The following is a 71,347-nucleotide window of genomic DNA, read 5'->3' as shown; positions in this document are numbered from 1 at the left end:
TGGTTCATAACTTGCTGAGCCACCAATTGTGAGTCGCCAAAGATTTTTAATCGAGTTGCACCGCAAGCTTTCGCCATCTTCATCCCGTGTATGAGAGCTTCATATTCTGCTTCGTTGTTAGATGCGTTAGGGAACGTCATCCGAAGGATGTACTTCAACTTGTCGCCTTCAGGTGATATGAGTACTACTCCTGCGCCAGCTCCTTCTAGTCACCCATCAAAGTTCATGGTCCAGGTTCTCGACAGGTCTGGGGGTCCTGTGTTTTGCAACTCCATCCACTCTGCGATGAAGTCCGGCAGAACTTGCGACTTGATTGCTTTTCTTTTTTCATACGTGATGTCCCGAGGGGAAAGCTCTATTCCCCAAAGGGAGACACGACCCGTAGCTTCTGGATTGTTTAGTATATTTGACAAGGGAGCTTCATTGACCACTATGATCGGGTGTGCCGAAAAATAGTGGTGCAATTTTCGTGCTGTTGTGAACACTCCATATGCTAGCTTTTGGTACTGAGGGTACCTTTGTTTTGAGGGCGATAAAACTTCGCTGACGAAGTATACTGGCCTCTGTACGCCGTGGAGTTTTCCTTCTTCCTCCCTTTCGACAACTAGCACCGTGCTCACCACTTGGGGCGTGGCTGCGATATACAGCATGAGAGGTTCCTTTTCCTTTGGCGCCACCAAAATTGGTGGTGTCGAGATTGTGCGCTTCAAATCCTCGAAAGCTCTGTCGGCCTCTTCGTTCCACTGGAATTTATCTCCTTGCTTTATCAAAGCGTAGAATGGTAACGCTTTTTCTCCCAGCCTGGCGACGAATCTGCTCAAAGCTGCGACTCGCCCAGTTAGCTGCTGTATTTCTTTCAACTTTGTTGGCTTCCTCATTGTTATGATAGCTTGTATTTTGTCGGGATTTGCTTCAATCCCTCTTGCTGAGACTAGAAATCCCAGAAGTTCTCCTGCTGGGACGCCAAAGGAACGTTTCGTCGGGTTCAGCTTGAGGCAGAATTTGTTGAGGTTGTCGAAAGTTTCCTTGAGATCCTCGATCAGTGTTGCCCCCTCTTTTGACGTTATGACGACATCGTCGATGTATACTTGCACGTTTTTCCCGATCTGTGTCGCCAAACACTTCTGCATCATCCTCTGATATGTTGCTCCCGCGTTTTTTAAACTGAAAGGCATTGTTCTCGTGAATGCAACACGCCGTAAGGTGTTATGAACGCTGTTTTGGCCTCATCTTCTTCTTTCAATCTGATCTGGTTATAACCAGAATATGCGTCCAGGAAGGAAAGACGTTCACATCCAGCCGTGGAGTCGATAATTTGATCGATCCTCGGAAGGGGAAAGTGATCCTTTGGACAATGTTTATTGAGACACGTAAAGTCGACGCACATGCGAAGGACTGTCGTGTGTTTCTTCGGCACCATCACTGGGTTAGCTACCCATGTGGCTTCTGTAGATATCTCTTTGATAAAACCAGCTTCCTTAAGTCGATTTACTTCTGATAGCATAGCTTTGCGGTTTGGTTCCGAAAAACGCCGCAAAGGTTGTTTGATTGGTCTCGCTAATGGATCCAAGTTTAGGTGGTGCTCGGCAAGTTTCCTGGGTACTCCTGGCATGTCAGCTGGACACCATGCGAAGATTTTCCAGTTCTCACGGAGGAACTTGACGAGCGCGCTTTCCTATGCGATATCCATGTCGTTTGCGATAGATGTCGTCTTTTTCGGGTCTGTCGGGTGAATCTGCACCTCCTTAGAATTTTTCTCGGTATTGAAAGTTGATTCTTTATTTGGCCTTCCAACGTCTGGCAGTACGTCGTAATCAGTCATGCTTTTTGACGCCAAATACTCAGCTTGCATCCCGAAAGTTTCTGATAGCCGATGAAAATCCTTATCACACTTATCGGCTAAGGCAAAGCTTCCTTTAACTGTGATTGGTCCCTTTGGTCCAGGCAATCTCCACAACAGGTATGTATAGTGTGGCACCGCCATAAATCTAGCATATGCTGGTCGTCCCAACAAAGCGTGGTACTGTGATGGAAAATCCACGACTTCAAATTCCAGCTTCTCGATTCTATAATTTTCTCGGGTTCCAAACTGAACGTCGAGATTGATCTTCCCCAATGGATAACTTGGTTTCTCTGGTGTGATGCCGTGGAACCTTGTGTCTGTTGGCTTCAAGTTTGCTAAGGATATGTTCATCTTATCCGAGGTTCGATCATCGGTATCTCTATACCTAGTTCAACCTCGTTACCGGTAAGTACTCTTTACTCGTACCGTGGTATGTCATCCCTTATGACCTAGTCACATGCTTGCAAGCTAATTGAATGACATTCCACCAAGAGGGCCCAGAGTATATCTATCCATCATCAGGATGGACAAATCCCACTCTTGATCCATGCGCTTCAACTCATACTTTCTGAACACTTGATCCCATCTTTATAACCACCCATTTACGAAGTGGCGTTTGATGTAATCAAAGCATCCATCCAGTGTAAGTGATTTACACGGTCTAATGGTCGAAGGATTAGGTTACTATCTATCGAAAGCTTATAGCAAGACAAACTCAATGACTTGATCTTATGCTACGCTTATTATGGGTGTGTGTCCATTATATCATTCTCCTAATGACATAACCTTGTTTAACAACATCCAATGTTCATGATCAGGAAACCATGATCATTTATTAATCAACAAGCTAGTTTAACAAGAGGCTTACTAGGGACTCTTTTATGTTTACATAACACACAAGTATTAATGTTTCCGGTTAATACAATTATAGCATGGGATGCAAACATTTATCATAAACACAAAGATATAATAATAACTACTTTATTATTGCATCTTAGGCATATCTCCAACATCACCACCATCATCATCAACATCTATATCCATTCTTATTGTAATCCCTAGATCTCATTGTGGATTTGCACAAGTATTCATTCATCCATTTGTGTGCCATGCATATTATTTTGGTGATGTTGATTACCTCCATGAGTGAATATTTTGCCTTGTTTTGGGGAGATGGAGAAACCCTAGCAACATTATGATATGAAATAAAGATGGTTCATTCCTTAATTTTTGATTGTATACATTAGTTGTCTCTCTTGATCTTGTGTGAAGTCGACCACACAAGATTTGCCTACAGGACGAGATAAGGAACTACTCTTAGATAGAGGGTGTTGTTGATGGTGCTAAATGACATGTCACATCGGATCTTCATTTTACCTATCCAAGGGGGGGTGTGCGGAGACTCACTGAGCCTATCCATAACCACGGGAAAACCTTTAATTATAGTCAAATTGAAGCGGCTGACTATCAATCGCTATGGTGGTTATGAGGGATGACAATTGATGTCTGATCCATTGTCATCCAATTTTGAAGCTTCACCCCATGCATACACATGAAGGAAGGGATATATTATCCTAATTATAATTAATACCTTGCTAGCGATGGATTCACACCTCCGTGAGAACTCTTTAGTCTATTGCAGTTTGATCTAAAAACCTTCATAATCCACCCCTAGCTTGGAATCTCTAGTTCTTCAGTATTCAGTTCATTTCAGTCAAACACAAACACTCTCAAAAGCTTTCTTAGTTGCATTAGTAGGCTTCACATAAGTATACTTTAATAACAATAATTAGGAGCATCAAGACCTTTTGCAATCTAGCTCTCTGTGGTTCAGTACTCTTATTTTGAAACTAGCTATAAACGAACTTTGCACTTGCAGTCATCAAAATTCACTACAACAGATGTGACATTATATGACGCTCATTTCATGACGATTCAGTAAAAAAAACGTCACATTTGGTGAAATTTTGACTATTTTCTGACGTTTTTTTTCACTGTATCGTCACGGAATGTGTTGGGGGGATGACCCCCGGTATGCCAAAGGCATGCCAAACCGGATGGTTTGAGCCATCAAGATACCGGGTTGAAGGTTATTCCGGCTAACAAGAGTTGATTCTATGCGAAGTGAATCATGCCGGTATCCCAAGAGGGGTATACCGGCACCGGCTAAGAAGATACCGGAGTACCGGTACAGGCTACACTGTAGCACGTCGGCAAGGCTGGTCAAAGATTCTCTCAGAGCTAGAGGACAAGGATGAGCGAAGCACTTCAGCTTTAAACAAAGCCCTGACGCCTAAAGCAGAAGGTGACGTAAAAGGTACCGGATGATGTCGGCGCCCCTGATTAAAGAGATACCGGCGTCACCGGTAGCTAAAGTGGCTTTGTAAAGTAGTTTGTCTGTTCAAAGATGCCATTAGGGTTTCCTAGGGTTCCTTCCCCTATAAGCCACCCTCTCCCCTATATAAGGAGAGGGGGCACACCCTTGCACGGGTACATCCTAGGCTATTGCGTGTAACCAGAAACTTGTAATCTCTTGTGATCAAGGAATAGAAAGATCTGAGGGAGAAATAGTTTGAGTGTTCTTCTTCTTCTTCCTCTAGCCAAGGCCAAGTTCTTCATAGGAAAGCAACCGGCTATCCTTCCGGAAACCCTCCCCCGAATCCTCTAGCGCACATTCGGCCCCAACTTAAGCCGTCCCATGGCATCTGTCTGTTCACCACGACGACAGTTGGCGCCCACCGTGGGGCCAGCAGCGGCGCTTGCTGGAGTTCACATTCGGGCGGGCCTCCTCACCGTCTCCGGCGAGCGTGTGGTGTCTGGTCTCGTCCAGCGCCTCGGCTCGTTGGACTTCATCAACGACAACGCGGGCTGCTTCGCCAACGGAGGTAAGTTCCCCAAGAACGGCAGCATCATCGAGTTCGGCAGCCTCCGCGTCTACTACGGCACCGTCCCTAAGCGCCAGTGCCTCTCGCCGGTACTGGTGGCTCCGGACCCGCCAAGATCTGCGCTTCGCAGCGGCCACGCCGCCGGCAGCGTGGAGGTGCTGGTGGTTGGCACGGCTGGAGCCGGCAAGGAAGCAGCGGCGGAAGGCGCGGGACAAGCAAGATCCACGCGCACGGCAAAGCCACCGACCGAGCGTGACCAGGAGGTTGCGGGCACATCTGCAGCGCCACCGGAGACTCCTCTCCAAGCGGCCATGAACGTGCTGGCCACGCCCATCGCGCAGAACATCGACCCGGCAGCGGCTCAGGTGGAGCTGGAGGCACAGCGACAAAAGCTTCTTTCCGGCGGCGCGGACATCATCCGGGCACAACGCGAGCTGAACCTAACCTTACGTGAGTATAACGCTGCTCTGGCTTTGCTTCTGTTAGCGCTCAACCTGCTAGGATACCGGAAAACCGGCTTAGAGCTCGCAATCTAGATCAGGATCTGCGTAAGGAGATTCTTACCGGTAAAAGTGCCTCTGCATCTTTGAGCATTGTAGAGAAACCTAAGTACAGTAGCCCGGATAAAACTATAAAAGCTGCTAGGGCTGCTGTAGAAATGTGTGATTCGCTTACCAGAGATGCTCTTGCAAAACAACAAGATCGTGTCAGGGAATTACTTGACATAATACAGGAACAACATGATGAGCAGCTTGCTAAAATGAACAAAGCTGCGGCATCGAAATCGGTGCGTTCGGCAAAGAATGCCGGAAGCAAGTCCCATGGGCAGGCATCGTCCCCCCATCCGGACAGAAGAAGAGAAAAAGAGGTGAATGCACAACAAATGACTGTGTATGATCCGGTACTTGCCGGTAAACAACAAGCCGGGCAACACGAGGCCGGAAGAAAAAGCCAAGGGGCAGTACGTGGCTATGCCGGAAATGGCTATGCCGGAAACAATTATGCCGGTAAAGGTGAAACCGGGCAAAATTATCGCGCGGCAAGAGCAGCGTATGATGAGGAGGAAATGCCTCCGCCAAGGTACCGGCAGGCAAGAGCCGCGGTACCGGAACGTTACGATGAAGCAGATTCCGGAGCAGAAAGAGCCGGAGCCTACCGGAACCCTTTAGGGATACGGCTAGGAGAAAGATGCCTGCCAGACTGGGATGCGAGGCACAGGCTGGACAGAGTATACTTATCCGAGATGATCGAGGCAGAGGGTCCTCCGGGTCCGAAATGTTTTGGCCCACGAATCATGAAGGAGGAACCACCGGTTCGCAACTTCCAGTTGCCCCGCGACACAAAAACATACGATGGCACCACTAAGCCGGAAGATTGGCTTGCGGATTATGTTACCGCAGTATACGTCGCTGGCGGCGGAGGAACCGTCGCAGGTGGAGGAAACCGGCGTTGGGCCGTAAGAATCGTACCTTCCTTCCTGATAGGGCCGGCACGTATTTGGCTTAACAACCTGCCGGCAGGAAGCATAAATGGATGGATAGACTTTGAGGAAGCTTTCGTGAGCAACTTCAGCAGTACCTACCGGAGGCCAAACAGACCGCAGCAGCTCGCCCTGTGCGTGCAGCGCTCGAATGAAACAGACCGGGATTACCTGACCCGGTGGAACTCCACGAGAAACTCCTGTGAGGGGGTAATCGAGGCACAGGCCATTGCTTGGTTTTGCAATGGGTGCAGAAGAGGTTCACCGCTGTGGCAAAAGCTGCAGAGGAACATGCCGATAACTTTGGCAGAAATGATACGTGTGGCAGATAGCTACGCATTGGGAGACCCAATGCAGCCGGCGGTTCAAGCTGAACCGGCGCAAGCAAGCCAACCGCGCCATGATCCATACCGGGACAACCGGCACAACAAAAGAAGGGAAGATTTTCCGGATCGGAGGTATGGCCCGCAGCAAGTTGCCGCGGTGCAGGATAATCCCGGTGCCGGCGGAAGCCAGAGGCAAAAAACCGGATCGCAGCCGTGGGCGGGTCCTAAAAAACAATGGGTTGAAAAGAAGCCGTGGCAAAATGATGAAAAGTACACCATGGAATCCGCAATGGATCAGCCATGCCGGTGGCACACACCAAATCCGGCAAGACCCGCGAACCACTTGACAAAAGATTGCACTTGGACGAAAAGGTTGATGGAAAGAGGCATGATGAAAGATGCCAGGGATCAGGGTGCCGGAAGACTTCCACCACCACCCCCGCTTACCGGAGCAAATGCTTTACCGGTACACCCTCAGCCGAACCGGCAGCAACAACAAGTTCATCAGGTGGCACAAGGTGTTAACCAAGCCCCACATCCGGCACCTTTAGGCCGGAATGTTTATCAGGATCCGGACATGTGCTGTGTTGTGTTTGTAACTGAACCTACCGACAAGCAGAGCATGCGTCGCCGTTCCATGGAAGTAAATGCAGTGATGCCGGCAGTGCCAAAGTACATGCTGTGGTCAGATCAGGAAATTACCTGGTCATTCAAAGATCACCCTAAGATCATGCCGAATCCGGGTGGTTACGCTCTCGTTGTGGACCCAATCATGCATGGGCCAACGGCTCGCGTCAAATTCAGCAAGGTGCTGATAGACAATGGGAGCAGCATAAACATTATGTACCGACATACAATGCACACGCTTGGCATAACAGAAAACATGCTTCAGCCCACTCACACAACATTCCACGGAATCGTTCCGGGGTTGTCCTGTTCGCCCATGGGAAAAGTCCGGGTGGATGTGTCGTTTGGGGGACGTGATAATTGCCGGGTGGAAAATCTCTTGTTTGAGGTGGTGGACCTAGACAGCCCTTATCATGCCCTGCTGGGGAGACCAGCATTGGCTGCGTTCATGGCCTCGACTCATACGGCGTATCCTAAGATGAAGATGCCGGCACCCAACGGACCCTTAACTGTGGTGGGAAACTACAAGGTGTCGCTGGAAACTGCTTCTGCCGGATCGAATCTGGCCGAATCGCTGGTGATAGCGGAAGAAAAAAGGAGAATGCAAACTGCGGTTGCGCTGGCTCAATCCTCCCAGCTGAACTTAGCGGCAATGAGCAGCCAGTTTGGCTCGCCGGCTTTTAAGCCGACAAAAGAAACGAAAGACATTGTGCTGGACCCGGCTTACCCAGAGCGTACCGTTCGTATCGGTGCCGGCCTGAATGAGGCATTGGAAAGCGCGCTCGTCAACTTCCTCCGTGAGAATCGGAACATCTTTGCCTGGTCTACTGATGACTTGGTGGGTGTGCCGAGGGAGTTGGCTGAGCACTCTCTGAATGTCCGGAAGGACGCTAAGCCGGTGCGGCAACCTTTACGCCGGTTTGCTGAGGATAGGAGGAAGATCATTGGAGAGGAAGTAACAAAGTTACTGGTTTCCGGCTTCATTGTGGAAGTACTGCACACTGAGTGGCTGGCCAATCCGGTGCTGGTTGAGAAGAAAAAGGAAAAAGACCCCAAAGCTCCAAAGGTGTGGCGCATGTGCATCGACTACACCAACCTGAACAAGGCTTGCCCAAAAGATCCTTTCCCTTTACCCCGGATTGATCAAGTGATCGATTCCACTGCTGGTTGTGAACTGTTGTCTTTCCTAGATGCCTATTCCGGTTTCCACCAAATTCCCTTGAAAAAGGAAGATCAAATAAAGACTGCGTTTATTACCCCGCACGGGGCTTATTGCTATGTCACTATGCCATTCGGTTTGCGCAACGCTGGTGCAACGTACCAGCGCTGTATGCAAAAGTGTTTGTTTGATCAAATTGGAAAAAATGTGCAAGTCTATGAGGACGATGTTGTCATAAAAACTAAAGTAAAAGAAACCTTGATCAGCGATCTAAGGCAAACATTTGACAACTTGCGAAGGTTCCGGATGAAACTCAATCCGGCTAAATGCACCTTCGGTGTTCCTCCCGGTAAACTTCTTGGTTTTCTCGTGTCGAGCCGCGGGATAGAGGTTAATCCGGTAAAAATCCGGGCTATTGAAAGAATGAACATACCGCGAGATCTCAAAGATGTGCAGAAGTTTACCGGAAGCTTGGCATCGCTAAGCCGGTTTGTAAGCCGGTTGGGCGAAAAGGCTTTGCCGCTGTATGCTTTAATGAAGAAATCCGATACCTTCGCCTGGACCCCGCAGGCAGACGCAGCATTTAAAGAGCTAAAGAAAATACTAGGAACCGCACCGGTATTGGCTTCACCTTTGGAAAGGGAACCCATGCTGTTGTACATAGCAGCAACAAACCGGGTCGTGAGTGTCGTAGTTGTGGTAGAAAGAGAAGAGGAAGGAAAAACCGTGCAAAGGCCGGTATATTACCTGAGCGAGGTGCTCTCCCTCTCAAAACAAAACTACCCTCACTTCGAAAAAATGGCTTACGGCGTGTACATGGCCGCCACAAAGCTCAAGCACTACTTTGAGGAACACCCCATGACGGTGGTGAGCGAGGCACCCATTTCAGATATCATGTGTAACAAAGATGCTAGCGGCAGGATTGCCAAATGGGAAATTCAGCTATCACCGTATGTGCCGGTATATGAGAGAAGAGAAGCCATAAAATCACAAGCCTTAGCTGATTTTCTGGGCGATTGGGCGGAAACGCAATACAAACCGCCGGAACAAAAAGTGGAATACTGGAAGATGCACTTTGACGGATCCAAGCTCAAGGAGGGTCTAGATGCCGGTGTGGTTCTTACTTCACCAAAGGGAGATCATCTCCGGTATGTTTTACAGGTGCATTTCAGGGCATCAAACAATGTCGCTGAGTATGAGGCTCTAATTCACGGGCTCAAGGTCGCAAAAGAAATCGGTGCACACCGGATCATTTGCTACGGTGACTCAGATCTCGTGGTGCAACAATGTTCCGGAGATTGGGACGCAAAAGATGCCAACATGGCCTCATACCGGTTTCATGTGCAAAAGATTGCCGGATTCTTCGAGGGGTGCGAATTCCACCATGTGCCACGGGCAGAAAATGAAGCCGCGGATACACTCTCTAAGTTGGGATCCTCCCGGCAGGAAATTCCTCCCGGAGTAGCATTGGCTCACCTAAGGGTGCCATCCATCAAACCGAGTCCGGAATCTGAATCAATTTTTGTACCGGAGTCACACGTTGTGCCAATGGACATTGACGAGGTAAACTCGGGGACTGTACCGGTAAACTCGGGGACTATCCCGGTAAACTCGGGGACTACCGGATCCAAGCCGGAAGAAGCTATGCTGGTGGACAGTATGGAGGTGGATGTACCGGTATTTCTAGTTCGGGAAGCACCAGCTTGGGTCGAACCTATTAAGGAATTCCTGATCAACGGCACCCTGCCGGTTGACGAAAATGAATCGAGAAGGATCCAGAGGAGGTCCAAGGCTTATACCATCATCAACGGAGAGGTGTACAAAAGAAGTGTTACCGGTGTCCTCCAAAGATGCGTGGAACCGGAAGAGGGAAAAGAAATGCTGGTGGAGATTCACCAAGGAGAATGTGGGCATCATGCCTCATCAAGGGCGCTGGTGGCAAAAGTGTTCCGGCATGGGTTCTACTGGCCTACTGCGCTGGAAAATGCTGAGGATTTGGTACGAAAATGCAACGGGTGCCAGAGGTACGCCAAGCAAAACCATACCCCAGCATCCGGTTTAAAAACTATACCGTTAACTTGGCCGTTTGCGGTTTGGTGCCTTGACATGGTTGGCCCATTCAAAACTGCTAGGAGCAGCTTTACCCACATCCTAGTGATGGTGGATAAATTCACTAAGTGGCTTGAGGTGAAACCTATCGCAAAATGTGATGGGCACACGGCCGTGAAATTCTTGAAAGATGTTATCTTGCGGTATGGATACCCGCATAGCATTATCACTGACAATGGCACAAACTTTGCTCAAGGTGAGTTCAAAAGATTTTGTGAGGATAACAATATCCGGTTGGATTTGTGCTCGGTTGCACACCCGCAAGGCAATGGCCAAGTGGAAAGAACCAATGCTTTGGTGCTTTCCGGTATCAAACCGAGGCTAGTTGAACCGCTTGAAAAGACACCGGGATGCTGGCTTGATGAGTTACCATCAGTGCTGTGGAGCATAAGAACAACACCAAACCGGTCAACCGGATACACTCCATTTTTTATGGTCTATGGGGCTGAAGCTGTGATACCAACCGATATCATTCATGATTCACCAAGAGTTCAACTCTATACCGAAGAAGAGGTAAAAGAGGCCCGGGAAAATGATGTGGACTTGCTAGAGGAAGCAAGAGAGCTGGCTTTGGCAAGAACAGCCATATACTAGCAGAACCTCAGACGCTATCATAGCCGGAAGGTTAATCCGAGAGTGTTCCGGGAAGGGGACCTGGCTCTACACAATGATGCGTATTATTTGATCGATGCACAGGAATCGAAGAAGGGAAAGGCGGACAGGTCCGGAGACGAAACCAAGCGCCCATGGAACATAGCTTTGCTACGCCCTTTCTATTCCTGAAGATGTGCTGTAAGAAGTTCCTTTTTGTACCTTATTTGCTATGAATAAAAGATGCCGGAACCTCGAATAAATCTCGGGGACTATCTCTACCGGAATTGCATGTAACATGTTTATTTTTTCAGTTACCGGTTGCTTAGTGAACATTTTTTCTTTCCGGTTTAGTAGCGTGTCAAACTTACTGGAGTCTTCGACTCTGCTGCTGTCCGCAACCCGGCTTCATGGCAAGCAAGATAAACTGGTAAGGATTAAACACGTGAACGACGGAGAGAGGGAGTGGGAGCGAACAATCCGGAAAAATTTAACTAACCCCGGTTATACCGGTTTTTTGTGCAAAATTTCGAGTTATTTCTAAGTTCAAGAAAGTGCTTGCTTGGCAAAAGAACTTTGGAACTCATACGCCAAAAAACCCAGAGAGGTAGGCAGAGCCAAAGTAAAAGAACCAAGTGTGCATCGGATTGGATGCCGAAACAATTCCGGAATCTTCACAGTACATGATAAAAGCAAACGATAAATGAAGTGCTAAGATAGCATACAAACATAAACTTCATAAGATACCGGTATATCTTACCGGCATAAAATGTTATAGCTCAGCCAAAAGCGCAAGTATTATCTTACATCATAGACCCCGGCATACCGGGGTAGAATTTAATGATCATTGTTTTGAGGCAACAGGTCATACATAATGAGTAAGCTTAAGCAACCGGAGAATGTGTGCCGGCTTTGGAAGCTTCCGGAGGAGCGTCACCTTGTTCCGGAGGGGCGCTGCCTTCTGCGGCTTCCTCATCCTCCTCGTCCTCAGCGTCTTCTTCGTCGTCGGAGATTTCGTCTCTGACGCCGGAAGGAGGAGGGATGAAGGTGTGCGTTTGGGCAAACTCCGCGATCCTGGCGCTTGGCGGACAAGACTGGATCTGTATCCGTGGGCGCGTCGCCGCGGATGCTATGGAAAGCGTCCAGATCCAAATCTTCATACCAGGAGCAGGCGATGCGTAGCGCCGCATCCGCTCCGGCACGAGCCGCAGAGCATTTCCACTCCCGGAACCTCCGGCAAGCATCCTTCAGCCGATCTGAGATGAGCGTCAGATTCACCGGAACGGCCTCCTCAGGCCACATGACTTTAAAAATCTCTATGGCCTTTTCCGGCAGCTCGACCAGATGCCGGTCCACCGCTCTCAGGTGGCAGATCCGGGCGGCCAGCGCCACAAGATGGTCGTAGGAATCCCAGGGCGCATCCGGATTAGTTGTGGATTGCTTAGCCCTGTGTTCCGCCACCTTCTTGGAAGCATGCACCTGTGAATCCGGAAAGAGTTCTGCGGGAGGAAGAAGAAACGAGAACCGGTATAAGAAAATGTTGCCGATAAGATAGGAAGCAAGCTTGTAAGCAGAAAAGACAAAGAGAACAAATATAAGAAGATCTTGCCGAAAAAACAGAGAAGCTTTTAAGCGAGAGAAAAGAGAAAAAGGACTTACTGAAAGCCAGGGCATCGGCTTGCATGACCAACTGGTCATATGCGGCCTGATCCGTGGTGAGGGTAGCGATCCGTTTTTCTGCGGCTTTTCGCGCCTTGCTATCCTCTTCCAGCTCCAACCGCAGCACCTTGCTGTTGTGGGCAAACTCCTTCAAGGTGTCATCCAGCTTCGTCTCAGCGGCAGCTTGGGCGTCCTTGAGCTCCTGAGAGTGCCGGACTTCAGACTCCATGAGCTTATCCTTCAGCTCAGCGGTAACTTTCCGTTGAGCATCCAGAGCTTCTTGGTGCTCCTTGGCGAGCTGCTCTTTTTCAGCTGCAATCCGGAAGCAAAATGTTAAGAAAAAAAAAACGGGAACCAACCGGAAAGGAAAAGATACCTTTGAGCGTGGCGAGCTGGTCGGAGAGGTCCTTGATGGTAGATTCCGGCACAGCTGGCGTGCAAAGAGTTTATATAAGTACTTGGAAAGAAACAACCGGTAAAAAGAAGTCGGAGGCACAAAAAACTAACCTTGGCATTTGCTGTGGGCCTCGGAAAGCTCCCGGTGCTCCCACAGAAGTTCCTCAAAGAGACGCTTCCGGGTGTTGAAGGTGTTCTGTTCAAGTGAAAAAGTTCCGGTAAGAAGGTGCCGGTATGAACAGAAAGTTTCACGCTGAGCTGCGCTCTCAACCCGAAACCCGGGGACTGGCTATGTCGGTTTCTTGGTTTTTCTAACAAAGTTTCACGCTGAGAGCTGCGCTCTCAACCCGAAACTCGGGGACTGGGAAGATATATATAATCTTGAAAAATTAAAACCGGCATAAATTTAAAGAGTTGTGAAGGTTGTGCAACTTACCGCCACGTTATGGTTGGCGTCGTGCCACGCGGTGTCGAACTCCTTGACCGCGCGCCGCAGCCGGCCAAAGTGCTGACCGGTGCTCCGGGGGCCGGCAGGATCAACCACCGGTAGCCTGTCCTTCCCCAGACCGAGCGTCGATGGGGACAGATCTGCCCGATTCCACTTTTCAGCGTAATCGGCAAGGTGGCCCAGGTCGGTTCCGCCGCGGGTGAGCTCGGTGATCCGGCCCAGCTGAGCTGAGGCCGTTTCTCCGGCCACATGGGCGGCGCGGCTGGCGTGCAGCACGAGGCTCCGCGAGCCGGAGGAAGGAGAGCTGGCAGCGCTGACCACCGCGGCAGGATCCTGCGCCGGAGGCGTAGGCTTGGCGGTGGCTGGTGTGCCGGTAGGAGTAGCCGGTGGAGGCGCAGGAGCTTCCGGTGCATCCTTTGCCGGAGAAGAATTTGCCGGCACGGAAGAACCCGGCACGGACTTAGAAGGAGAGGAAATAGACGTCGTCGTATTCTCCGGGATGGGAGGAACCAGAGGTTCCGCCCTCCCGGCATCTTCTGTGCCGGCGCCGGTGTCTTGAACTCCTGGAGGGGAAGAGAAATCCTCCTCCGCGCGGTGATCTGAAGGTTCAGGGGCCGCGCGCCCCGCACTTGTGTTGCCTCCCCGTGGGGAGGCTGGAGATTTGCCGGCACCAGATGGTACCGGGCTTGGAGGAGGAGGAGAGGCCCTGGCGGCACCCTCAGTGCCTTCCAGCCTCATGCCGGTGGCACTCTTGGCAATCTTGAGCGGAGGGCTAAAAAGATAAAGAAAAAAGGAAGTTCAGAAAGAGCTTCCGGAAAGAGAAAAATCATGAAACAAAAGGAAGGGGAAACGGAAACTTACCCGGAAGATACCGGCATTTCCCGCTTCCGGTAGCGCTTGGATGTGACCACCTTCCCGGCAACAGTTTCTGTCCGGGAGCGCTTGGGGGGAGGAGCGTCACTCGTGCCGGCATCAGGTGCCGGAGCCTTCTTCTTCTGGCCCCTGGTGGCAAGTTTGTCCAGGAACTCCTGGCCAACCATTGCCTCCAGCGGGGTGGCGTGCTCCACAATCGGAGGGTTGGCACTGGCAGAGGGGAGGTCTACACAAAAGCAAGGTATAAGGTACCGAAACAGTAAAACACCAAGGAACCGGAAGCTGCGGCTGAGAACTTACCGGGACGCGAAGTGTGGGTCCTGCCCATCTTGTGCTTGTGCCCGGCTGCGAGAGGGTCCGGATCCTCCTCGTCCAACGCACGCTTGCGGATGGGGCCTTGTAGCGCCTCCGCAGTAATACGAGGAAAGCGCTCGCAGGTCTGAGAAAAGAAAGGAAAAAGATGGTTAGCAACACATTAAAAGATACCGGAAAAACAACCCGGATTGCTCAGTTCTTACTTCAGCGGTTGGGGGATTCATAGCGCTGAGAGGAAGGAGGCCCCACTCCCAGTCCATCGGCATCTCTGTTTGGCAAATTTGCTTAGCCTTGAGGACTACGTCCTCTTTGCTTAGTGCGAAGCTGGTAATCTTTGTCGGATCACGGCGGCCGCGCATCTGGCTCATCTTGTGAGCCCGGCGCTGAAGAGGAAGCACCCGGCGAGAGATGAACGCCCGGATGATATGGTTGGAGCAGATGCCGGTATCCTTCTTGAGATTCTCTAGGAAGCGAACAATCCGGTTGGTTTCAATATGGTTGGTCCCCGGATTGTACGTCCAATTGGTTTTTGAAGGCGTCCCCGGTAGGTAGGCCGGCAGGTTGATAAAATCTGCGTTGCCCTTGTTCTTCACGTAAAAGAATGTCTGTTGCCATGCCCGGCATGACTCCAGACCGGAGAATTTGAAGAAGGGGCTCCCCTGGCGTGCGCTGATAATGCACGAGCCGCACTGAACCGGAGGCTTGGGGTTCGGAATGTTTTTGCCTTGGACCGAATTGATCCGAAGGCCAAAGAAGCGAGCGAAAGCTTCTTTTGAGGGAAGGAGACCTACGTAGGCCTCCATGAAGGAAACAAAGCAAGACAGATAGAAAATGGCGTTGCCAGGAAGATGATGGGGTTGGGGTTTGTAAAAATCAAGGAACTCCCGGAAGAAGTTAGAGGCCGGGAGGCCGAAACCACGCTCGAAATGAGCAGAGAAAACTATGTATTCTCCGGCTTCCGGCGCGGGCTCTACCTCACCGCGCGGAAGCCGGCAGGCTACCTCAGCCGGTATCCTCCGGGAGCGGTATAGCCAATCGATCTCCGGCTGCTTCACATCGGAACCTTTCCAGGCGCCGCGGGTTATTGCCTGGTTGGAGCTGCTGGCTTCCTGGCCCTTCCCGGCTCCGGCCTCGGGAGCAGAAGAGGAGATGTTCATCCGGTCGATCTCGGCCTCGAGCCTGCCGGTAGCTCCGCTGTGCTGGCTGCTGCCGGTAGAATCCGAAACATACTCTCCGGAAGACATACCGGTAAAAAGAGCACGATTCTATCTAGAAACAAGTTTCCCCGGATCTACCCGCTCGCGAAGATCTACGAATAAGAGAAAAAACGAAAGAAAAGAAAAGATAAATACCCTATCGGCCCAAGAACTGGAAAGCAAACGAGAAAGAATGTAAGGGGGTCGAGGCTAACCTGAGGCGGAGGATGCGAGGACGTTGGTCGCTGGAGAAGCGGAGGAGATGAACAGAGACGAGGAAGAAGAAGGAGTAGCCGGGGCGGAGCTCGAAACGGAATCGGCGGAGGAGCTTCGGTGAAGCGCTGCGGGGCAAAGCCTCGCGGAACTCCCTCGCAGTGTCTTGGCGGAACGGCGGACCTTGGCGGCGACCGGCGGCGAGAGGAGCGCAGAGGGCGAAGGGCTCGAAGTGCTCTGGGAGTGCGAGTGCGGGGAAGAAGACGAAGTGAAACCACCGCCCCCTTAAATAGAGAGAGGAGGTCGTGGGCCGGAAACCGCCGGGCCGCGACGGTTCGCCTGGTGGGCCGCCACGTGGCGCAATGCTACGCGCGCGGAAAACGGAAAACCTCAGGGAGGCCACACGGATCCGGAACGGCAGAGAGGATCCGGTGTGGCGTCATAATTGCTGGCGCCGAAGTCGAAGGGAAGTGACCTCTGACACTGTCGTGCCAGGCACAGTGCGCACGTCACTGACAGGCACTGTACCTGAGAAATTCTCGACTTCGTCGAGGAAGATTTTATTGACAAAGATACCGGAAAGATTTGACAAGGAGCCGGATGAGTTTAAATGGAAACCGGAAGGATTAATCCGGTACGCTCCGGATAAGGACCGGGCATGGTCCATCGGATAGAATCCTCTGGACTATGCTAAATGTGAGATCGGCAGAGACGCCTGAAGGTTTAAACCGGTATCATGAATGTAAGGGAACCTGGCATGGTCCGTTGGATAGGATCCACCGGACTATACCAGCTTCGGGGACTAATGTTGGGGGGATGACCCCCGGTATGCCAAAGGCATGCCAAACCGGATGGTTTGAGCCATCAAGATACCGGGTTGAAGGTTATTCCGGCTAACAAGAGTTGATTCTATGCGAAGTGAATCATGCCGGTATCCCAAGAGGGGTATACCAGCACCGGCTAAGAAGATACCGGAGTACTGGTACAGGCTACACTGTAGCACGTCGGCAAGGCTGGTCAAAGATTCTCTCAGAGCTAGAGGACAAGGATGAGCGAAGCACTTCAGCTTTAAACGAAGCCCTGACGCCTAAAGCAGAAGGTGACGTAAAAGGTACCGGATGATGTCGGCGCCCCTGATTAAAGAGATACCGGCGTCACTGGTAGCTAAAGTGGCTTTGTAAAGTAGTTTGTCTGTTCAAAGATGCCATTAGGGTTTCCTAGGGTTCTTTCCCCTGTAAGCCACCCTCTCCCCTATATAAGGAGAGGGGGCACACCCTTGCACGGGTACGTCCTAGGCTATTGCGTGTAACCAGAAACTTGTAATCTCTTGTGATCAAGGAATAGAAAGATCTGAGGGAGAAATAGTTTGAGTGTTCTTCTTCTTCTTCCTCTGGCCAAGGCCAAGTTCTTCATAGGAAAGCAACCGGCTATCCTTCCGGAAACCCTCCCCCGAATCCTCTAGCGCACATTCGGCCCCAACTTAAGCCGTCCCATGGCATCTGTCTGTTCACCACGACGACAGAATGAGCGTCATATAATTTCATATATGTTGTAGTGATTCTAGAGGTAGCCAATGATGTATGCTACAATGGTGTAAAATCACAATGCAAACAAATTTGTATTGTAGGCAATACGAAATTGATAAAATCTGACAAATTTTATAGTGTTGAAATATGCACTATTCACTATAAAATGTGCTAGAATTTGTCATGCACTATTCACTATAAAATGTGCCAAAATTTGTTATTTTTGTGTAGCCTAGTATATGAAGTAATTTGCATTGAGATTTTACACCATTGTAATATAGATCATTGGCTATCTCTAGAATTTTATTTTAAATTTGTTGAAATCTTGAAATTTGAATTCTAAGTGTTTGCAAATAAAGAGCTACTGTATAGCTCATCCTCCATTTTAAGTTTTTCGTGCATAGCACTCTTTTTATCTAATCGAACGGTATATATGGACTACCTTAAACTATAAAAAATCGCCCGTTACCACTGTCAAGACTCAAGACCAACGGAAAAAATAGCGCGCTATTTCGGCGTTGTAGCGGCGCTATAGCGTATTTGGAGAGTGAACGCTACGCTATGCATATTTGGCTCTCTATGACGCTAATCACGTTATTAGCGGCGCTATGCGCGTTATTTTTCGTAGCGTTATAGCGGCGCTATTTTTATAGCGTTGTAGCGGTGCTTTTTTTTTACAGGGAAATTGGGCAGCCAACTAGCTATTTTGGATCTTTTGGCCCACGAGCTTCTAAAATCCCCATTCTAACCGTAGCCATTCAACCCGTTGGAAACCACAGAAGCACATCGATAATTTTCACTCCTCCCCACACAACGCGTACATGTTGAAGAAGAAGAAGAAGAATCAACATCATAACGAGTAAAAGCTGCTGATGCAGTCTGCCTAAGAAGAAGAAGTTTCTTCTAGTTTTTCATTGTGATGAGCTGCAATATGCAGTTCTTCTTCTGAATCAGATGATGACCGCATGCATTATCCATCTATTTCATCTCATTTTGATTAATTACCACTCCTGCTATGTAGTTGACTCTTTAATTGTTTGCATGTTGGCAGATTAATTAGTTATCTACTTTTCTACTTATTGGACTGACAAATCTTTGTCTTTCAATGCCATCAGGACTTTGTCAATTTGATTTGTTGATCGTTGTGGATAATTTTTGAACTGCTGAAATCCTTAGTATACATACTACATTTGTTGATTTTTAACTTTTTGTGAAACACTATTTCTTCATAGCATATTTTGGAAGGCCACGCTATTTTTTTTTAGCGCGCTATTTTTTTCCTTGCTCAAGACTCAAGACTAAGGGTGTGTTTGGTTGAACTGTGGATTATAGAAAAGCTGCTGTGAACTGTGAACTGTGAAAAAGCTGCTGTAAACTGTGAACTGTGGATTATCTGGAAGCTGTTTCTCGAAGTTGTTTGATTGTAGCAACTGTGAACTGTAGGTTTGGTTAGAAATGTCTGTAATGCCCCTGAGATCCAGATAGACTGTTTATATGAAAATTAATCAGAAAACATGGATATGCGTACTAATTGATATGTAAATCGCAATTTTGGAATAATATTTGTAATTTTTTTCATAATGATCCATACTTATTGATAATATGAATAAGAAAAGTTGTTCACATGACAAGACGCAAATGACACCGGCAAGACAAGCAAATTGACATAAATGTTTAACACGATAAGTAAAATATTCTACAGTCGCTTCATCTCCTTTTCATGCTCCCTCTTCAGCAAATCAAACCGTCCTTCTTTTGTTTGAAGCAAGCTGAAGATCTCCCTAAAATCGGGCTTCACGATCATCATAGTGGTTGTATGCATCAGAGCGGTTCCTTCTTTCACCCCACAATCTTTCGCCATCTGCATAACATCTGCAATGGAAAGTACATGGTTTGTTGAAGGAGCCGATGATGCTACAAAAATTGATGAAATCTTTTCAGCTGCAATTCCTATCTTTTCACATGTGCCTGCGTACGTTCGAAAGAAGGGGATTTTCTCATCTTTCTCTTTATTGGCATTAGAGGATTCCTTTCGCCTCTTACTAGTTGTTGTGGGTATACTTCATGGGTGTACCATCGATAGTGCCTAGATCCGCAAGCCCGGGTGGCCCACAGATGGTGATGGTGACATATGGCCCGTCGGGCGGCCCAGTTGCTGTAGATCAAGATGGATGAAGTCAAGCCCAGGAACAAGGAGCCGGATCGACCGACCAACTCTAGAAATCGGATCCGGCCAGGCCCATCGAGGGTAGCCGGATCCGGTACGACGTATAAGGGAAGGCGGATCCTTAACGTACACGGCAAGTTAGCATACCGTAGTTAGGTGACTTGTATTCCGGCTAGGACTCTCCGTGTAAACCCTAGATCCTGGCGCCTTTATAAGCCGGATCCTGGGAGCCTTAGAGGCACAACCACAACTCATTGTAACAACACGAAAGCGCCCAGATAATTCCAGACAAGCAGCAGTAGGCCCTGTCCTCGAGCAGGTGTTTCGAAGCTGGGTAAATCGCGTACCACCGTCCCGAGAACTCTCCGCCCAATGGCCACTACTTCTTCTTCCCTCCATGAGGATCCCTCCTCTGGAGTACCGTCGAATAGGCAACGACACTAGGTTTCTCTTCGGTTTCAATAGCTGATTCTTTGCCCTTCTTGTTTGCTTTTGCTTTCTTCAGGGATGCTAACTTTATTTCAGCACTCTCATCAGTTGTCTCTAACGCTGCCACATCATCATCACTGCATTCGTCGCTTGATATATCTCCCGAACAGCTTGCACTAGCTCCTGTTACATGTGCCTTCTGGAACAACACGTGCAGATCATCCAAAGCATTTGGTCCACGCTTCCTGTACCTCAAACTAAATCGCTACTAGCTAATCATCGGACTTACAAACTAAATCGTGTTTACATTATTCAAGTAATTTTTTGTATTGCTCCAGTTCAACCAATCAATTATTCTCTGCCCCAAGCAATGCATCTATCAGTACAGGCTCCAGACAATAAAAATATTGACTATGTAGACACGGGCAGCTTCTAGTATTGCCACTCATAGGTGCTTACAGAACTAGTTATTTAATAATATCTAAATTGAAGCAACCCACTATGGGTAATTCTCTCAACATGCAAGCATGCCACATCACCCTAATTGTTTCTATTGGCTATCATTTGTCCCCACTATTTGTTGCATCCACGTCATTTACTTATTCACCTTTCCTGTAGATCTCCGTCTCCTCTAACTCAATTTCTATCAATCCTTCGGCTCCTCCTCCAATACTGTTACTGGCCCTTGCTCTTCATCTCCACTCACGCATCATCATCAGAGTCCGTTCGATTGCTCCGTTTGGTTTCTGCCACCTAAGCAAATTCCTCCGATTGGTTCATGTTCCTATGTTTGATTTTTTGTTCGCGTATTTACTTTGTCTTCCTCCAGAAACCGCCGCGAGTCGTCACACCGCTTCATCTCCACCAAGTTATGTGTTTGGTTCCATTTAAGGCCTCGCTCAACCAAAACAAGCCAACGTTTTTTAGCGAGAGATGGAGATGGGATTGCTTGAGGTCCTCCGCCAGTACACGGAAACAGTCGAAGAGAGACATGCGCGCAGAGCCATACCAACATCTATCGTGCGCGATTTTGGTTCCAGAAGTGAGACGCCTGTTTTCTTCCTCCACCTGGGTATCAAAGTCCCGCTTCTCCGCAAATGCGTTTTCTCTGTGATGGCATTTCCCTTTCTTTTTATTGAATTATCACGGATTTCAATGCGGGTTTCCTTTTCATGTTCCTGCTATACACCTACGACTCCTGGGATGGGCATGGATCTGACATTGATTTTTTGTAGTTGCAACAAGCAGCAGGATTGGTTGCTCCTCATCTTCCTCCAAGCTCCACGGTGAATGGTAACAAGAGTTCCAGAACGATGCATGAACAGGTCCTCTCACACATTGTCTGCTATTTGTTGGATAACTAAATTACCGTGGAATTACACTTATTTTTCATGTGTGTTTTTTTGCACGCAGGCCAGTGTTACAGATCAAACCAAATTAATTCACCATGTAAGTTATCCACATTCAGACATCACTCAAGACAAACGATTTCCTTGGTAGGACTATCTCGATTGTGAGTACTTTCCTCTGAAAATAACCATTCTAATGATTGGACAATTATTTTCGTAGGCTGGTATCGAGGTTACTTGATTTCCTCTCAACTTTTAACCATGTCTTCATGATTTTACAGCCACTCACCCGAGTTGACATTTTGATCTCCATAGAGGCATTATCCGCAACATTGTTCAACTTTCATATGGTGATCGCCAATTCAGACAAAGTTTGCTTTTACTTTAACCATGCCTTCATGTGATTTTACTGCTGGTCACCCGAGTTGAAACTTTGATCTCCATAGAGGCTATCCGCAACATTGTTCAAGTGGTCCATATTACTTTAATGTAGAAAGTTATGAAACCAAAGAAGCTTTCTTCTTTTTGTTAATGAAAGTAGCAAGTCTCCTCTACTGCCGTCTTTTGAAGAGAAAAAAAGCTCAAATAAATCTAAGGTTCCATGTATTGTTTCCTGCTACGATGAAGAATCTCAACCTATCCTTTGACACTATTTTAGTGCAACGTCACATTAGTTAACAGTATAATGGAACCAGTAGGACCTCTCCACAGCGATTTTAGATTCTTAGCCATCGGATTGAACGATCCAAAGGTCCAAAATTGGTTATAGTTGCCGAACCGGCATGGTTTCCCGAACTGGCATCGTTACATCTGATTAGAAAGGCCCGTTTTAATTTTATTGGCCCGTTTTCGTTCTAGGGCTGCTACTCTCAGCATTGTGTTAGGCTACAGCACATAACTTGGGCCAGTAATGGTCTGCGAGAGTGTGTTTGGCCCGGCCTTTCGTTGGATTATGCCAGCGACACCGGCCCAGCGTCGCCTTACCTCCTCTCTCTTTGCTGCTCCACTCCGCGCGGGCAGCAATAATGGGGCGAGAATTTATGGTCTTCTTTGTGTAACCGTCCTCCGTGTTGCCGCCTCATCTTCTCCACGAGACCCTCTTACTCCTCCGTGCTTTCATTTCTCCCAGTCCCCCGTCATTGCTCGCCACCGTCCCGCCTCGGCGCCTCTTCGCTTTAATTCCTTTCCGCCCTCGCGATTCGGCGCGGGGAGTCTGCTCCGCTTCGGTTCGCTGCTCCTCTAGCATTTCCTTTTTGGTTGTTTTCAGGTGGAAGCCTTCATGAACCAGATCGCCCGCAACCAGATGCGCTTCTACGATCTGTCCTACAAGCTGCTCGGCCGCGTCATAAACGTAGAGTTCAAGGTGCGTCCTCACCCCCTCCTTTTTTCGCCCAATCTCGAGTCCAATTTCGCTCCGCGTCCAGGAATTTTCTTCAACTGTTTGCGCGGCTCAGAAATTCGATTCGGTTTGCTCACTTGGTTCTGTGGAATTTTGCCAAGCGAAGGCCGACACCGATGAAGACTACGCGCAGGTCATGCTCATGCCCTCATGTATGGTTCATCAACGTTTTTGTGGCATTTGCTGACCTGATCTATTTCACAGGATATGATCCAGTCGCCTCCCACACAAGAGCTCGCGCAAAGGATCTGCATGGCATGGACTTGCGCAGTTGCGCTTCCACCACATCTTCAGTGGTCACTTTTGTTCCTTTGGCTTAACATGTGAGATCTCTAGCAGTTTTACAGCGCTAGGTAGTATGCCAGTATGATCTGAAGCTGATTAATCCAGCAGACCATTTTGTTGTACGTTGTAGCTTAATTAGCCAGCAATACACCAAATCTGTCTACAAATTGAAGGTTTGGCTAGCTTGTATTTTATGTTGAACGCATCAATGATAATTCCGTGATGATTGTATTAACTGATTGTTGCAAATCAACAGGACAACCTAGGAGGCATCTCCTTCAGAGTGGTTGGAGTGTGTTTGTCGATTCCAAAATGCTTGTTCCTGAGGATGCCTTCATTTTCCTCAGGTCTGTTGTTTCTTCTCTTCCCAACACAACACTTTACCCGATCCGTTGCTAAATGTTGTCTGCTCAATGCAGAGAGAGTGGTGAGCTTCGTGTTGGTGTTAGGAGGGCTATGAGACAGTTTTCCAGTGTGCCTTTATCAGTCATATCTAGCCATAGTATGCACCTTGGAGTACTTCACAAGCGGAGCAGCTGGTGGATAGTCAACTGCGTGGCAGTGACGGGCTCAGGTCAAACAAGGGCACGCTTGAGGTGGAACACATGGCCGCGTTGCATCTTGTTCTCAATCTTCCAGCGAACAACGAGGTCTGTGTACATGGTTGAGTGACAGCTTTAGTTTCTCCTAATACATTGATTCAGCATACATAGTTTCTTAGTTGCCTCTTCATTCATCTTCATCAATGTTCCACCGATTTCAAGTGGATGTAGTTTATGTTACTAGCTCATTGTATTTTTTTGTTTAAAATTGTATATTTAAAAGATATAGATCTTGTTTACACAAGCTTTAGAAAATGCAGAAATAATTTGTGAATCAGCATAGAAGATCTAGCCTTGTGGGCAAAAGCTAGGATAATTCACGACATTATTTTCTAAAGTTCAGGTTTGCAGGACAACCCTCTGCAAATAACTAAACATTGAAAATTGTCGAGCACATTTTATGCATCTTCTTAATTTGTTTTATGGTCAATACTGAAGATGCATCATCTTGTTCATTATTGAGAATATGCTGCTTCTCACACTGTACCAGTTCTTTTTGCTATATAGAGGAGGCTCTTATTTGCTTTAGTTTCAGGGCGGTTCATTGACCAGTTTATTAACAACCTGGTTTGCCGGAGAAGTTGCCCATCTTATTCAAGTTGCACCTTTGCTCCAGAGGTATTTTACTGATAAAATAGGTTCATGACCTTGCTCATTCTTAGACTATTTTTTCTTCTTTATGTCCGCAATACTTGGAGCAACTAATTGACTTGAAAATAATGGCTCTGGGAGCAATTTCAATTACTTTCAGAACGATATGCTACCTCATCATATTATTGGAAATATGCTGAATATGGTCATTGGTGCAACTTTAGGAATTGCATTCTTACATGCATTAGATAACCAAGTTCTTTATTGTGGCATCAAGGCTTCCAATATTTTTGTAGAAGCGGTAAGATTTCTACTATTCAATAAGACAGAGGTGAGGCTTGAACTCCGTCCGGCTAGCTCAGCAGCACATTAGCTAACCAGTAATACATGGAGTCTTTCTCACTATTCAACATGACTCATTTCTGCCATCTGTTCATCAACGTCAAGTGCTCAGAACATATGCATTTCTTGAGCCTCAACATACATTAAGAATATACTTTAGAAGACTTATCAGCAACTGGCACTCAGTGCTCTTAAAGATAGGCCGATGAGAAATAATGCGGCACACATTGTTTCAAATTACTTTAGACTTAATTATCTTACTATACTATCTCGTTTTTAATATGCCAGAGAGAAAAAGATTTGCCATTTTTAGACAGGTTACGAAATTCATAAAAAATGTTTTTGAAATTATGAATCAGAAGCATCTAGATTACTTACAAGAATATCTTTGTAGCTCATGAATTATTTTGCAATGGATGAAAATTAAAAAGGAAATATGTCATTAGTTTGCTTCTCCTAAAGTAAGAGGTTATGTCCAAGTTTGGACTTTGTGGCCATATATACAACCTGGAATTCGCAACTCATTTTCATGGTACAAACTTTGGAAGGGAATGCAGAGCCTAAGTGCAAACTGGACACGTGGCTCCTCTTACACATGGAGGCATTGACGACTGACAGGCTGACGGTTAGAGGAAGCGATTACGATTTAAGACTAGGCCTTGACGTCTTACTGTCTTAGCAACACAGAGTTTCTGCCTTTACGGTAAAAAAGTATATTCTAGAAGTAATGTCTTTACAATAGGTTTTCATTACCATGTTTGTGCAGTACATACCTTAGCACGCCATTATCCTTTTACTTCAGATTCTATATGGTTGGACCGAACCAACTTCTCATGTTGTATTCTTCTTTGGTTGCAGAAACTCAGGTAGTGATTTTCTTTTTAAATTAGCCCATGGCCATGGGGTGTTGTCCCAGAAAAAGAGTGACGGTATCTTTCTTGCTTTTACTAGGGATCAACCTCAAATGTTGTATGTTTAGGACAAAATAAAGGATCAAATTGCAAGATTTTATGTGTTTAGTTGTGGTGCATGTTGATGTTACTGCTCCATTAAGCTAATTGCCAGAGGGGTAGTGTTAAATAAAACCACTTCACGATGGCTACTTCAGGTAATTTGTTAGCGCCTTATACCTATTATTGTATAGCAATCAGTTTTGTTTTCATCCAAAGTAGTGTATCAAATTGTTATTTTGTTTTATCCAGAGGGGAGCATACCAACAAGTTGATATTTAGCGGATTTTTGTCTTCCTTGTATTGTAATTTGAAATGAAGAATTCTAAAGTTTTGTGCCTTATTGTTCCCGCGTTATGGTTTGGGATGAACAATCCTCATGTTCTTAAGATTATTAGACTAATTTTTCTTCACTTGATATTGTATATGCTCTTCATGGGATTAAGAGTACTTTGTTAAGATCTTTTTGGCGGATGGTTCTTCATAGTGTATATGCTTTTTTTCACAACCTACTGTAACTTCCTCACTATGTTGTTTTCTTGGAATATGACATTTTATGGAATGTTAGAAAAATATCTTTGTTCCCATGAAAATGCAGTGTAATTACCCACTATCTGCAGGGTTATATTTCTCAATACTACCGATTAAAATAGATATTAGCAAAAATGATTTATATTTCCCTACGACATTTGAACAATCAAAAACATCTCAAATATCTCTATTATTATATCTCTCTCATGATGACGGGCGCGGCAACGCGCGCTTCTATGTTCTAGTGATCAAGGTAATCCCATGGTAAGCGAGTATGCTATGTTCATAACTCCGAACCATTTTGTTTTCATCGGAGATCATGCTTATTATAACATTGTTGGAAATGTAATCAGTGCCAATTTGGTGTTCTATTTTGCTATATACACTGACACTCGAAATGTTGACTAAAAAATACCGCAGCAACGCGCGGGGCATCATCTAGTTTATTCAACCCAGCCGACAAGCTCTCTAGCGGCAAAGGTATCACACAAAAGCTGAAACATATGAGATTGTTACATGGGTGTGGGGAGGCGTGATTAATTTGCCTGAATACCATCGCCTAGGAAGAGGATCGCGTACCTCAGGCTGAGATCGGGTCGGCAGCTCACATCAACGGGGGCTGAGGCTCGAGGTCGGGATAGAGGACAGCGTCGGCAACGAACACGGACGGGTCCTGGCGACGGGGCCGGATGGACGAGCTTCTCCCGCCGGCGGGCTGGCCGAGGGGCGGTGCAGGGGCGGCGCAACCCTAGCCTCCTCTATTTTTGTTGACGAGAGAAAGGGGCAGGACTCTTGGGCTTTGCTTTTCAGGAAAGAATAGAACGAAACGGTACCACTTCCACCGCGATGGAAGCTGGTGTTGGCTCGCTGCGACTTGCTGCGGGAATTACACATATGGAATCTGGCGCGTTTGCAGAATCTGATACGTAAAAATACCCTTTGGTTCAGATTCTACGGTGCTAACCGAGAAGTTGGCTCTAAAAGCTCAACCAAACACACCCTTAAATAAATAATGTTACCCGGGCAATCAATGGAAACACGGGCGAATCTATCTGGAGTACTAGATTATATATTATACACTATATAAAAGCTGACCCCTTCTGCCGCAATGGTAGCGTTTTGGCAACTGTTTCATCTCCTGATTCATCCAATCAGCGTTAAACACGTTGAATTTATATACTGTTCACGGGTAAACATCCCTACACATACGGGACTCCGTTTTTCTTTCCTTCCTTATTTTTACTTCATACAATTCCGATTTACCTGCAGCCAGCAGGTCATCCTTTCCTTACTGAACGGTTCCTTTCTATTTTCTGCCTGTTGTTTACCTTGAATCTCCGGTTCTATCGGTACTGGACTTATCTCATTGACACGTATCTTTTCACGTGTCCACCTCTTCTCTTCACCGTTTTGTGAACCGATCCATCTAGAGATATCAGTTGGTCAAAGCGGTTCTGGATTGTGATGACAACCAAGGAAGTACATCGCCTCCTCATCCTTTTCCTCCAAAAACAAACCAATCGCTAGGAGGACCAATCGCCACGGCCGGAGACGAGGCTCCCGATGGTCCGCTTCCAGTGGAGGCACATTGCAACCGGTCAAGGATGTATGGTGCGGCAGCGGTGGTGGTGCTTGGGCAGCGACGCAGAGGCGGCGAGGAATGGTGTCCCACGTCTAGGTCGCCGGAGCTTGGTCGGGGCATGCTGATGGCAAGATGTAGCCGCCATGGTGGACTACGTCCGCGTCGACCGGCACCTGCCGCGGGACGGCGCCTACGCCACTCTTCGGTGGTTCGGCCCAGCCTGCCTCCTCCGCTCTAAGGCTGGGCTTCCATTGTAGCCCCTGCTCCTTCTAGAGGGCAAGCTGCTCGCTGGGATTGGGGTCGGCAGCTCTACGTCCTGGAGGGCCAGATCGTGCTATCCGCGGTGATGGGCGCCCGACCCCCCGAAGCCACCCCGATCTGTTCGCCTTGATGGGGATCGATGGCCGGGACACGAGAGAGATCCTCCACGATAGCGCCGCGCTCAATGGAGAGACCCTCCACGCTTCACAACCGCCTCCTTGGACATATCCCAGCTTACATGGTACGTACACTTTGCCTTTCCTGAGCATGCGCATCTGATTCCATAGGATGAGGTTTGTGCTACGGTCGGAAAGAATCCATAATTTCTTATAGCATGATGATGTTGCCTTGATGCTTGATGACATTGCCTGTAGACTGAAGGAGTAGGCATGAGAGACAAGTTTCAGGTTAACAGGCCAACAAAGATATCACCTTAATTTAGGTTCTCCATGCAGAACACGGTTTGAAGGAAGCATACTGTTATTTTGGGAGTGAAGCCAAATTGCTGACTTACTGCATTAAAAAAAACTTTGTTGCCTACTGATATTAAATGAGCAGAAAATTTCATTTCAGTAATGACATGCAGTTTAGTTAGTTAAGGTTATAAAAACGTACATGAGTTCACATATTTGTTCATTTCATAGATGTGCACTATTTTGCAGTAATTTGTCCAACTTCTTGCACAAAAAGATAAATTGTAGACCTGCAGTCAAGTTGACTATGTTGTCTTTTTAGTTCGAAACTAACCATGCTATGTTGCTTACACATTGCATATATCACAAATAGCCTATACGAAAACAAAATTGTTGCAAAAGGTGTTTCTGACCACTGTTATGTTACTTACCCCGTTTGCACTATGAATATACATTCTAATAAGCCAATATTTTTCTCACGACTACATACTCAACTTTGGCCTTTTGCAGTTCAGGATCAGACATCTACATTGGTTTCATCTACTGTTTTGGTGGATACATGAAACAATGGGTGGTAACAAATTTATAAATCACATGACATGGTGAAGGACTGCCAGATTGGTTATACAAGGGGTGTGCAGCAGCTATATTTATCTATTGACATATAACTCATTGGCCTGTTTATTTGCTTTCAAAATTGTTTTGCATGGCCAGCTAGCCAGCTATTTCAAGTAGATATTAGATCTGCACTGTCTATAAAAGAAAAGCTTTTTTTTTGACCCGTTCAGGATTTCCTTGCCAGGGTATCCTACTTCAAAAATTGCAAAACCCAGCACTGCGTAAAATCTTGAAGGTACCTGCAAGTGAGGTATGCTATCTATATTTGTTGAACTTCATCTTTTAAAGATTTAGGATATAGACTTATGCACTCACACAGGCACACATGTTTCTGTATAGTCCAATTGATAGTTTCTTGGCGAACTCTATATAATTGGTGGTAACACTTTGCCGAAATCTATATATAAAGCCAAGTCAGGGACATAAGGCTGGCAAGGCTGGTGTTTACTTGCCGAAACTTGGTATTTTGTCCTTGGCAGTAAATGTTGCCTCTTTGAAAGTAACATCAAAGAAAGGCTTAAAAATGCACCTAACTGTTGTTTCGTGTTTGTTATTTCCAACCCATCATTTGTACATATCAAGTTGGTGTATCAGTTGATATATTTTGTATGTAAAATTATGCACTACTCTTCTGGTTGTGATACCACTCTCCGAGCCTCTCTTAATACACTATTACATGGCAGTTGGTATCTTTTTTACAGTTATTCTTTCAAATTTCACTAGGCACTCTCACAGTTGTCTTTTCGTTTTGCTCTTATAATTAATAAGCTTTTTGATTGTGGCACCAAATTAAAATCCTCTCTTAATACACTATTACATAGCAGTTGGTATCTTTTTTACAGTTATTCTTTTAAATTTCACTAGGCACTTTCACAGTTGTCTTTTCGTTTTGCTGTTAGAATTAATAAGCTTTTTGATTGCAGCACCAAATTAAAATCCCCTATAGCTTATTTTTATGTTGTTTATCTGCGAGCATATCAGGTCCATATTTTGCGTTGCCACTCATGAGTAATTTATTGGCTTAAAGGTTACATGAATCTGTGGTCAGCTTTGATAGAAAGCCGCCCAACGACTCCGTCATGTTGATTACTTCAGTGTTGAGGTAATCTCTATCTATATAGCTTATTTCAGTGTGATTGTTAATTATCTCTGCTGTAAATTTACTTAACTGAATCTCACCCTTTCATTACATGTATAACGAGTACCTTTTCTGCCGTATTACAGACTGAGCTTGCTCATTTAACATATAAGTGGAATTACTCCTGAATTCTAACCAATATTTTAGCATGTTACCCAGACGCGTTGTGGTTTCCTAGGAGAGTGCTCTCTTTGCTTTTAGCTCTTTCACTATGCTCAATGACCTTCGGTTTGAGATGTATAGTACTCAATTTTTAGTCATATGAGTAAATCATAGGGAAATCCAAAACTATCTAGATTAACGCTTAATGGAAGAGCAGCTTCCTAGATATACTATTCTTCTGCTCTTTATTTCTTTCATCTGGTTCTCACATACTGCAACAACTTCATGTATCGTTGCCTGGCCTAACAGCCGCTGGAGTTGAGCACTGCATCCTAATACAACAGCCAGCAGTGCCACTGGATTCAAGAGCCATGCTCTAAAAACGAATGTTAGACTTATAGACTTTATTTTTTTTAGTGGATGGATGGAGGAAGCAGCATTTAATTCACACAGCTCGGTACACTCCTAAATATTGTACTCCTTCTACCTAGGCCTTTTTGCGGGAAGTTTTAAAAATTGTTCACAATTCTGTTATTTATTAGTATGAACAAATAGGGGCTAACTGTTCAAATTTGACTGCACGAGCAGATATACAACAGAGAACCCACTCTGAAAGTTAGCACGAGGCAGTGCTCAGGGAGCTGAACTTCAGGTATCTGCGTATAACAGCAGCAAGTGTTGAGTACTCAGAGTACTATGCACAGCTGCTGCAGATATCGGCGCAACTTAGCATACCTTTCGGCATATAACACAATAGTAGGTGTTGGATGTTCAAAGTACAGTCTACGGCTGCTGCAAATATGAATGCGGATCATTTAACATGCATCGTATTAGTACGTGTTTGCTACTACCATCTGGTTCTGTATGATGGCACGGTCAATAGATTTTTTCGTGTATTTGTACTGCTCTTCACAAATGTAATGAATGCGTTGAAGGCTGTATTTATTCTTAGTTTTCTTATTCAGTTACAACTTATTTCCGTATACAGAAAAAGCGATATAGGATTTGCTAATTGGAAAGTAAGACTGAAGGAAGCACGAGATTCATGAAAATAATTCATGCCTAATATGACAGTTCAGTTTCACTGGTTTAGAGAAGAGGAACATACCAGCTGGTAGCACATCACCTCAATTTCTCTTCCATTGCTCTTTGTCTACAGTCTACCAGCTTAAATCAACTTCCATGCCTTCTTATCCGTTGCCATCGCTTGCCACTCAGCACCTCCTTTCTACCTCTTCTTACCTAGAGGCTTACTGACAAAATCGGTGCTCCAATGAGATAGATCTTGATCAGAAGAAAAATCCTATGGCTGCGCGTACCAGCAAAATGAAGCTTCAGTTGATTTGAGCAAACAAAAGGAACAAATCTGAGCATGCAGCAAGAAGACATAGCACTCCGAGCAGACTGACCTATTCAGGTAACGCATATGAAGAAGATTGAACCTATTCACTACCGCTCGAAAGACGAACATACTGCATACCTTGGCACCACTGCGTCGTCTGCGTTTTCGTTCTTTTTGTCTGGAGTCAACGAGGGGTCTCCAAGGAGATGCGTGGGCGCGTGTCACCATGCCCCGATGCGGCCGAAGATGGTGGCGCCGAGATTGAGACATCATCGGTGGCCTCGGCTCTTCCGGGAACCGAAATTGATGCGGGCGTAGATGAAATCACTGCCACGCCGCCGCCGGGGGCTGCTGAACGACTTTGGGAAGTGCTAAGAGAGGATGCCGTGAGCTGGGCAAGTGAAGTGTGAAAAGGGAACTGTTCGTGTAGATCTGTCGGTCGGCGGGTCCAGTCGACCAAAGCCCCCGCGATCCAGACACATGACGCTAGCAGCTAGCCTACCTTTTTTTTACTTAGCGTCTATTTAAGCATCTTTCATTATACTGATTTAAGCTTCCCTTCTCTTCTCAAACAGATCCATCTAGCTTCCCTTCTCAAACTATTCAACAAACCACCAACATGCATATAACTGAACTGCTGTCAAACACAAACTACACTCACAACACCGTAGACAGCACGGGCGCGGCGTGCGCCGCGCCGCAAACTTCCTAGTAACTAGAATAAAGATAGTGGTAGAATTTTCTTCCATAGGACGTTGCTTCCTGCAAAGGCACATAAGTTACCTGACATGTGCGAGGAACAAAAATCTACTCCAAAGTATTCATCCGGGTCATACATCTGAGTGGAAAATTTCGGCAGTATTAGCTCTTGGAAACTCAGTTGATGTTGACACGGCGCCGGGCGGGCCGGTCCTGCTGCACTTGCCGCTCGTCTTCACGCGGTCCCAGTCATCCTTTTTTTTTTTTTTTTTTTTTTGCGATGACAAACACAGAAATACAACGACAAATTACACAAAGGCCCTCAAGAGAAACAAAAAATACAGCCCAGCCCTTATGCAACTCGACGACGCCGGAGACGACGAGCGCTGTCGGTGGCGCGCCGCTGCTCCAACTCCGCACAAAGCCTTGGATCCGGAGCCCCCCGAAGCCAGCGGGAAGTCGCCGATCACCGATCCCAAAGGATCTACACCTGAAGTCGCCGTCGTCATCACGCCGTTGCAGCTCTGAATCCGTCGGAAGCTCCTAAGCCAGATCCGCCGCCCCGCGGACTCCGGCGAAGGGGAAACAAGCCAAGAAGCTCCGCAGAGCCCCTGACTCGCAGAAGGCAGCAGGTCAACGCCGGAGCTCCTCGGAGCACCACCGTCGAGGAGAAGGGCCGCCACCTGCAAAACCGACACCGACCGCGCCTTCTCCGCCATGGCGCCGCCGGCCGAAACCCAACTCACACCTACATAACATATATGCACAGATCCACAACTGCACTTCTCACATTTTTCTCAGGATCTTCGAGAAAGCAAGAAATAAGCCACAAACACAAAAATGGCGTTAATCCACACAGTAGCGGCCAGCAAGGCGGGGCGGCTTGCTACCGTGCCGGAGGAGAGCGCGGACGGCTCCGCGGCCGGCTACCCGCTGTGTGGACTCTACCGTGACTCGATCGGGCGCGTCGCCGTGTCCCGAGCGCAGATAAGATCCACTCTCTTCTCCCGCTCCCAGTCCGGTCGTTGCTACTCCAGTGACTCAGGTGCCTCCAACTCTTGCCCGTCCAGCCACTCCGGCATCTCCTCGGTTGCGTCACTCTCCGGCTCCGCAGCTGAGCTAGGCAACCATGAGCTGAAAATGATCGCTCGCCGAATGGTCTGCGACGGGTACACTCAGTGCATGGTCCAAGCATTCAACGCCGCGTCTCCACTTGGAATCAATGGCGGCCCGTACCGTGCGCTGGAGATTTGGTTCTTCGAGCTCGACGTCGACTGCGTTCTCCAAATCCGCGAGAAGTATGGCTCACAGTGGCAGCTCCGGCTGCAAGACAGGTCGGCCCTGTCGTTGCAAGACTTGGTCGAGAGGTGGATCCGAGGTCTCACCGTGATCGTCCACAGTATGATTGAGCTGCTCTCCACTAACTGTGAGATGAAGGCAGCCGAACGGTTTGGCGAAGCGAGCATTTCCAAGATGCTCATCTTCGTCGACGCCATCGTCCCTGCTTTGAAGGTCCAGAATCTGCGGGCCGTGCTAGACATGTATATATGCGTTTGCAGAGCATTGCACAACATAGAGAAGTCCAACATGTGTTTGGAGTCGGACGAAGAAGGCATAATCTTCTCGCTGTTCAGATTAGTGAACAAGCTAAGCGAGGCCATACCCAAAACGATGGAGAAGGTGAGGACACTGATTGAGGACGACGATTCCTGGGCTATCGAGATTCCTCGACGAGGAGGTGAGGTTCATATGAACACTCGGTTGATTGCCGACTACATCGTGTCCTTGGGTGAAGCAGAGGCCGGTTCGACCTTCCTATCGATCAACAGCAGTGGACGCCTTCCTCACGGGAGAGATGACACGATCCGATATCTAAAGGACCTGCTCCTGAGAAAATCGGAGATATGCTCGGATCCAAGTTTGAGGTATTTGTTTCTGCTCAACAATTCACATTTCGTAGCAGAACTGACTAAGCCATGCGAATCTGGAAACGATTGGAAACTCACAACTGAATGCCAACAGTTCATGGATAGTTATGTATATGTCTCTTGGGCACCTGTACTGTCCTGCATACCGAAATCGCATTATCCTGGACCGCTCGGTCGTTGGTTCAACACCACTTCACTTGCTAAATTCCAATCAGTGTTTCATAAAGTATACAAGGCTCAGAGGTTCTGGAAGGTTCCAGACCCCCGACTTCGATCATTACTACGGAAAACTATCACCAAGAAAGTCATTTTAGGTTACCGTTACTACCTTAAGGAGCATCCGGAGCTAGCGAAACAGGTTAATGGCGGAAGTAGCAGTCCTGACGATTTGGAGGAGATGTTGGGAGAGCTATTCGAAAGATGAAAACTACTTGAAGCGTCGAACAATGTCACCCGACAAATAAGAGGCTGGAGTTATTTGCATCACACTGTTTTTCCAACCGGGGTTCCACCCCTTTCCATTGCTCGGCGTAGTTATTTGCATCACACTGTATATGGATCTTTTTTCCCTTTTGAAGTGAGCTGTAGTTTGAATCTCGTTGGTAGCTTAAGCGCCAGATATTATATCAACTGGCCACAATTCGCGGGTATATTTTGACTGTATTTTTGATTCTGTGTCAAAATACTTCGCATTTTGCTTCTGCCTCCACTTCATATATAAATTAAGCTCTTTTGCGGTGATTGGCACGGAACTTTGGTTCCGTCCGGTTCCGTCAATCTTAGAATTTTCCTGACCGTTGATTAAAATTAGTTGTAATTTTTATGATGCTTTCACCCTAAGAACGTATATGCGAGCGGTCAATTGTCTCCACGTATAAAGTCATCTGCCAAGTCAAAATATAATTTTCATCTCAGCGACTACCCGCCGCCGCCGCATCCTCCTAGCGTGCCGGCTCATCACCCACCACCGCATCCTCCTGCCCGCCGCCGCCGCATCCTCCACCAGATCCTCTGTGCCGCCTTAGTCCTCCGATCCACCTGCAGCAGCCATGTTAGACGCTGCCCTCTCCTCATCCCGTCGGATGCTGGCCGCCGCCGATCTCTTCCCGGCAGGATCTGAGCCGCCAACCACAATACCAGTATCATACTGTGATTAAAAAATAATAATCTTTACTTTTTATGTGATATGCCGGAAGATATGGCTCAGCAAGTTTGGTTATTTTCTCGTGTTGTGTCTGTCGCTGAAGATTTCTGCCGTTTTGTTTGCTTCAAAGTGCAATTTTTTGAAGCATCAGCCATGTGCTTTGATCCTGAGTTTGCTTCAGAATGCATGTGCATACACGGTGGCTTAGTTAACCCTTCCCACTTAGTAAATAATTATAGAGTTTGCTCTCTCAAGTTTGATCCAATCTCTAAATCCTCCTCTGATGATCAGCAAATGATGTTGCCTGCTCGCTCGTGATAATTCTTTTGTCGCTGAAACAGATGATGAGCCTCCTCTGAAAGGAGGTTGAAATGATCACTTGAACAGCAGATGATGTGAGTGCTCGCTCTTGATAAATCTTATCTCGCCCTGAGTGATGATGATGGCTTCTGCCTGTCTAATGTTGTGAATTAGCCTTGTGAACTAGACTAGAACCACAGTTTCAAAGTTGTTACTGCAGTGTTTGTTTTTCTCCGTTTGTTTGAGCAAGCAAGCTTAATGCAGTGAACCACTAGATGGAAGGAGATTGTGATATCCCAAGTTACAGAAGCAAACTTAATTAGTCCCCAAGAGGCACTGTATTTGGGTTTGCAGTAACATCAGCAAATATACAGAACTGCTTCAGTTAACGTGGTAATGATATTGTCATCACTTTGGCAGATCATTCCAAGTTGGAAAGCAGGTGGATGAATTATTGAATAAATAATAATGCTTATGTTTGTATGTGCGTGTTTGAACTATCGACAAATCCTCAAGCCGATGGTGGCGCGACTTGGCTGGTGTCACCGATCTGAAGAACACCATTGTTTGCCAGCTCCGCGCCCAGCTGCTCTACGTCAAACTGGTCGTGGCACCTCTGCAGCGTCTCCTCCAAGATCCTCCAATGCTCCCGAACCACCCCGAGCCTCCGCGTCAGCTCCTCTAGGTCACGGCCACCATACGCTAGCCTCCGTTCCTCGCACGGTTCCTCCAAGCGGCCGTGCAACCTGGGCAACGCTATCATCTTCGATGGAGCGCGACCCGACCTTCACTATGGAAGCGGCTTGGTGGCTATGGAAGCGGCGCAACGCTATCATCTTCGATGGCGCACGACCCTACCTTCACTGCTTGCTCGATCGTGGGCGACAGTGGGGGCTTCAGGGCTTGCGGCATTGCTCCCCACAGTTTAATGTGTAGTGTGTCGCGTTGTACTCGGGTGTGACCTCTCTAGGCTTGTATTAGACCTTCTCTATCAATGCATCGAAATGCAAGCTTTTGCGTTTTCTCGAAAAATAAAACTTGCTTGAAAATTGTCTCTGAATTACCATTACCAATAGTTCTTAGCAAGCCGGCAACATTATGGACAATTTGGGACACAACAAACATATACAAGTCGACGACTGGAGCAAATAATGAGCCTAATTAAGAGTTCATTAAAAAACTTGACAAGGAACTACATACTCCCTCCATCAGTATACACGGCGCATCTCCAAAACCATGCATTTTTAGAATTGGAGCGTTGTCTTTGATATGAAAGCTTTTGTTCAGAGCTCCCTCCAGCCTGCCGTCCCTCTTTTTATTGCTGGTGACTTCAACTTGATTGCTAGGGCTGAGGACAAAAATAACAATCGGTTCAACCGGCGCACAATGGCTGTTTTCCGGGCCTTCATAAACGAATTGCAACTTAAGGATCTGTATCTATACGGACGCAGATATACATGGAGCAATGAACAGGCTGAGGCCACTATGGTCAAGTTGGACAGACTGTTATTTAATGATAGCTGGGATGCTGCTTTCCCCAATTGCTATATGCAAGCACTGTCATCCGAGCTATCTGACCATTGTCCAATGTTGCTTACATGTAATGCTAGTTTCTGCCACTCTAGGAGATTTCGCTTCGAAAATCATTGGGCCGCCAGAGATGATTTTCTTCAAGTAATCGCTGATGCTTGGACTGCTTGCTCTACAAAAGAGAATGCCTTTGTCAACCTGCATCACAAGCTTGCGTCAACTGCTCGATGCTTGAAGAGATGGAGTGCCAATTTTACTAATGACCTTGCACTGCGTGCAGCAATCACCAGTGAGCTGATATTCAGACTTGATCAAGCGATGGACTGCAGGAGCCTATCCCAGGAGGAACTGAGATTCAGGTCCATGCTCAAGATGAATGGCCTTGGGATCGCTGCAATGCAACGCTCCATGTGGAGACAAAGGTCGAGGATTGCCTGGCTCCGCGACGGGGATGCAAGCACTCGCTTCTTCCACTCGAAAGCAAACGCTCGGAGGAGGAAGAGCTATCTGCATAGAATTGAATTCGAGGGACAAGTGTTCACTGAACAGGAGGAAAAAGAGGATGCCCTCTGGAAGTATTTCGATGAGCTTATTGGCACGAAAAAAGACCGACCTCATTCCCTGAACTTCCAGTTCCTTGGACTGGACGCAATCAACCTAAGTGAGCTGGACCTACCAATCTCATCTGAAGAAGCTAAAGCTGCGTTGATGGAGATGCACAACGACAAGGCCCCTGGCCCAGATGGGTTCACCGCACTCTTCTTCAAGAAATCTTGGGATGTGATCGTTGCTGATATCATGCGTGCGATTCGTGCTATTGAGACATGCCGCACTGACCGGATGGAGCTACTAAATGACGCCACCCTCATCTTGTTACCGAAAAGTCCAGCTGCAGCTCACCCCCGTGAATTCAGACCAATCAGCCTCATCAACTTCTTCGCCAAGCTAGTAACGAAGGTTTTTGCCATCAGGCTGAGCCCCAGGATGGACGAGCTAGTCAGCCCTTGCCAGAATGCATTCATTAAAAGAAGGTCAATTCATGATAATTTCATCTATGTTCAAAGTCAAGCAAAGTTGTTCCGACAGTCCAAAACCCCCGCAATCATGCTCAAACTCGATATTGAGAAGGCCTTTGACACGGTGTCCTGGCAATTTCTCCTTGAGGTCTTAGAAGCGAGAGGTTTCAGTTTACATTGTCGAGATCTGATAGCAGCACTGCTGGCTTCGGCATCCACCAAAATTTTGGTGAATGGCTGCCTAACCGAGACCATACATCACTGTCGCGGCCTTCGGCAGGGCGACCCACTGTCGCCGCTCCTCTTCGACATTGTCATGGACTCCCTTGCAAGAATGATCGCTGCTGCAGACAACCTTGGAGCATTGCAGCAGATTGGGTGCCGCCCCTTACCGCACCGAGTATCCTTGTATGCTGACGATGTAGTGATATTTATCCGTCCTGAGATCTCTGAATTCCTGATGATCAAGGCCATGCTACAGGCCTTCAGTGAGGCCACTGGACTGCACACCAATTTCGCAAAGAGCACGTTCACGCCCATTCATTGCAACGACATTGACCTGGACGCCCTGTCAGTAACTCTAGGCTGCCCTGTTGCGCAATTCCCCTGTCGCTACCTTGGAATGCCGTTGTCTGACAGGCGTCTGCGTAAGTGTGATCTGCAGCCGGCACTCGACAAGTTAAACAGCAAGGTGAAGGGTTGGATCCAAGGCTCATTTTCTATTGATGTTAGATTGATCTTGGTGAAGCACGTCCTTGCGGCCATGCCTATCTTCCAGATGCTCTCTATTGCTCCTCCGGTTTGGTTATCCAAGGCCATGGACAAGCTCTCCCGTGGTTTTTTCTGGGCAAAAGACGAGGTGGCTCCTGGTGGCAAGTGCCTAGTCAAGTGGCAAACCGTCTGCAGGCCGACAACATTTGGTGGCCTGGGTGTCCGCGATCTGCAGGCTGCCAGCATCGCGCTGCGGATGCGCTGGTTATGGCAGACTTGGATGGCTCCGACCAAGCCGTGGCAAGGCCTCCCTCTACCCATTGACGACAAGGTGCGGTCACTCTTCGCAGCCTCTGTGATTTTTCACCTAGGGGATGGCGAGCGCCTCTCTTTCTGGTCAGATCGTTGGCTCGACGGCATGTGCATCAAGGAGATGGCCCCTAATCTGTTCAAGATGTGCACACGTAAGAAACTGACCATCGCCCAAGCCATGCTTGATCAGCGTTGGACCAGACACTTGAAACGGGACCTGCCACACCTGGCGGTGATTGAGATGGTTGCGGTCTGGGAGAAACTGCAAGGTGTTGCCCTTCAGCCTGGAACACCGGACTCTGTCTCCTGGCGTTGGACAGCAGACGGCACATACACGGCTGCTTCAGCTTACGTCGTGCAATTCATTGGTTCAACACAAACAAGCTACACATCTTGCATCTGGGCTAGCGACGCCCCCTTGCGCTGCCGGATCTTTGCATGGCTGGCTGTTCAGGGACGGTGTCTCACAGCCGACATGCTGGCAAAGAGGGGTTGGCCTCACAATGATGGATGCACCCTATGCACGGCGCCATATGAAACGGCGCAACATCTGCTCGGTGCTTGCCCGATGATGTTGCAAGTCTGGTGCATTATTCTGCCAATGGCTAATCTGCCCGCATGTTTCCTTCCAAGCCAGGATCAATCGCTACTGGAATGGTTGTCAACCACGCGAGACATGCTTCCCAAAATCAAGCACAAGGGCTGGAACTCCCTCACGCAGCTGGTCTGGTGGTCGCTGTGGAAGGAAAGAAACAAGCGCATTTTCCAGGCTCGAGCGGACACGATGGCAAGTATCATCGCGACAATCCTGGGCGAAGCTGACCTTTGGCTGAGAGCAGGAAGACAAAGAGTGTGTGAACTACTTCACAGACCGCGGGAACCTGATTAATTTGTATTCCTTGTTTAGAGTAGCTTTCTTTTTGTTGTAGTCTTGCACACCTAGCTAGTTCTCGCTTTTACATGCTTTCTTTAGCTTGTAATTGCTTTCCGCTATTATCAATGAAAAGCAGCTCCGCTCTGCATTTTCAATCAAAAAAAAAAAGAATTGGAGCGGATTGATTAGGCAATTAATGGGGGCGTTTGTAGAGAATTAGCCCGCAAGTTTAGCTCTTTCCTTTTACTTTCCGCTGTGTGCATGCAAGTGTGAACATGATCAAGAAGGAAGGAGAGAAAAACCCGCTGAAATGGGTCTCCACCTCTGCATGCGAGGGAACATCTCGTTAATTGACTGGGGGGTTACTAGGTGCTAATTTCTCGCGTAATTAGGCGTAGCTCACTAACTACCGAACCTAATCCCACATCTTGCGCCCAGGATAAACAGCCAATCAGTTTCCACCTTGGTCCTAGAGATTTTGGAGAGGCGCCGTGTATACTGTGATGGAGGGAGTAGCAGACTAGCTCTAGGCATTGATGTACAAGTCGACAACAGGTGTTTCTCATAATCTTCTAGTCCAGAGGATTGTTTGTGCTTGATTGATGGGGATGACTTGCCGTTGCACATATACTGCAAGGCATCGTTATGAAACTGGTAGCTACTGAACAAAAAACACTAGATATGGGTGTTCACCAACTCAACCACAAAGGCCTTCTTCCAGTGAACTCATCCAACCTACAATTTGAAAAACCCGAATCAGATTCAACCAAAGCAGATTTAAGCGAGTGTCATCTATAATTTTAACTTTCCTAATTTTTGTTTTGAGAAAGAATCTTTGTCAGAAGACATAACAACATGCTCAGCAAATTCAAGAAATGCAAAAAATGAGCCAACACAGAATATTGATTGCTTCTCTGCTGGAATGGTCACCGGGTTCGAAAAAAAGGTGGTTCCAAAAATGGCATGCCAAATACCTATATTGGTGCATCACATGTAGAAGGAAGGCGCATTATGAACTGAGCTTTAACCTAGTAAGGACTCCTACGCTACTAAATCTAGTTTCCCTGTCCTCAGAGTCACAGTTTCTTTGTCAGAAGGCAACAACTGCATTCGAGGTCCTGACTTCTTCCAAGATTTGGATTACTACAATGAGCAACATCCTGAATCTTCCTCTAGGAAATCAGTAGAGTATACAACATGTGCAGATCGGGTGCCACAGTGTACTAATTTACTTGATATAAAACCAGCTTCGATCAGCTGCTGATTGTACAACATATTTGCATAACCGAATTCATCAGAAGAACCAAATACTAATGGTAGTGTTGACTTTGATGCAGATAGTCCATTCATTTGCAAGGAGGTTCAGCTCTTAAACTTAAAATAAGAAAGCAGATTCGCTGAAACAATCAAGAAAAGGGGAAAGAACTAGAGGAGGACGATCTTACGTGAGGTGTGAAGTTGCGCCGCCGACCACAGCGGATTACCTGCCGCGGATGCCTGCCCAAACACCGACACCCTCCTCCTTCCTCGCGTAGCGCCGGCGGCCGGCTCCGTGGTGCCGCCCAGACAGCCACGCGGGAGATCGCCGGGAGAGAGAGATTCCCGTCAGCGAGAGAGAGGATGAGCGGTGAAACAAACGGGATGTCCACTACTAGTTGCTAGTTGAGCGACTTTAAGATGTGTGCAAAGCTCATCCAACGGTTCGACCTCTCAAAAGGATGATCGCTTTTTACAATTTTCATAAAATATATTAAAGGTTCCGGTCCCACGTGATTTGGTTCCGGTCCCATATTTTTGGTTCCGCTAGTTTGGTTCCATCTATTTATCACCGTTAGATCAGGGTGGATGGATGGTTATTAAAAATGTCAATCACCGTAAAACTTGTAATAAAGAATTGGGATTGGATTATATCATTATACAAGGTTCTATGCTCATTATTTTCATCTACTTCAGTAAGACCAGTTTGACTATGCTCCCAACATAAGAACTACAGGAATGTGAAAAGAACATCACCTAGTATTTACATTTTCTTTCTGAAATAATAGTTATAATTTCTATGTAGCTGTGTAATAACTGACAATACAAATTTATATATTTTCTTACAATTATAATTTATAAGAGCTCTAATGCTTATATAATGCATCATGATAATGTAGACCAGCCGAAATAAGCATTGTGCATACACAATGTGAAAGTTATTTTTGTCTCATATAGTGAACTTCAAGAACTTTTTAACTTTGAATGTTGAAACCTGTATAATAGGTTAACAAGATAGATGTTAATATCGCGTGGTAAACATGATAAACTACTCTCAAGAAAAAACATAGATGCTAATATGCTTGACATTTTAAGCTCTGCGTTCACGCCACGGATTTGTCCAACTCCTTCCCCAGAACAAATTTGCCAACATCTTTTGCACAGCAACAACTGGACCAACAAAGCATCAAGATCTTTTCTAGAAAAAAAGCATATTAGAATTTTCAGCGTACACCATTCTCGGATGACCCCGAAGGGACATGTATACCATTCATCACAGCAGACTCTCTTATGCATTCATCCAAATAATGAGTTTGTGTAAGCCAGGACACTTCTCTAGTCGAATTACTTACTCGTGGTCAAACTTTCCGATCAGTCATCCATCCTCAAACTGCTCTAGCACTAGCACGTTTAATTTCTGAGTTTTTTCCGTCTCGCTTCCAAGTACTTTGCACGCATGTTATTGATATTAGTTTCATATCAATCTTATTAACCTCTTGGTAACGATTTTTATTTCAATTCCCAATAATTATTCTAATAAAAACGTAATAAAGTAATAATAATCTTGACTAAATAAATAACCATAATTTTTTGCAAAACCTAGATCTGAAACTTTCATATTTCCCTTTGGCAGTTTAAGAATCTAAAAATTTCCTGACCGGGCATAGCCGGTGAAATCGGATGTAACTTTCCGCGTAGATATATTTTTATATATTAAACATTTTTTCGTGTTTGTATGCAAAATATATTGCCATTTTAGCGAAAAATACAGTTTTTTTTGCAAAAAAAAGTCAAAAATCATGTTTGTTATTTTAATAACTCGATCACCTTACCAACCTACATCTAAAAGGATTTTTAATTTTGAATTTTTCATCATTTTCTTTTGTATTTTACAAAGCTAAAAATAGGGTTCCAGGGGGTGGGGGCATTTTATAATTTGCCACACTTCTCTTTACACCTCTATTATTTGCCATATGCCCATCACCAGTGGAGCCAAAAAAAAAACCCAGAATTTTTTATTCCAGGTTGATGTCTCTAATCGGGACTAAAGGATAGACCTTTAAAAGGTAAACCTTTAGTCCCGGCTGGGGACACCAACCGGGACTAAAGAGCCTCGCACGTGCTGCAACCCTTTTATTTACGATTGGTGTCTTCAACCGGGACTAAATATCCCATTCAAACCGTAACTAAAATCCCATTCGAACCGGGACTAAAACCATGCGGCGTCCTAACCGTTTGGAACCGAGACTAATGATCATATTACTTCCTGTTCTAAACGCGATCGAGACTAATGCTCCGGACAGCTCCGAAAGAAAGATTCCTTTTCTAGTAGTGTCAGTAGCGCGTTTGTTGCTATCTTTTTTTTCTTTTTCTATGGTAGTAGCGGAAACCGTTCATCCAACTAAGCTCCTGGAATGAGAGTGGCCCTATTATCCACCTCCTTGACAAGCCGAGTGGCTTCTCCTCGTCGTTAGATGGTGCCAAATACGTGGACAGCAACGCGCTGAACTTTAGCCCTTCGATGGCAGGTGCGGCAGCCAGATCTAGGTTTAGTTAGTTTTGGCAAATTTCATTCAAACTCTTGTAAAAAAAACCTAAATTTAAATCAAATTTCTATTAAATTTAGTGGTTTTAAAAATGAGAGTTTGTTTTTGGAGGCTGCCGGTGTGGGCAACCCCTCTTTAACTGGAGGGAGGAGTGCATGCGCCCCAATAGGGCTGGTGCCAGCGCCTATTTTGCAGCGGTTGTTGCTAACTTTTTTATCTTTTTCTTGGACAGTATCGGTCATCATCCAATTAAGCTCATGGAAACTGGGTGGACGCGTCCGACAGCTGCTCGTTTGGCCGTTTTCGACCTCGGCGCCCCATCATTTTGGGCGTGTTTGGTAGACTGCAGAGGCTTTTTTTTGTATGGGCTGAGAAGTAAAACGAGCCATTTGGTTGTCTGCAGGTCGCACGAACCAGGTTTTAAAACACCCTGGAGAAACGCCCGGACTGGCAGTTTCTATGGAGCTAGGCCCGTTGTCGCGAGAAGGTTGCATGCGTGGAGAAGGAAGACGGAAACGCCGTGTCCCTTTAGGAACACGCGCCATAACTTGCCTCACCCCCCTTCCCAAACTGTCACATCACCAGGCGGTTCCCCTCCAGCCGACCAATCCGCCGCACCGTCGCAAGGAGGAGCACCAATATCAGAGGAGGAGACGACGGCGAGCATCACCGCGACATCGGCCGCAACCTGCTCCGCGGTCTTTATCGATATCTTGAGTTTGGCTGCGAACTCGACCTCGTCCTCGATCGGAACAATGACGGTAACGACCTCGTCTTCTCACCTTCGTACTCGTTGTGCCAGAACAGGCCATGATTAGGCATTTGCGACGATATGCGGATTAGATCAGCTAGGGTTTCATTAGGATATGGTTCGGATAGATGTTTGCAAGGAGTTTGTCGCCATTGCTTGCTATTCTTGTCAAGTTCTTGGTGTTCACGGTCCTGATTTTCTTAGATCTGTTACTGTGATCTACAATCACGGTGATCCTTCATAGATCGGTCGAGGTCAACCGCCGGAGTGGCAACCGCGCCGATCGACGCTCCAACCACCAGAATGGAGCGCCGAACCGCCGCGGAAGAGCAACCGCAAGCCTCTTCGTTATACGCGCCGCTATTAATCCCCGTTGAATATAACCCCTGCACCTGCTGTAATTCATGTCCAACCGGCTTCCATTCCTCTTCTTCTCCAACATAGGCTAGCCACCATGAGCAACCTGTCATTGCCATCAGACACCGACAGCGAGGGGAAGCCGCCAGGATAGGGCTGCGACGCCGAGCAACCCTAGCTCCCCGCTGACGGAGGGCGCGGAGGAGGGGGCGCCGTTGGCCTCGATGGCCAGGAGGAGGAGGACTCTGACGCAAGATGGGCACGGCTGGAGGCGCTAGAGTCGTCGGACGACGCGGCAAAGGCAAGGGCCCGGGCGAGGGCGCAGGCGCAGGCGCATGCGGAGGCTCGTCGTCCGTTCATCGACGACGAGGAAGACCCCAATGGCCATTCGTCGGAGGGGAACTCAAACTCGTCGGACGCGTGGACCGGCAGTACCTCTTCGGAGGAGGAGGTGACAAGCAGGAGGCGCGTTCGTGAGGACGACGAGGTGGGGCCTTCTAACAAGAAGGTCAAGAATTAGTTAGTTTTCACGTTTGTTCTCCTAGTTTGTAAGTTAAATATGTTTGAACTTGTCGGATTCGACAAAGCATGCATGATCACTTGAACTTGTTTTCGCCTTTGTTGTCCATGTTGTTTCAAAGATTCATGGGCAGTAACATCTGGTTGGATTCTTGGAAGAAGGAAAAGAAGAAGCAGTTCTGAAAACAAAACCTCAAAGCGATGGATTCCAGGGTTTCTCCAAAATGCGTCGGACCGCTGGGTTGTTCCCCGACGCAAACGGACAATCTGCGCCTAGCGGTCATTTTCGCATTCGCGGGGCGACACAAACGGACACTCGCGGACAATTTGGACGTCCGAAATGCGTCGCCCCGTTGGAGTTAGGCGTCTCTACATGCTCTGTTTCTTGTACTGGCCTGGCACGGCATCCAGTTCTCGTAGAACATCCGGGCGATGAAGGAAACAAGGGGGACCCTTATCCGCAATTTCTCCTCCTTCGATGCCTGCGACAACCTACCTTGTTGTCGTTCCTTTTCTTGTATTTGGATGCAAGTGTGGCCAGGGAGGTGTGGGCGATGATAGGATGTTGCTGGTGCTCTTCGATGGACATGCGCGGGACACAAAGGCGTGTGCCATTGATGGCGGCGCAGAAGGCCAGTCATCGCCCGCCAGACCTAGCGCGGCCTCTGAAGACGAGGCGCCATTGATGGCGAATGTTGCGGCACTCGCGGAAGCGATATGGCCGAAGCACCTGCTGCCAGACAGGCCACAGGACGCGCAGCAGCATTCACGATGCAAATTTGAGCTACGTTTGCGAGGTCCTCACGAACATGCCGGTCATTTTGTGTCAGACCACTGGTCGGGGGTGCAGACCCATTTTTCGACCGCGAGCGTTTGCGCTCCAAGTGGAAGAATAAGTGGTTGAGTAAAGTCCGTCGGCACATGCTCGGTTTGGCTGTCGGCAGAGAACCTGCCAGGCAAATGGCCGTTAGACAGCCGGCAAGCCCACCTACACGTGTGCCGACGGCTCGATCTAGCTGTCGGCCTGGTGGCTGTGCCGACGTTTTCCCTTGTGTGGGCGGCTTTGTTGGCTGTGCCGATGTCTTCCCTTGGGCCGATGCCCTATAGTACCAATGGCAGCCGTCGGCACAGCCTGTGCCGACGGTATTCAGGTCTGTTAGCCATCGGGACCTTGCATGTTCCTGTATTGAGCACCCGTGCTGGTGCCTATTTAGGGTCCGGGGAGGGGGGCGGTGGCCCGGGGGTAGAGGTGTTGTTGCTGTCAGTAGCGGCTGTTGCTGTCCCTTCTTTTTTTGTTTGGTAGTAGCGGCCATTCATCCGATTAAGCTCCTGGAAACTGGGTCGACGCGTTTGACAGCTGCTCGTTTGGCCGTTTGCTACCTTGGCGCTCCATCATTTGGGGTTGCCCGTTGACTCGGCACCCAGGTCATGTACTTAGCCGATCGTCCTCACGTTCCGGCGTATAGTACCCATTCCGTTGTCTCGGCCCTGCATCTCTCATAGTTTCCTTAGGAGCAAGGGCGTCCATCCACACACACACACACACACACACACAGAAAAGAGCGTCCATCCACACCGTAGCATTCAGCATCACAGCATGGCAGGGCGGCTTGCTACCGTGCCAGAGGAGAGCGCCGACGGCTCCACGGCTGCCTATCCGCCGCGCGGCCTCTACCTCGACCTTATCCGGAGCATCGCCGTGTCCGGAGCGCAGATAAGATCGACTCTCTTCTCCCACTCCCACTCCGGTGAAAGCCGATCCAGCTACTCCAGGGGCTCACGTACGTCGGACTCTTACCCGTCGCACAACTCTGGCTGCTCCTCCGGTTCGGCACAATCCACCGCCCCAGCGGATCTCTGCACCCATGAGCTCAAAACTATCGCTCGCCGAATGGTCAGCGACGGGTACACCCAGCGCATGGTCAAGGCATTCAACAACGCATCTCCTGACCAACCGAATCGTGTGCTTGAGAGTTGGTTCTTGGAGCTCGACGTCGACTGGGTTCTCCAAATTCGCGAGAAGCATGGCTCACAGGGGCAGCTCTGGCTCCAAGACAAGTCGGCCTCGTCGTTGCAAGACTTGGTCGCGAGGTGGATCCGGGGTCTCACCGTGATCATCCACTGTATATGTGAGCTGGTGTTTCCTGACCATAACGAGCTGGAGGGAGTCGCACGGTTTGGCAAAGCTAGCATCACCGGGATGCTCGCCTTCGTCGATGCTGCCGTCCCTCTTCTCAAGACAGAGAAGCTACATACCGTGCTAGGTATGTACATATGTGTCTGCACATCATACATGATTATACCGGTTCCGATGCATACGGAAAGCAGAATCATATTCAACGAGATACGCAGCTCGTTGGCGAGAGAAGGGAACAGCTTAAAAAGTGCCATATTCAGCACGATGAAGGAGGCGAGGACACTCGTGGAGGAGGACGAATTGTGGGCCATAGAGATTCTGCGAGGAAGAGGTGAGGTTCACAGGAACGCTCGGTTGATGGTGAATTACATCATGTACATGTGCTGGATCACTTTGCGCCGATCCACAAGAACAGCAGCGGTCTCAAGGGCCTGATAAATGACACCATTGATTATCTGAAGGATCTGCTCTCCAGAAAATCAGAGCTATGCTCGGATCCAAGCCTCAAGTACCTCTTCCTGCTCAATAATTCCTATTTCGTAGCGCAGCTATGTGAGCCATCGCGTTCTTCTACCTGGTATGCACGAGACAAGATACAGCTTACACGTGAATGTCAGAATTACATGCATAGCTATCTCCATGTTTCATGGGGACATGTGCTTTCCTGCATACGGAAATCGAGATTTCCTGGACTTATCCATCGTTGGATCAACACCTCTTCAGTAGCCAAATTCGAGCTGGCAGTTCGCAAAACGTGCCAGGCTCACAAGTTCTGGAAGGTTCCAGACCCTTTGCTCCGAAATGAGCTACGGGGAGCTATCGCCACAAGAGTTGTTTCAGGTTACCGCCACTACCTGGAGGAGCATCCGGAGCTACAGAAACACGTTGCTCACGGAGGCAGCAGTCCTGAGGTATTGGAGGAGATGTTGGGAGAGCTATTCGAAGGCTGAAAACTAGTTGAAGTATCGAACAGATTCACCATGTAAATAAGACCCCGGAGTTATATGTTTCAGGTTGTACTACCTTTTTTTCCCCTTTGAAGTGAAGTTGTATTCTGAATTTCGTCGGTAGCTTAAGCAGCAGATAGTATATCAACTGGCCTATGCATTTTGATGTGATTTCATTATTCCATGTCAAATGCTTCAACATTATGATTCCGCATCAGTTTAATTCGTAGATGATTGAGATATTTAGTTCTGATTATACTCTATGCACTCTTATTTTCATCTACTTCAGTGAAACTTGAGCTTGCATATATGCCCTCCAGGCCTCCACGTCAGAACATACAAAAGGACCTGGAATACATCAGGAAATAGTTATGTCTGCTATGTAACTAAAATATCCATCAATTATTTGTACTCCTTACAGTCTTAACAGTTCTAATGCATATCTGATTATTATGCATCATTTTAATCCAGACTAGCCCCAAATAACCTTTGTTGTTACACTAATGTGATGTTTTAGTCTCATAGAGCGAACTTTGAAGCCCACTTTTAACTGTGAATTAATAATATTACCTGAACAAATGTCAATATCATTTCATTATTTGGCTAATCTTTGCACCAAATATCACCATCAAGGATTAGCCAACATTTTTCGACAACATAAACTGAGCCAACAAAGCATCAAAGACGGCGCGTGTTGAAGGATCGAATGGAGATGACCAAGCGGTACAAACATGGCGGAATTTTTGGAAAGTAGCATGTCCACCTAAAGTACGCCAATTCCAATGAAGATTTTCTCACAGTAGTCATCTGATGGTCGTCGTATGTTGAAGAAGACGTGGCCAGCAGCTCAACTGAAGAGTATGCTTGAGCAACCTTTAGTGTCCACTGAGCGCCCATGGAGATTTTTGACGAGCATCTTCGCATTGTCGGATGAGCTACAGTAGCACACAATCTGTTAATCATGCCGGGTTTCTTTAGAAAGTTAGTGCAATCCTTTGTGGAGTGCATTCTGCACGTCGAAGAAGGGGCCGAGCATTGACCAGGTTTTGAAATGTACTCCTCCTGCCGGTTTTGTCGAGGTAGACATAAGCGGGGCTTTTTTATCAGACGACAAAGGAAGGAAAGAGGACGGGGTTGTGCCTGCTGAGCTGAAGAGTGTGAACACTTTGCTGCGGCTGCTGGGGTCATACGGAGGCTCTACATTACATACCGAAGGCCGGTCCACATTGCACTTGTTTAGGCCATTTGTCTTGCCGAACGAATGGGCTGTTAACAGAACTAGCAAGGTGGCCCTCGCAATGCGAGGAAATCACTTGTTGCATACACAATATTATGCATGCCAGTTTCATATTATTTAAGTTAAAATAATTTTTTCCTCTTATTTATTTACCTAACTGCAAAAATACATGTCAGTTTAGAAATTGGCACATTCGTATATCCTTTTACCTCTTAGTAAGGCGATGGTATTAAAGTTTGGGATATTTGAAGGGCCGAGCGTTTAAGCACTTACCCCGTGGTGTGACGGAGAATGTAAGGTGAAAGGGTATTTTTCATGTGGGAGGGGTGACAACTTTTTTTGTGTGTGGAAAAGCACCACCATGCTGATTTAAAGGAGCGCCCTAGATCATGCCGCGCCGCTGTGCTAGAACTCTCACGTTTGCCATATATGATGGTCCTAAGTTTAAATTGATCATGCATATATTTATTTCTAAAAACCCCAATTAAATTATCAATATTCAATAAATTTGTTTTATTGGCATATTTGCCGAAGAAAGATGTTGTTATGGCCAAGGTTGATGTGATCTATATTTGGTGAAATTCACTAACGATCTTTTGTTACGAAATGAGAGTTGTTTATTAGTTTGTAAATCTACAACTCACTCACATCTACATGTGTTACAATCATATTTTTAGAGCATGTGAGATAAAATATACTTTGTTGTTATTTAAAAGATGTGCACGAAGTGTGGGCATGGATGGGAGGCAATAATTATTATTTAAATGGCACGGCGGAAGTAGATTGAGAAAATCAACCGTGTTGTGAAAATGAGAAGAGATGTATTTCTTCCGTCCCAGAAACATGTTTTAGATTTATCTAATTATAGATGTATCTAGATCATAATTTTTTCGAGCTGGTATTTTTGATATTTTGGCGGAAACTATTTTTACTGGTTACCATCGAAAACAAATAATACCGAACGAAATTTTCCGGTATTCGCATATACGTTCTTTAAATCTTTTTTAAAATATACGAAGATTCTTTTCTTTTGATACAATGGAGGCATACAACTAAGTTATGGCCACACGTTCTAGCCAGTTTTCTTGCAACTACCATAGTACACGTTTTTTTTGCTTTGTTAACAGACGTGGCAGTTTTATTTAGATCTAAAGTAGTCCATGCATAAGATAAGATACCAAATCATTTTTTCTTTTCCTACCAAATAACAAATAACAATATGGGTCCACCAATCGTGACAGGTTTATACGTCTAAAAGAATATTGGCATGTACATGTTACGTAAAACCGGGAAATCCTAGCCGTAAATTTTAGATCTAACTGACAAAATAATTAGAATGATGTGGTTTAACGTGGCGCCTCTATTTCAGAACCACGTATTGTGCTTGTTTAGGCCATTTGTCTTGCCGAACGAATGGGCTGTTAACATAACTAGCAAGGTGGCCCTCGCAATGCGAGGAAATCACTTGTTGCATAGACAATATTATGCATGCCAGCTTCATATTATTTAAGTTAAAATAATTTTTTCCTCTTATTTATTTACCTAACTGCAAATATACATGTCAGTTTAGAAATTGGCACATTCGTATATCCTTTTACCTCTTAGTAAGGCGATGGTATTAAAGTTTGGGATATTTGAAGGGCCGAGCGTTTAAGCACTTACCCCGTGGTGTGATGGAGAATGTAAGCTGAAAGGGTATTTTTCATGTGGGAGGGGTGACAACTTTTTTTGTGTGTGGAAAAGCACCACCATGCTGATTTAAAGGAGCGCCCTAGATCATGCCGCGCCGCTGTGCTAGAACTCTCACGTTTGCCATATATGATGGTCCTAAGTTTAAATTGATCATGCATATATTTATTTCTAAAAACCCCAATTAAATTATCAATATTCAATAAATTTGTTTTATTAGCATATTTGCCGAAGAAAGATGTTGTTATGGCCAAGGTTGATGTGATCTATACTTGGTGAAATTCACTAACGATCTTTTGTTACGAAATGAGAGTTGTTTATTAGTTTGTAAATCTACAACTCACTCACATCTACATGTGTTACAATCATATTTTTTAGAGCATGTGAGATAAAATATACTTTGTTGTTATTTAAAAGATGTGCACGAAGTGTGGGCATGGATGGGAGGCAATAATTATTATTTAAATGGCACGATGGAAGTAGATTGAGAAAATCAACCGTGTTGTGAAAATGAGAAGAGATGTATTTCCTCCGTCCCAGAAACATGTTTTAGATTTATCTAATTATAGATGTATCTAGATCATAATTTTTTCGAGCTGGTATTTTTGATATTTTGGCGGAAACTATTTTTACTGGTTACCATCGAAAACAAATAATACCGAACGAAATTTTCCGGTATTCGCATATACGTTCTTTAAATCTTTTTTAAAATATACGAAGATTCTTTTCTTTTGATACAATGGAGGCATACAACTAAGTTACGGCCACACGTTCCAGCCAGTTTTCTTGCAACTACCATAGTACACGTTTTTTTTTGCTTTGTTAACAGACGTGGCAGTTTTATTTAGATCTAAAGTAGTCCATGCATAAGATAAGATACCAAATCATTTTTTCTTTTCCTACCAAATAACAAACAACAATATGGGTCCACCAATCGTGACAGGTTTATACGTCTAAAAGAATATTGGCATGTACATGTTACGTAAAACCGGGAAATCCTAGCCGTAAATTTTAGATCTAACTGACAAAATAATTAGAATGATGTGGTTTAACGTGGCGCCTCTATTTCAGAACCACGTATTGTGCTTTTAGTATATAATATATTAGAGATAGGAAAGAATTTGGGGTTGCACGGCACAACAAGGGCCGGCTATTTTCTTCTCATATATAAAGGCACATGATTACAATACAAGGTGTACACATATACGTGTCCTATGCCAACATGTATTCTATCACCCTCCCTCAATATCAACCGGTGACAAAAGATTGAGATTGCGTCGACAATGCTCATACAATGGCAATGTGAGTGTCTCGGTGAAGATATCTCAGCAACTTGATCTTTGGAGGAGATGAACCGAATCTGAAGTTGCTTCTTAGCAACACGCTCACGGACAAAGTGAAAATCAACCTCAATATGCTTCGTCCTTGCATGAAACAGCGGATTCAATGACAGGTAAGTCGCTCCTATGTTGTCACACCATAACACGGGAGGTTGCGCTTGTGTAATACCAAGCTCCTGTAGCAAAGATTGAACCCAAACAAGCTCTACTGTAGCATTAGCAAGAGCCTTATTGAAAGATCGAGATGTCGCCTAGAGGGGGGTGAATAGGCAATTAAAAACTCTTGCGGATTTGTCTTGTAAGAATGCGGAATTAAACTACCATTTAGTTTACAAGCACAAACCCTAAATATGATAAGCTCAACTAAGTGTAACAATAACAACTAGAGCTAAGCAAGATAGGCACAAGATATATGTAGCACAAGTGATAGCAAGATATATGTACTTCAAGCACGACGGCTATCACAAGGAAAGAGAGCTCGGGTATAGAAATAGCCGAGGCACGCGAAGACGAGGATGTATTCCCGTGTTCCCTTCCTTTGCAAGAAGGTACGTCACGTTTGGAGGAGTGGAGGTCCACGAAGGATTCCCCGCGCCACGAAGGCTCACCCTATTCTCCGAACCACACCCACGAAGGATAATGACCCTTTCCTTCTGGTTAGCTTTTCCTCCGCTCCGGAGATGGCAAGCTCCACAACCACTTCACAAGCTACACGAAGGAGAAGCCCGGGCCTCTTCACAATCTTCTTGAAGAGATCACCGGAGCACCAACCGCCAAGCCAACTAGGAGGTCTCCCTCCAAGAGTAACAAGCTCACGGTCTCTCACTCGAACTAATCGTGGTGGAGAGCTCAACACTATGCAATGATGGAAAGCAAGAACACTAGAAGTGTTCAAGTCCTTCACACTCAAATCTCACCCAAGCAACAAATGCTAAGATGAGATTGGAGAGGAAGAACAATAGGGAAAGTCAACAAAAGACTCCAAGATCTAGATCCAAAGGGTTCCCCTCACTTAGAGGAGAAATTGATTGGTGGGGATTGTAGATCTAGATCTCCTCTCTCAAATCCTCAAGAAATGGGCAAGAAATATGGGGGGTATCAAGAGGGGAAGCAAGTTCTTCCAAAAGCAACAATGTAGGTGAAGAAAGGGGAAGAACAGGCTCAGCTCAAGGTGGAAGAAGCATATTTCTAGCTAACGGGAAAATATAACCGTTGGGGGAAAAAGACAGAAAAACGCGCAGGAAAAATAGTCAGAAAATAGGCCCAGCCGGTTGCCAGGCCGGCCGACCGGATTTGGAGTTGAGGAGCCCAGCAGGGGGTCCGGTCGGGCCGGCCCAGCAGCCGGGCGAGGCAGTAGGCGCGCGGTGGAGAGGAGATCGGTCGCGCGGGGGCGAGCCGGCGAGTGGGCCGCGCGGGGGCGTGAGGCCCAGCCGGCGCGGTGCGCCCGGTCGGGCTGGGCGACGCGCTGGGCGGCCCGGTCGGCGCCGGCTCCTGGGCCGGACCAGGCCGGGAAGCCCACTGGACGCAGCCGGTTGGCACAGGCGCCCGGGCCGGTCTCGGCCGGGTGGGCCGGCCGGCTGGCCCCTTCCCCCTTTTTTTCTTTTTTGTCCTTTCTCCTTTTCCTTTTTCTTTAATAATAAATGCTCCCGAACTCCGATTCGAATGAAACCAATTTTGTTTGGAACATAGCAACAAATGCTATCCAATAGAAAGTGAAAACACACAAGTCTGTAGGAGGGGATTTTATCATGAATATAAAAGGTAGAATCTTATATCATGAATAACCGGTAAAATCACCCAACCTCGAAAACGCAATAGAAGATGCATGCGGATTCCGTTTTCGATAAACTTGGGCTTGTTGTAAAGCTAGCAACAAGCTCAAGAACTTCACACAGAGAAAAACCAAGAAGTAATAGGGATATGCAAAGTATGCAAAGGATGTTGGAGATATGCCCAAGAGGCAATAATAAAATGGTTATTATAATATATCTTTGAGTTTATGGTAATGTTTACATACCATGCTATAATTGTATTAACCGAAACATTGATACATGTGTGTTATGTGAACAACAAGAAATCCCTAGTAAGCCTCTTGTATAATTAGCTTGTTGATTAATAGATCATCATAGTTTCATGATCATGAACATTGGATGTTATTAATAACAAAGTTATGTCATTATATGAATGATGTAATGGACACACCCAATTAAGCGTAGCATAAGATCATGTCATTAAGTTCATTTGCTATAAGCTTTCGATACATAGTTACATAGTCCTTCGACCATGAGATCATGTAAATCACTTATGCTGGTAAACTAGTTGAAGTATCGAACAGATTCACCATGTAAATAAGACCCCGGAGTACTTTTTTTTTCCTTTGAAGTGAAGTTGTATTCTGAATGTCGTCGGTAGCTTAAGCAGCAGATAGGTTTTTTTTAATAATGGACGCTTTATTACTCATAAAAAGCAATTACACTCGACCTCTGCATAGCTATGATGCACACAGCCATAATCTACGGGTATGCATTTTGATGTGATTTCATTATTTCATGTCAAATGCTTCAACATTATGCTTACGCGTCAATTTAAATAGATGGTTGGGATATTTAGTTCTGATCAGACTCTATACACTCTTATTTTCATCTACTTCAGTGAAACTTGAGCTTGCATATATGCCCTCCACGTCAGAACATACAAAAGGACCTGTAATAGAACATGAAATAGTTATATCTGATATTGAACTAGAATATCCATTACCTATTTGTACTTCTTACAGTTTTATTTAAGAGTTCTAGTGCGAATCTGATTATTATGCGTCACTATAATCCAGACCAGCCAAAATAATCATTGTTTATAGTTGATACACCGCTGTGAACTTTTTGGTCCCCTAGGCCGAACTGTGAAGCCTCCTTCTTAACTGTGAATTATAAATATATATTGCCTGGATTGATGTCAATATCATGTCATTCTTGAGCTGAAGTGCTAAACTGACAATCTGTGCACCAACTGCTCACCATCACGGGTTTGCCAACAATTTCCGACAACATGAACTGAAGCACAAAGTTTATCATAGACTGCACGTGGTGAAGGATCAACGGAGCTGATGGAGAAGTAAAAACCTGGCCGTAGTTTTGGAAAGTGAAGTATCTAAAGTACACCACTTCCAATGAACACTGGTAGAAAAAGGGGTTTTAGTCTCGTTTGGCAACTGCCATTAATCCCGGTTGCGCAACCGGGATTAAATAAGCGCGACTAAAGCCCTCCCTCCTTTAGTCGCGGTTGCTTACGAACCGCGACTAAAGGCCCATCCACGTGGGCGCCAGGCGACCGTCGGGGCGGAGGACCTTTAGTCGCGGTTCTTCTGGCCAACCGCGACTAAAGGCCGCCGCAGGTTTAGGGTTTAAGCCCCCCCCCTAAATCTGGTTTCTTTTTAATTTGTATTGTTTTATTTCTTTTGTGTTTTATTTTAATTTTGAAGGAGTTTCACATATTCTACGGTACTACATACATGCATATGAATGTACAATTTCAAACAAATTTTAAATTAGAACCAAAAAGAATTCAAGAGGAATATACAATATATATTCAATATCGGATGACCATATACAATTTTGAACAAGTTTCCATACATAATTTACTGCATCAGAAGTTCTACGTCCTCGTGATAGTGTTCTCCTTTAGGATGGAGGACTTCCCTCATGAACCATCCTGCTAGTTCCTCTTGAAGTGGTCGGAAGCTTCCGGAAGTTATTCCTCTTGATATTGTTATCAGACGGCTGCCGCTCAGAGGTGTATCTCCGGATCATCTCACAAACATAGTATCCACATAGATTGGTCCCCGGTGGCTGAATATCCCCAGTCACTGACCTTCTAAATTGTAGCTCTTTTTTGAATTCACCGACCTTTTCATCTGCGAACCGTCTCCAAACCCTACGAGGCAAAGAAAATTAAATGAACAAGAGAGTTATTAGTTACTTGATATTAGGAAATGAACGAAATAGGCCGATCGATATAGAGCGCAAATGAATGAAAATAATTACTTTTGCATCATTTTTCTCATGTTGACCCAAAGCTTTGGATCCATATTCAGAGAGTCGATGACGAGAACTGTGGAGGTGTGAAATTGAATTACTAGCAGAATCCAGTGGAACCTGCGGACACGATACATGCACAGTCATGCATAACTCATCGATTAGCCACATACCATGCATGGAGTAAAAAAAAGAGAATGTGCTCAAGACAGAAACACTCACCCAAAATGGTAAGGAAATAGAATATCACTTTTGAGTTCCTGCTTTGTAAGAAAAAGCCAGAGGTCTTGCTCCACATCGGCGGGGTGTTTTTCTAACACATATCCATTAACGATTTGTGGGTCAATGAACCCAACATCATGGATGTTCCTTATTCTGCATTCCCTAAGCTTCATTCTGCATAATAGCGTACACAACAATATAGTTAGGATAATATATATATACTGCAGGCAATGAACGAGATGGGGTAGAAATAAATCACTTACAGAACGTAGCAACTGATGATAGATTTGTCGAGCTCGCGCAGATTGAAAAGATGGAACAATTCACTCAGATGAACTGTTACATAGTAATGTTTGAAGTGATGCTCATGTCTAACTTCCGCATAAATATAATCTTTGCCGGCGTTAGTTTTTATGTAACCCTTGTACCAAATTAGCAGATTTTTCATTTGTGGAGGTAGATCCTCTTCCAGCGCAGGATCGACGAGAGGCCTATTCGGCACATATGTAATTACTACCTCACTCATTGGCGCCTCCTCAAGGCCTAACAATGCACGAAGAGTCATACCGATCTGGGCCGCTTGTTCTCTGGCACCCATTACAGTCATTCCCTGTGTTGTCGCAGCTGCTATGATTGTGGGGTCCATTAGTTCAGCATCCGGACCGGCGGCTTTCACTATGAGCGGGGGGATCGATTGTTTACTTTGTTCCCCGAGCTGGGCAACTCGTTTCCCGCATTTTTTACTTTCTAATTCTTTCTCGGCCAAGTCTTTCTTCTCCTTCAACATGAGTGCTTTCCTACGAAGTTCACGTGCATAGTCATCAGGCAAATTCTTCGCGGCTTGGGATGGTGTGCTCAAAAATGACTTGGCCCAATTCTTTTCCTTCTCAGAAAAATACTGGCTTGGGCTCGGGCTCTCTTTTCGCCTTCGATTCCGCCCTCCATTTCTCATGGTGAGCAGCCGCGGCCGCGTCGACTTCCTCGGCACTACGTTCCCAAGGCCTTGTGGGGAGAGGCTTCAGTGATGGCTCCGGTACCTTTGTGGTTTTAGGTACATAAGGGTCCGGGTTAATAGTCCAGGACTGTTTCTGCTTCTTCACCGGAGGTGGATTGGGGGGCGGCGTCTGCTTACCCGCCCGAGGCGGACTGGGGGGCGGCGGCTGCTTACCCGCCGGAGGTGAATTGGGGGGCGGCGTCGGCTGACGTGAAGGAGGTGTAGGTGAAGCACCACCACCACCACCGCCACCGCCACCACCACCGTAGGGGGGTGGACTTGTTGGCCTTGGCGCCTCGCCTAGAAACTTGATAAACTTCTTTTGCCATAGAATGAACTGGCGCTTGACATCTCCAAGTCTTCTCTCCCCTTCAGGTGTAGCAATGTCAATCTCCAGGTCCTCAAACCCTTGTACTATGTCCTCTACCGTGACACGAGCATAGCCATCTTGAATGGGGTTGTTGTGGTGGAGTGCTCCAGGTAAACATGGTAAAGCACTGCCGATGGCTACCTTCATGGAAATGTTCCCCATTGGATAATACAGATGACATTCTTTTATCTCCTTTACATCGTCCACGGGGTAGCGAGGAGGCTCCGGTGCAGTAATATCGATCGTCGGTGCATTAGCACCAGCCGGTGGGGCCTCTGTGGAAGCCACGCTGCTTCTCCGCTGCTGGCTTCCGACATCCGCTGGATGATCTTCATGCGTCCCAGCTGCCGATCTTTCTTGTACTAGTACATTCAAGGTTTTCTTCATCTCATCGAATTCCCGCGGAAACGACCTTTAGTCGCGGTTGGGGACAGCAACCGCGACTAAAGGTCCTTTTCCAGTTTAATTAAACTAATTCATTTCAAAATCTTAAAAATACAAATAATACATCAAAAAATTCAGAAAAATAAAACTAATTCATTTCAAAATCTTAAAAATACAAATAATATATCAAAAAATTCAGAAAAATAAAACTGATTCATTTCAAAATCTTCAAAATACAAATAATACATCAAAAAATTCAGAAAAATAAAACTAATTCATTTCAAAATCTTAAAAATACAAATAATACATCGAAAAAATTAGAAAAATAAAACTAATTCATTTCAAAATCTTAAAAATACAAATAATATATCAAAAAATTCAGAAAAATAAAAATAATTCATTTCAAAATCTTAAAAATACAAATAATACATCAAAAAAATCAGAAAAATAAAAATAATTCATTTCAAAATCTTAAAAATACAAATAATATATCAAAAAATTCAGAAATATAAAACTAATTCATTTTAGGGCCGCCTCTATCTTCCCGCCCCCCTCTTCCCGTTAGTTCTTCCCGCCTCTGTCTTTCCGCCCCCTCTTCCCGCCAGTTCTTACTGGCCGCCTCTGTCTTCCCGCCCCCCTCTTTCACGGACTTGTAGGAAAAAATTCCGAGGAGCAACTTCCGAAGATGTCGTAGGGCGTGTGCACCGACGACATCTTCGAGAAGTTGCGCCACGGGAGATTTTCCAACCCTTTACCCAACACTGTTAGAGGAGATGGAGTCTTTCACGGGCTTACAGGAAAATTTTCCCGAGGAGCAACTTCCGAAGATGTCGTAGGGCGTGTGCACCGACGACATCTTCGAGAAGCTGCGCCACGAGAGATTTTTCCAACCCTTTACTCCATCCATGGGGATGAAACTCTCCCTACCTGCTAGGTTGGCTTGTTGGTCTGCTTGCCAAGGCGTATCGATGCTCCTTTTATAGGCACGGCGCCGCTTCTGCTTTGTCTTGTTCCTCCGACAGGGCATCATGCGCTACATTCCTTATCTCATCGAGCAGTGCGTCCACCCACGCGTCCTTATCCTGCCGATAGCTTTAGTCCCGGTTGCACCCACCAGCCGGGACTAAAGATTAGATGACCAGCTCTGGATTCCTCTTCTTCCCGCCATTTCTTCCCTGTCTTCCCGCCTCTTTCTTCCCGCCACTTTCTTCCCGCCTCTTTCTTCCCGCCACTTTCTTCCCGCCTCCTGTCTTCCCGCTCCCATTTTCCTGCCATTTCTCACTACATATATGTAGCCCGGCTTGGCCAGCATTATCACATCTCTACAATCTCTCATCAGTCTCTCATGGCTTCCACCATACCCACTCTAACCTACCAGCAGATGGAGGAGCTTTGCGCCTCGAACTACCCTTGCCCACCGGGCTACCGCGTCCCCGCCGGCTGGAGCCTAAGCGCCGGAGGCGTGCCGGTCCCTCCCGTCCCTCAGGGTACTGCGCGCCGGGCGGCCATCAGGAACCACTACTACCTCGACCTCACGCTGGAGCAGCGGATAAATCCCCCTGGCATCCCGATAACCACCATACTTGGGATGCCTTCTTCATCAATCGGCGTGAGAGGGCGCTCGCCAGGTATGAGGAGGACGGTCTGCCTCCTGGGAACTTCCACGAGGCCGGCCGTCGGCTATGGTGGTACGGCCGGACTCTGCAGAGCGTCATGGACTACATCACGGCCGGCGATATCCCCCGCCTGCGCTACCCTCAGTTCGATCCACGAGCGCCGCCCGACGACAGCGACGACGGCAGCGACGATGACGGCGACAACTTAGAAGGCGACGACTACCAGTACAACGGCGGCGACTATGAAGACTACGAGTATGCATATTATATGCCTAGGCAGGAGTATGACTAAATCACTCCAAATTTCATGTATCATCAGTGGTATCTCGAATCAATCGAATCATTCGAAAATGGACACCAAACACATCACGGATAATATAATTCACATGATCCATTCAACAAACTTTTGGTACAATAAATTATTACACATCATTTCTTCCCTTGTGTCCCTGCTTGCTTACGATTGTGCCGTATCCATGGAGCATCCTCATCATTTAACTTAATGCTTGGGTCAGTGTTCACTTTGAAGGGAGGAATTTCACCAAACATATTATAATCTTCTGACATGTCTGTCTTGTCCTCCACTCCCACGATGTTTCTTTTCCCTGAAAGAACAATGTGGCGCTTTGGATCATCGCATGATGTACTGATCGTTTTCTTATCTTTCCGTTTTCTCGGTTTGCTACTCATGTCCTTCACATAGAAAACCTGAGCGACATCTTTGGCTAGGACGAATGGTTCATCAAGGTAACCAAGATTGTTGAAATCCACCATTATCATTCCGTATTGCTGGTCCACCTTTACCCCACCTCCTGTTAGCTTGAACCATTTGCACCGGAACAAAGGAACCATAAAGGAGGGTACATAGTCAAGTTCCCATATCTCCTCTATGTAACCATAATATGTGACCTTTTGCCCATTCTCGGTTGCTGCATCAAAGCAGACACCACTGTTTTGGTTGGTGCTCTTTTTATCTTGGGCGATCGTGTAAAATGTATTCCCATTTATCTCGTACCCTTGGAAAGTCATTATAGTCGAAGATGGTGTCTTGGCCAACATGTACAGCTAATCTACAACATCATTGTCATTCATTAAATGTTTTCTCAACCAACTGCTGAAAGTCTCCATGTGGGCCTTTCTAATCCAGGATTCAGGCATCCCCAGGTTGTCTGAGCGTAAAATATTCTTGTGTTTCTCGAAGTACGGAGACACCAAGCTGGAATTGGTCAGAACTGTGTGGTGTGCTTCAGTCATAGAATGGCCGTCTATACATATCGTTGATTTCCTTCCGATCGTGCCTTTTCCAATTAGTCTCCCCTCGTGCCGCGATCGAGGAAGACCAATCGGCTTAAGGTCAGGAACAAAGTCAACACAAAACTCAATTACCTCCTCATTTCCATAGCCCTTGGCGATGCTTCCTTCTGGCCTAGCACGGTTACGAACATATTTCTTTAATACTCTCATGAACCTCTCGAAGGGGAACATATTTTGTAGAAATACAGGACCGAGAATGGAAATCTCTTCGACTAGGTGAACCAGGAGGTGCGTCATAATATTGAAGAAGGATGGCGGGAACACCAACTCGAAACTGACAAGACATTGGACCACATCGTTCTGTAACCGTGGTAGATCTTCTGCATTGATTACCTTCTGAGAGATTGCATTGAGGAATGCACATAGCTTCACAATGGCTACTCGAACATTTTCCGGCAGGAGCCCCCTCAAAGCAATCGGAAGCAACAGCGTCATAATCACGTGGCAGTCGTGAGACTTCAGGTTTTGGAACTTTTTGTCCGCCATGTTTATTATTCCCTTTATATTCGACGAGAATCCATACGGGACCTTCATACTGCTCAGGCATTCAAAAAATATGACCTTCTCTTCTTTGGTAAGAGCGTAGCTGGCGCGACCTTGAAACCATTCTGGATGCCAGTCATCAGGGTCTTTCAAACGTTGCTGGTCCTTCTGTGCTTCCTTTGTATCATTTGTCTTCCCACACACGTCCAAGAAGCTTAGCAGGTTCACGCAAATATTCTTCGTAACGTGCATCACGTCGATTGCAGAGCGGATATCTAGGACTTTCCAATAATCTAGCTCCCAAAATATAGATTTCTTTTTCCACATGGGTGCGTGCCCGTCAGCTCCCTTCGGAACTGATTGTCTGGCAGGACCCTTTCCAAAGATGACTTTCAAATCCTTGACCATATCAAATACCTCAGCACCAGTGCGTTCCGCAGGCTTCGGCCGTTGATCTGCCTTGCCGTTGTAATGCTTGCCTTTCTTTCTTACGTTATGATTTTTGGGAAGAAATCGACGATGCCCCAGGTACACGTTCTTCTTAGAACTTGGAAAATATACACTTTCAGTCTCATGTAAGCAGTGCGTGCATCCATTGTATCCCTTATTTGACTGTCCCGAAAGGTTACTAAGAGCAGGCCAATCGTTGATGGTTACGAAAAGCAACGCTCGTAGGTCAAATTCCTCTTCTTTGTGCTCATTGATACGTCCAAAACGTATCTACTTTCCCGAACACTTTTGCTATTGTTTTGCCTCTAATTTGTGTATTTTGGATACAACTAACACGGACTAACGCTGTTTTCAGCAGAATTGCCCTGGTGTCTCATTTTTTTGCAGAAATTCAACTTTCAGGAAAATCCCTGGAATTTATGTCGAAGGGCTTATTTTTCCACAAGATTCACGGAGCCAGAAGGGCAGGCCTGGGGGAGTCCCAGGGCCCCCACACACCAGGCCGGCGCGGCCTGTAGGGGGGGCGCGCCGCCCTACTGTCTGGCCGCCTCGGCCAGCCTCTGACGCCCCCCTCTGGACTATTTAAGGGTTTCGATCTAAAAAACGCGAGACGGGAAGTCGAAGTTGCCAGAAACCATCCAGTACGCCGCCACCATCGCGAAACTCCATCTCGGGACCAGAAACTCCGTTCTAGCACTCCACCGGGACGGGGAATTGGAGGAGATCATCGCCATCATCACCACCGACGCCTCTCCATCGACCAACAATGTTTCCCCCATCCATGTGTGAGTGATTCCCCCGCTGTAGGCTGAAGGGGATGGTAGGGATTGGATGAGATTGGTCATGTAATAGCATAAGATTGTTAGGTCATAGTGCCTAGTGTCTGTAATTGGTACTTTGATGATATTGTTGCAACTTGTTATGCTTAATGCTTGTCACTAGGGCCGGAGTGCCATGATCTCAGATCTGAACATGTTATTGTTTCATGATGATATGCATTGTTTTATGATCTTACCTGCAAGTTGTATACACATGTCGCTGTCCAGAACCCGAGGCCCCAAAGTGACAGAAATTGGGACAACCGGAGGGGAAGGCAGTGATGTGGGGATCACATGTGTTCACGGAGTGTTAATGCTTTGCTCCGGTACCCTATTAAAAGGAGTACCTTAATTTCCAGTAGATTCCCTAGAGGCCCGGCTACCACCGGCTTGTAGGACAAAAGATGTTGTGCAAGTTTCTCATTGCGAGCACGTACGACTATATACGGAACACATGCCTATGGATTGCTTAGTACTTGGACACCGTTTTATTATTATCTGCAAATGCCCTGCTTTGATTGTTACATGAGTTTCTCTCATCCATGCAATGCCCGTCATCCATCTCTGTGCCTACAGTATTTTAATCTTGTTGTTTACTATAATCACTACTGATGTCTTTGTTACACTGCTGCTGTTATTTCACTACTGCTACTGCTATAAACTGTTACTACTGATAAACTCTTGCGAGCAAGTCTGTTTCCAGGTGCAGCTGAATTGAAAACTCCGCTGTAAAGGCTTTCAAGTATTCTTTGTCTCCCCTTGTGTCGAATCAATAAATTGGGTTTTACTTCCCGCGAAGACTGTTGCGATCCCCTATACTTGTGGGTCATCAAGACTATTTTCTGGCGCCATTGCCGGGGAGCATAGCTTTATTTGGAAGTTCACTTGGATTGATATTGTTTGCTGCAAATTCTCCATCATGGGTAAATCTCGCGATCCTAAAGTCGCCATATTACCATCCACTACAAGAAAAGGTACAACTCTGAGTACCTCTACTGCTCTTGATTCACCATCTGTGATAAGTCAACTTGTTTCACCACCGCAAGCTTCACTTGCTGGTACTTCTGCTGAATCTGAAAATTCTTATAATATTGATAATGTTTCTGCTGTGCTTGATGATAGTGGTTCATTGGGATCTTTTCTAGATGCTACAATTGCTAGGTCTAGACAAATTGAAAATACTGAAACTCCTAATGAAAATGCTGCTACACCTGTTAATTCACCTGAATCTGTTGAATACTCTAGTGATGATCCTGATGAGGATTATGTGGAACTTGATGATGATTTTATTGATAAATGCAATACTACTACTGATGCAAGAAAAATTAAAAAGTTGCTTGCACAACATACTGTTAGATATAAGCTATCTCCTGATCCTAAATTTGCCACATCCCCTATAAACATTAAGGATAAGGATTATGTTTTTTCTCTTGATCTATCTCATATAGCTATTGTTGAGAAAACACCCTTTTGTGGTACTGAAAAAGAAAGTGTTGTAGAACACATGAATGAGCTTTCTACTTTGAGTAGCTTGTTTTCTGATGATGTCAAGATGCGTACTTATTTTGTTGCTAAATTTTTTCCTTTCTCATTAAAGGATGATGCTAAAACTTGGTATAATAGTTTGCCTCCTGGTTCTATTGATAGTCCAAGTGATTTGCTTGATGTTTTCTTTCGGAAATACTTTCCTGCTAGAGCTCAACATATTGCTTTGCAGAAAATTTATAGCTTTGACCAGGAAGATGGAGAGAAATTGCCTGAAGCATGGGCAAGATTTTGCTCTCTTATCAGAGCTCGACCTGGACATGATTTAGAAAAGCATGATTTACTTTATATATTTTTGTTGCGGTCAAAACCCACCGGCGGGCAGCGACGGGCAACACAGTAGAGCCGGGAACAACTTAGGGCTGCGGCTGGCCCTGGTCCCTCCGAGCGACGGCCCGCAAAGCCTCTGGTACACACGTCCGATGTTGATGCAAGGGCGTGCCACCTGACCTATACCTGGTCAGGAAGGTGATGGAGATGCCGCGCTTAGTTTCCTGCATGGCATACACGTAAACATTAAATACGAGCCTCGATCGGCTCTCAGGTTGTCCTGTGAATCGGCTCAAAGAGCCGATCCAACCATGATCCGTACGAGGTGCACGAATATATGGTGGTCCTGCTTGATCAAGATAAAGCTAAAACGATCTACGACGATCTGGGGTTTTCACCGCATAATCGGATCATCCTACTCACGATTGGGCCTCACGGCCACGCACGGTGATCGTAAGCCGATCCTAGATAGGGCCTAAAAACCAACACGAGGTTGATCCCCGGAACATCCTGTCTAGGACTAGCAAACGACACCCTACGTGCCGCTGGATCCTCCAACCCTTTGTAAGGCCTAACTATTGCAGATGTTAAACTAATCCTTGTAGAACAAGGAGCAACCGTAACGGATCGGATCTACTGAATTATGATCAAGCGGGGTGCCGCCCCCACACCTAAGATAGGTGTGAGGGCGGCTAGATATGCAAGGGTTGCACTACGATAGCATATGATACGAAGAACAATGCTAACCCTAACATATCTAAGATAACTACGTTGCTCGCCATCAAAAAGGCTTCAGTACGAGCAACGCTTGAACAACATAAGCCTGTGCTGCCTAGATCGCAAGATGCGATCTAGGCAGCATGATGCTTACCGGTAGAAACCCTCGAGATGAAGGAGTTGGCGATGCGCCAGGATTGATTTGTTGGTTGAACGTTGGTTGTTATTTATTCCATAAACCCTAGATACATATTTATAGTCCAGGGGACTTTCTAATTTAGGCGTGCACCTAACCGTGCACGGGTAAAACTCTATCTCTTAATGTAAGATGCGATCTACTATATTACAGATATATGGGCAATCTAGCCCAACTTTGCATATAAGGCCGATTCACGTATTTCTTCCGTATATAATCTTTAAGCCCACCTTGATCGCGGCCCACTTCTAACTTGGTCAAATTCTGGTGATAACACATGCCCCCCTGGTTTTGGAATTGATAATTCCAAAATCACTCTGTTTTCTCTTCGTCGGGTCATGTCGTGGCAGAGCAAAACTGTCGCAGCATTCTTCATCATGATGCCCTGTCTTCTCAACTATTCCGCGTGATTTGACCGTTGTCTTTGGGCACCGCCTCCTCGGAAACTGCTGTGGCATTGAATTTCTACTATAGCCCCTTTATTTAACCGCTCTGAGCAGTTTGCCACTTCACCACCTTGCTCTGTTCTGGCCATCGGCACCCAAAAAACCCCCAATCTCCCATAGCCATGTCTTCCTCTTCTTCCTCTTCCACCTCGTCGGTCTTCTCTGACTCCTCCTCATCCCGCGAGCCGACGCCGGAGTGGGGCTTGTTGGCGGCACACGACATTCTCGCCCCAACGACGTGGGACAAGGAGGAACACGATTCCTCCATCTGGTCTGAGGATGACAAATCCCTGACCGACGGAGAGGGCGACCTTCAATTCCTCGTCGAAGGGGAAGAAGAGGCGGAGAGCGAGGACGACCGCTTCTCCTGGGACGATTTCACCTCCTCCGAGGAAGAGGCAGAGGAGGAGGACGACGACGACGACTCCCTCGAAGGTTACCCACCAGCGAAGCGCCTCCGCACCTGGTGGGACGACGACAGCGATGACGACGATGAGGAAGATGAGGCTCCCGTAGAAGGCTACGGAAGCTCTGATGAGGAGCCTCTCAGCAGCTGCGCCGGAGGCAGCGACGACGAGGGCAGCAACGGCCCCTAGATTAGAGATCAGTAGTAGTAGTCGGCTTTTGCCCTCCTCTTCCCTGAGCAATCGGCTCTTTCTTTGTAAGAAATCCCTCTATTAATGAAGAAAATATCCCTCCATTAATTTTGCTTCCTTGTCAACCTTGCCGATCGTCGAATGGAGCTGTCGTACAGAGAGTCGATAGCAGAACATCGGCTCGCATTGCGATCTGAGGCCAAGCTGTTGCTTAAACATGCAGTCCAACAGGCCTCAATAGGCCTAATTCTCGTCCAAACCATCGGATTGAACTCCCCAGCAACCCACTAGGAGATTCGTCTCACACATCATGATTTCTGGCCTGAACCGATTCCGTTAACTTGCTAATTTGAGCTTATTCCTCTAGAGTCGATATCAGCGTACCGGCTTTGTTATTCTGAAGTCGATGCCCGTGCATCGGCTGTTTTGCATACTGTTATCTCCGTATGTTTTCTCAAGTCGATGTCTGCGCGTCGGCTGTGATGATTTTTTTTTACTGGCCGATTAAAATCGGCCCCCATATCATATCTTACTGCCCATCATCCCACATGCTTGGGAAATACTTCTTGAGGTGTTGACCATTGACAGCTACTGGGAACTTCTCGCCGTCCAACTCTTCCAACATGTATGCATTACCCTTCAAGGCCTGGACAACTTTGTACGGACCGTGCCAATTAGGAGACCATTTGCCATATGCCTTGTCCCTGGTTCCTAACGGCAACACAGCTTCCAATACTAGATCACCAACTTGAAACTCCTTTGGTCTAACCTTCTTATTGTAGGCACGAGCCACCCTGGCTTTGTTCTCCTTAATCTTCTCCAATGACCAAAGCCTAAGTTCTGTTGCGTCCTCAATAGTGTCACTCATCAAGGCTGCATATTCTTCAGCTGTCAGATCATTCTAAAACGTGACACGTCTTGATCCAGCCGTAATTTCCCAAGGTAATAAGGCTTCCTGTCCATAGACAAGCTGGTACGGCGAAGTCTTTATAGCTCCATGGCACGACATGCGGTAGGCCCATAACGCTTCTGATAACTTCTCATGCCAATCCCTAGGGTTCTCGTCAATTTTCCTCTTGATCAGCTTGATTAGGCTCTGATTGGACGCTTCAGCTTGCCCATTAGCTTGAGCATAGTACGGAGATGATCGGATCAGTTTAATCCCCATGTCATCACAGAACTTCCTGAATTCTTTAGAAACAAAGACCGAACCTCCATCGGTCGTGATAGTTTGGGGAATCCCGAACCTATGAATGACGTGTTCTTTCACAAACTTGATCACATCTTCTGATTTCACCTTCTTCATAGGGACGGCTTCCACCCACTTGGTGAAGTAATCTGTGATAACCAAAATCCATTCATGTTTTTTGCTTGATGCCGGATGGATTTTGCCGATCATATCCATGCCCCACCCCCGAAACGGCCAAGGCTTGATGATAGGGTTCATCGCTGACGCTGGTACCATCTGCATCTTCCCGAACATCTGGCACGCTTGGCACCCCTTGTAATAATTGAAGCAATCCTCAAGCATGGTGGGCCAATAAAACCCTGATCGCCTGATTAGCCACTTCATCTTATGAGCCGACTGATGAGTTCCACAGGCGCCTTCATGCACCTCATGTAAGAGCCGATTAGACTCAGTTGGTCCCAGGCACTTGAGTAGCAGCCCTTCCAACGTCCTGTAGAACATGTCGTCTCCTATGAGGACATACTTCATGGCTTTGTATCTTATCCGTTTAGGTGCCCCCCGAGCCGAATCTTTTAAGTAATTAAGGATTTCGGCTCTCCAATCATCCTGTTCCAGGAATTGTACCTGAACTTCCGACCCGTCAGCTATATCTATGTAGCCTGACGCCATTTGTGCGAGATTGTTGGCCTCGGTGTTTTGGGATCTTGGGACCCAATTAAAGTTGATGTACCAAAACTGTGTCATCAACTCACGGCATTCCATCCAATATGGGAAAAGCGATTCACTCTCGCACTTATATTCATCCGTGAGCTGGTTAATCACCAACTTAGAGTCTCCAAAAAGCTCTACTGCTTCCGCCCCGGCTTCCAGTAGCAACTCCATTCCCTTACGTATTGCCTCATATTCTGCTACGTTGTTGGTGCAAGGGGTAGATAATCTGATGGAGAAGGAGTATTCTGCCCCCCGAGGCGACACGAGCAGAATGCCGATGCCACAACCATCGTCGCAAGCCGACCCATCGAAGAACATAGCCCATGCACGTATAGATAGTGCTGCTATATTGGTACTGATCCGTTCAGCGATAAGATCGCCCAACGCTTGTCCCTTGACTGCTTTTGCAGGCTGATACCGGAGATCGAACTCTGACAACGCAAACATCCACTTACCAAGTCGGCCTTTCAAAACAGGGGCCGACAACATGTGCTTGACAACATCTGACTTGCATATGACGATGATCTCTGCCGTCAAAAGGATGTGATGAAGCTTGGTGCAGGTAAAGAACAGGCAGAGGCAAAGTTTCTCGACCTCAGGATATCTTGTCTCCGCGTCCAGCATCCTTCTGCTGAGGTAGAAAACGACCTTTTCAACGCCCTCGTAGAGTTGCACCACTACCGAAGCGATGGATGTGTCAGCTACTGATAAGTAGATGTAGAACGGCCTGTCTTGCTGGGGCGGAACTAGCACAGGCGGCGTCGTCAGATACCGCTTAATCTCATCAAACGCCTGTTGCTGTTCTGCCCCCCAGTGAAACTCGTCGTCAGATTTAGTTTTCACCAGCGCCATGAACGGCTCGATTCGCCCTGACAGATTAGAGATGAATCGTCGGACGAAATTGATCTTGCCGATGAGACGTTGGAGCTCCTTTTTCGTGGTTGGCGGCTGCATGGTACGCACCGCCTCCTGACTTTTCAGGCCGATCTCAATTCCCCGTTCATGAACCAGAAAACCTAGGAATTGACCAGCCGTCACGCCAAAGGCACACTTCTTCGGATTCATTCTCAGTCCGAATTTCCGAGTTCGGTCTAGGACGCGCCGTAAATCATCCAAGTGTCCCTCCATGGAGACAGATTTGACTACCACGTCGTCGATATAGATCTCCACCAACTTACCGATCAGATCATGAAATATATAATTCATGGCTCATTGGTCCGTTGCACCAGCATTCTTCAACCCAAAGGTCATGACCACATATTCAAACAAGCCTACTGCCCCTGGCACTCTGAATGCGGTCTTGTGTATATCTTCCGGAGCCATGAAGATCTGGTTATAGCCGGCGTTGCCATCCATGAAGCTCAACACCTTGTGGCCAGCAGCGGCATTTATCAACGTTTCTGCCACAGGCATCGGATACTCGTCCTTTGGAGTGGCTCTATTGAGATCTCGGAAATCGATGGCCACACGCCACCGGCCGTCCTTCTTCTCTACAGGAACGATACTGGAGATCCACTCAGCATACCTGCATGGCCTGATGAACCCGGCGGCCAACATTTTCTCGATCTCTTTCTTGACTTCTTCCAGAATTTCGGCCCTCATCTGACGTGCTCTTTGTTGGAACGGCCGAAATCCTTTCTTAAGGGGGACCCGATGTTCAATGATGCTCCTGTCCAACCCAGGCATCTCCGTGTAATCCCATGCAAAGCAATCTGGGTATTCCTTTAACAGAGCTATCATCTGTCCCCTGAGCTGTGGATCTAACTTCTTGCTGATAAAAGTCGGTCGCGGCTTATCCCCAGGACCAATGTCGACTTCCTCTAGCTCATCAGCCGATGTAAACCCATACCCTAGCTTTCCGTCCCCTGTGAGGTCGACGCCACATACTGGGAGAGCAGGTGGTACGGATAATAAGGGCCGATCGCTAGAATCGGCTTCCATCTTGATCATCACC

At 46.6% G+C, this 71,347-nt stretch overlaps 2 protein-coding genes, 3 long non-coding RNA genes and 1 pseudogene across 18 annotated transcripts; 3 read left to right on the top strand and 3 right to left on the bottom strand.

The window, feature by feature from the left end:
- Nucleotides 1-19,272: 19,272 nt before the first annotated feature.
- LOC139835923 (uncharacterized) lies at nt 19,273-20,938 on the bottom strand. The gene is made up of 3 exons (XM_071825824.1): nt 20,922-20,938; nt 20,280-20,499; nt 19,273-19,684 (listed from the first exon to the last, which is right to left on the bottom strand). Exons 1-3 carry the CDS (start codon nt 20,936-20,938, stop codon nt 19,343-19,345), a joined length of 579 nt encoding a protein of 192 aa, XP_071681925.1. The 3' UTR covers nt 19,273-19,342.
- Nucleotides 20,939-22,592: 1,654 nt separating this feature from the next.
- On the top strand, nt 22,593-26,246 carry LOC127323390 (auxin response factor 4-like). 13 transcript variants are annotated; one of them, XR_011752903.1, is made up of 7 exons: nt 22,597-23,123; nt 23,195-23,448; nt 23,532-23,622; nt 23,695-23,925; nt 24,413-25,513; nt 25,613-25,676; nt 25,762-26,246. XR_011752903.1 is itself a non-coding variant. In XM_071826877.1 (6 exons), exons 1-4 carry the CDS (start codon nt 22,871-22,873, stop codon nt 23,539-23,541), a joined length of 291 nt encoding a protein of 96 aa, XP_071682978.1. In that variant the 5' UTR covers nt 22,593-22,870; the 3' UTR covers nt 23,542-23,622; nt 23,695-23,925; nt 24,413-26,246. The 13 variants fall into 13 exon arrangements, 5 of the variants coding, with proteins under 5 accessions (XP_071682978.1, XP_071682977.1, XP_071682976.1 ...); XM_071826877.1 differs by having other exon boundaries at nt 22,593-22,954; nt 23,046-23,123; nt 23,195-23,313; nt 24,413-26,246; XM_071826876.1 differs by having other exon boundaries at nt 22,593-22,954; nt 23,016-23,123; nt 23,195-23,343; nt 24,413-26,246.
- A 1,989-nt stretch (nt 26,247-28,235) lies between these two features.
- On the top strand, nt 28,236-31,380 carry LOC127323392 (uncharacterized). Its single transcript, XR_007865645.2, has 2 exons — nt 28,236-28,375; nt 29,058-31,380. It is a non-coding gene; the product is annotated as an uncharacterized lncRNA (long non-coding RNA).
- LOC127323393 (uncharacterized) lies at nt 28,363-32,550 on the bottom strand. Of its 2 annotated transcripts, none has more exons than XR_007865649.2 (3): nt 31,886-32,545; nt 31,514-31,714; nt 28,363-28,502 (listed from the first exon to the last, which is right to left on the bottom strand). It is a non-coding gene; the product is annotated as an uncharacterized lncRNA (long non-coding RNA). The 2 variants fall into 2 exon arrangements; XR_007865650.2 differs by having other exon boundaries at nt 28,375-28,509; nt 31,886-32,550.
- A 14,627-nt stretch (nt 32,551-47,177) lies between these two features.
- LOC127323364 (exocyst complex component EXO70A1-like) lies at nt 47,178-48,923 on the top strand (annotated as a pseudogene).
- Nucleotides 48,924-56,814: 7,891 nt separating this feature from the next.
- Nucleotides 56,815-57,464, bottom strand: LOC139835376 (uncharacterized). The gene is made up of 3 exons (XR_011751180.1): nt 57,295-57,464; nt 57,082-57,192; nt 56,815-56,971 (listed from the first exon to the last, which is right to left on the bottom strand). It is a non-coding gene; the product is annotated as an uncharacterized lncRNA (long non-coding RNA).
- Between the last annotated feature and the right edge of the window lie 13,883 nt (nt 57,465-71,347).

The sequence above is a fragment of the Lolium perenne genome, chromosome 2 (assembly GCF_019359855.2).
Source record: "Lolium perenne isolate Kyuss_39 chromosome 2, Kyuss_2.0, whole genome shotgun sequence".
NCBI lineage: Eukaryota > Viridiplantae > Streptophyta > Magnoliopsida > Poales > Poaceae > Lolium > Lolium perenne.
Note: the sequence above shows the minus strand (reverse complement) of the source record. Positions and strands in the feature narration are given on the sequence as shown.

Bases quoted from the DNA above. Each gene is read 5' to 3' on its own strand.
- LOC139835923 (XM_071825824.1), bottom strand. The intron at 19,685-20,279 runs GCTATTGAAACC...ACAACTAGTAAG, and splicing joins ACAAGAAGGGCAAAGAATCA to AGGCGAAAGGAATCCTCTAA.
- LOC127323390 (XM_071826874.1), top strand. From the start codon at position 22,871: ATGAACCAGATCGCCCGCAACCAGATGCGCTTCTACGATCTGTCCTAC. The intron at 22,955-23,015 runs GTGCGTCCTCAC...CTCCGCGTCCAG, and splicing joins TCATAAACGTAGAGTTCAAG to GAATTTTCTTCAACTGTTTG. The intron at 23,124-23,194 runs GTCATGCTCATG...TCTATTTCACAG, and splicing joins CCGATGAAGACTACGCGCAG to GATATGATCCAGTCGCCTCC.